A 72089-nucleotide genomic window follows, 5' to 3' on the forward strand; every position below is an offset into this window, starting at 1 on the left:
ATGTTTAAGTAATAGATCAGAAGGTGAGGGGTGATTCGATGCTCCCCTCTCGCCCCGATGCGCGTTTCGCCCTTAGCTCCTTCCTTAAAGCAGGTGTGGACTGGTACGGCTAGTATACAGGTAGATACTGGCAGGTGCAGGCTAGTATGGCTGGTATATAAATAGGCACTGTCAGGTGCAGGCAGGTACAGCTGGTATACAGATAGGCACTGGCATATGCAGGCTAGTATGGCTGGTATATGGATGAGCACTGACAGGTGCAGGCTGGTACAGCTGGTATACAGATAGGCACTGGCATATGCAGGCTAGTATGGCTGGTATATGGATGAGCACTGGCAGGTGCAGGCTGGTACAGCTGGTATACAGATAGGTACCGGCAGGTGAAGGCTAGTATGGCTGGTAGACAAATAAGCACTGGCAGGTGCAGGCTGGTATGGAAGGAAAGCAGATAAGCACTGGCAAATACAGGCTAGTACACAGATATGGAATGACTGCTATACAAATCAGCACTGACTGGTCCAGCTGGTATGCAGATAGGCACTGGCGGGTGCGGCCTAGTATACAGATCGGCACTGGCAAGTGCAGGCTGGTACGGGTGGTATACAGATACGCACTGGCTGGTATACAGACATGCACTGGCAGGCATGGGCTGGTATGGCTGGTATACAGATAGGCAAAGCAGATGCGGGCCGGTATTACTGGTATATACAGTAGATAGGCAATGGCAGGTGCAGGCTGGTATGGCTGGTTTACAGATAAGCACTGGCAGGTGTGGGCTGGTATATAGATAGGCACTAGCAGGTGCGGGTTGGTCCGACTGATATACAGATAGGCACTGACAGGTGCAGGCTGGTGCAGCTGGTATAGGCACTGGCAGGTGCAGGCTGGTAAGGCTGGTATACAGATAAACACTGGCAGATGCAGGCTGGTACACAGATAGGCACTGGCAGGTGCAGGTTGGTATATAGATAAGCACTGGCAGATGCAGGCTGCTACACAGATAGGCACTGGCAGATGCAGGCTGGTACGACTGGTATACAGATAGGCACTGGCAGGTGCAGGCTCGTACGGCTGGTGTACAAATAAGCACTGGCAGGTACGGGCTGGTACAGCTGGTATACAGATATGCACTGGCAGGTGAAGACTGGTATACAAATAAGCACTGGCAGGTGATACGGCTGGTATTCAGATAGGCACTGGCAGGTGCAGGCTGGTATGGCTAGTATACAGATAAACACTGGCAGGTGTGGGCTGGTGCAGCTGGAATTCAGATAGGCACTGACAGGTGCAGGCAGGTACGGCTGGAATACAGATTTGCACTGGTAGGTGCAGGCTGGTATACAAAAGCACTGGCAGGTGCAGGCTGGTATACAGATAATCACTGGCAGGTGTGTGCTGGTCCAGTTGGTATAATCACATGCACTGGTAGGAGCAGGCTGGTTCGGCTGGTGTACAGATAGGCACTGGCAGGTGCAGGCTGATTTGGCTGGTATACAGATAGGCACTGGCAAGTGGAACCTTGTTCTGCTGGAATACAGATAAGCACTGGCAGGTGTGGGCGGGTACGGCTGAAGTACAGGTAGACAAGGCAAGTACAGCTTTGGGACGGCACATGTTGCCCCTTCAAGGAGGGAGTGTAACGGGGTCTACCAAGCTGGGGTACCTCTTTCAGTACCACCCCGTGTTTCAGGAGGTCCACTGTGATTTGGCTGGAGTCTGAATGAAGGACGCTGGCTGGAAGTCCTTGGTTACCTTGGAGCATATAAAATATCACTGCTTCTCCACGTATTTCCAGTCTGACAACACTTTATTCACAGGACACAGAATCAATCACACAGATACAGAGGGCAGGCCAGACATACATTACAATAGCCGCAGGGGGCTGGAGCCTGCCGATATTTACTATGAGAATTACAAAGATGGGGAGAGGACAGAAGGGGGATATCTTGTCCTCTCTGCCCAGGGGCGCAGCCTGTGGGCTGATGCATCTCACATGGAACCTATTATACATGCATATAACTGCACAACATATTCTGAGTACTGAGTGGTTCCGTAACACGTAACAGGGAGCATGCGTGAGCTCGTGCCCTAAACACAGTGCTCAGGTATCTGTGTGTCATGTGCAGACCCCGGGCACCACTGGAGAGGAGGAGAAGGAAGTGCGGGACAGGGGCCGTGGCTGTGAGTGAGCCAGCGTCCCTGCCGGGAAAAGGAGAGAGGCAAGCAGGGATGCCAGCTCTGCAGTATGTCACTCAATTCCTGAGGCCAATCAGCGTAGACTTAACTCTCCCCGCCTTCGGATTTGCCACATACATCTGGAGGATGTAACTTCCATAGAAACAGTACTGTACATTCAAGAAAAATATTGCCATATATCCATGTATGTCAGAAAGTTTTCATTACCTATTTACCCATTGTGCTACATAGTTGCATTAAGAATTCACACTTTCTTACAACTCCCCAACTTGCAGCCAGACAACCCTCATTAAATTCTCAACTCTGGCTACTATATACAACCTTAAAGTAAGACACTGGCACCTTATACCATGACATGTAATGCTTCCCTATCTTAAAGGCAACTCTAATATACACAACTATGCAATGCTTCTTTAAGAAAATTGTGACTTGGTAGCAGAAAAAAATGTATGCTTCGTAGGGCACATTTTCCCAGGATCATATCTAAAGAGCTTTGACTTGTAAAAAGTTCTCAATGACTATTTGTGGAAAAAAGTTATGGGACCTTTTCTTGAAAAACTTGATGAGAAAATATCTTAGGTATAAGTATTTGATAGACACAACTGACAGACCCCCTTGACTGTGGTGCCTGCCATTTTATTAGGAAAAACACTGCTTCTTCATATCAAAAAGTATGGAATCTGTGACATAAGCTCCTATTGGAAAACGGAGAACAAGGATGAAATCTCATTGCCACACAATAAGAAAAAAAAGACTAGATCTACCTGTGGCAAAACATTTTTGTCTCCCAGATCACAGCTCCATTTACGTGAAATTACTTGTAATAAAGGGTAATTTCAAATCTCAGAGAGACAGAAGAGTCTGGGAGTAAAAGCTGATGATGACCTTGGACACTCTCACTGCATGGAATGAATATGTGTCACATAGTAACATAGTAACATAGTTAGTAAGGCCGAAAAAAGACATTTGTCCATCTAGTTCAGCCTATATTCCATCATAATAAATACCCAGATCTACGTCCTTCTACAGAACCTAATAATTGTATGATACAATATTGTTCTGCTTCAGGAAGACATCCAGGCCTCTCTTGAACCCCTCGACTGAGTTCGCCATCACCACCTCCTCAGGCAAGCAATTCCAGATTCTCACTGCCCTAACAGTAAAGAATCCTCTTCTATGTTGGTGGAAAAACCTTCTCTCCTCCAGACGCAAAGAATGCCCCCTTGTGCCCGTCACCTTCCTTGGTATAAACAGATCCTCAGCGAGATATTTGTATTGTCCCCTTATATACTTATACATGGTTATTAGATCGCCCCTCAGTCGTCTTTTTTCTAGACTAAATAATCCTAATTTCGCTAATCTATCTGGGTATTGTAGTTCTCCCATCCCCTTTATTAATTTTGTTGCCCTCCTTTGTACTCTCTCTAGTTCCATTATATCCTTCCTGAGCACCGGTGCCCAAAACTGGACACAGTACTCCATGTGCGGTCTAACTAGGGATTTGTACAGAGGCAGTATAATGCTCTCATCATGTGTATCCAGACCTCTTTTAATGCACCCCATGATCCTGTTTGCCTTGGCAGCTGCTGCCTGGCACTGGCTGCTCCAGGTAAGTTTATCATTAACTAGGATCCCCAAGTCCTTCTCCCTGTCAGATTTACCCAGTGGTTTCCCGTTCAGTGTGTAATGGTGATATTGATTCCCTCTTCCCATGTGTATAACCTTACATTTATCATTGTTAAACCTCATCTGCCACCTTTCAGCCCAAGTTTCCAACTTATCCAGATCCATCTGTAGCAGAATACTATCTTCTCTTGTATTAACTGCTTTACATAGTTTTGTATCATCTGCAAATATCGATATTTTACTGTGTAAACCTTCTACCAGATCATTAATGAATATGTTGAAGAGAACAGGTCCCAATACTGACCCCTGCGGTACCCCACTGGTCACAGCGACCCAGTTAGAGACTATACCATTTACAACCACCCTCTGCTTTCTATCACTAAGCCAGTTACTAACCCATTTACACACATTTTCCCCCAGACCAAGCATTCTCATTTTGTGTACCAACCTCTTGTGCGGCACGGTATCAAACGCTTTGGAAAAATCGAGATATACCACGTCCAATGACTCACCGTGGTCCAGCCTATAGCTTACCTCTTCATAAAAACTGATTAGATTGGTTTGACAGGAGCGATTTCTCATAAACCCATGCTGATATTGAGTTAAACAGTTATTCTCATTGAGATAATCCAGAATAACATCCCTCAGAAACCCTTCAAATATTTTAACCAACAATAGAGGTTAGACTTACTGGCCTATAATTTCCAGGTTCACTTTTAGAGCCCTTTTTGAATATTGGCACCACATTTGCTATGCGCCAGTCCTGCGGAACAGACCCTGTCGCTATAGAGTCACTAAAAATAAGAAATAATGGTTTATCTATTACATTACTTAGTTCTCTTAGTACTCGTGGGTGTATGCCATCCGGACCCGGAGATTTATCTATTTTAATCTTATTTAGCCGGTTTCGCACCTCTTCTTGGGTTAGATTGGTGACCCTTAATATAGGGTTTTCATTGTTTCTTGGGATTTCACCTAGCATTTCATTTTCCACCGTGAATACCGTGGATTCATGTCCTTCTACATCAATTAAGGAATTTGCTCCTCAGACCTTGTGGGGGCATCACAACACAGAACCAGACCCCAATCAGAGGACAATAAAACATTCACACTCCTTATCTATGAACTGTTCCAATATTTATGGACACCACTGTTTATCCCCCTCTCCCATAATGTTAGCTCTGCTTCTCCTCGCTTGTCTTATCCATTGCATTATCTTTTTGCCGTGTTGTGTATAAATATGTGTTTCTTCAGAATTTGTATTAGTCTATGCCTGATGCAGAGTCCTAACATAGTACCAAGATATATATCTTTCCTGTATTGGAGTCTCCAACGCACACGTGAAAGGAGCCCAAGTGACCTCAAATACTAATAACACACAAGAGCGACTTCCAGACACCTGATGGACTGCAAGAGCACTTTCCTTTCTCTTGGTTCACTATACCAATGTATGTTACTGATTGCAGGAGCGATAGCGTATGGTGTAGTAAGTGGTGCAAATATCTGAGATGTTTGTCGCACTAGTGAAGATTTGCAGTGAATTTACCATCTGTCTACTCTTTGTTGTGCTTTATGAGTTGAATTGAATGCGGGAAGTTTTAAGCTGAATGGGATAATATCCTGAAAATCCCTTCTTAAGTATTCAGATCTTCTTTGTCAGCAAGATTTAAAACTGTCAGTGACACATCCAGCAGATAATGCTTTGCTATTGTTCTGTACAATGACCAAGGGATCTGCTTTCATACAACTCATATACTCTGTAACAGAAAGGCAACCAACGCTTCTGTCCCTGCTGCATTCATGACAAACCTTTTCCTACAAGGGACCTATGCCTCCAGACAAGAAATGCTTCACTATAGGCAAAGGACAAGGGCTCCACCATTGCCATTCTTCAGAGATGGATCTGGAAAGCCTCGTGCAGATGAGGACAGATTTCGATTTAGTAGTGAATCCTCTAATTATCAACTGAATTCTGAGAACAATTATGTTTACTATATTGAAGATGAAGAAGATGATTTAGAGGAGCTAAAATGGGCAGAAAAAGAAGAGAAACGATTGGATGGATGGAGAAAGCAATTTATTTCAACAAATGACCCTGGATGCTTTGAAGATGAAGACACCCACCTATTTTCACCCTCTTTTTTCAGAAAGCCTCGAAATAATTTGCTGCACATCAATGTTGGGGGTACAAGTTATTATATATCATACATAGTAGCTGCTAGTTATCCTAAAACTCGCATAGGTCGTTTGGCTACATATACTGACCAACAGCGCAAACTAGACCTGTGTGATGATTACAATCCTATTGAAGATGTCTATTTCTTTGATCGTGATCCAGCTGTATTCCATCACATCTATAATTTCTATCGTACTGGAGTGTTATGGGTAAGGAATGAGTTGTGTCCCCGCAGCTTCCTGGAAGAAATTAATTATTGGGGTGTAAGAGTAAAGAACACCCCCCGTTGCTGTCGCATATCTTTTGAAGAAAGGCAAGATGAGCTGAATGAACAGCTAAAGGTCCAAAGAGAGCTCAGAGCTGAAATGGAAACAGAGGAGAATGAAGAGCTTTTTAGAGACATGCTTTATGGTCCTTTGAGACGCCATATTTGGAATTTGATGGAGAAGCCATTCTCTTCAGTCACCGCCAAGGCCATGGCAGTGGCATCCAGCTTTTTTGTTCTTATTTCTGTTGTTGCAATGACACTTAATACAGTTGAAGATATGCAATACCCGAATCCTATTGGGATTGCAAATGGTAGACCTTACTTGGAGCATGTGGAAACCTTGTGCATAGCATTCTTTACATTGGAGTATGTGCTTCGTATTACCTCAACACCGGATATACAGCGCTTTGTGCGCAGTGTTCTTAATGCCGTAGACCTGATAGCAATACTGCCATTGTACTTGCAATTACTCCTCGAGATGTTTTCAGATGAGGACCAAAATGGGAAAAAATCCAGTCATGAACATGAGATAGAGGCTGTAGGACGAGTTGGAAAAGTTGGACAAGTCCTTAGAATCATGAGGCTGATGCGCATATTCCGCATCCTAAAGTTGGCACGTCATTCAACAGGGCTCAGAGCTTTTGGGTTTACGCTTCGTCAATGCTACCAACAAGTGGGATGTCTACTGCTTTTTATTGCCATGGGGATTTTCTCATTTTCTGCCATGGTTTATACTGTTGAACATGATGTCTCTGGAACTAACTTCACCAGTATTCCTCATGCCTGGTGGTGGGCAGCAGTAAGTCTTGTACTTCTTGTTATATGTTAGTTTTTAAAGATTACATTTTTTTACAATGATTCAAACAAGTTTAAAATTTATTTTACGTTTTTAAAAAATGCTTTTATAGAATAACACATTGTTCTCTTTTAACTATCACACTTTTTCTAGAAATTGATTCTCAATGTGGGTGGTCAGCAGAGGCGTAGCTAGGGTTTTGGTTCAGGGGGGGGCGAAACTTCTGAGTGGGCCCCTATCCAGGTAACCTTGATTACAGCTGGGTGACACACCCTAATAGTGGAGGAGAACCTCAGCAGATGACCGCACTGCTACTGAAGATAATCTCTATATAAAGACCAACATGGATATTACCCCCATATGGTCAGTGGTAGATACCAGCCCTACAGAACATATAAGTGATTATAGCACAGTTACAGATAATGACTTACCGCTGACGTCCTTTCTGATGGAATCGTTCATTTTTCCCATCTTTTCCATCTGGCTCAGACCGACATGACAACTTCTTCCACCGAGGACTCGGCTGCAGAGAATACACCAAAGACACATTTCACTTCTCATATTCCAGCCATCACCATCTATTCCCAACCTGCACAAACTCCTCATCCTGCTGATACCCCAATACTTATATGCTGCTGCTGTATGTGTCCCTATTACTGCACCTGCTGTGTGGTTCTCTGTGCCCTCTAAATTCTAAACCACCTGTCTATAATTTAGTAATGCCGGGCGTAAGTGCCATAGAAAACACTGCCCATATTTTGCCCCCTAGAAAGTATTGTCCTGTATGCCCCTTTGATAGTCACAGTAACCTGAGTTCCCCTGTAACAATAATAATGTCACGAATCTCCCCCTTGTACAGCTCCCCTATACACAGTATGATGCTCTCATATACACAGTATAATGCCCCCTCACTGTACCACCCACACAGTAAACTTAGTAGCCTCCAAACTGTTTGATGGCTCCAACACTGTATGATGGCCCCTAAACTGTAATCCCCACACTGTAATCCCCACACCTCCATATAGTATAATGTTCCAGATAGTCCTCAATATAGCACAAGGCAGCACCCCATAGGCAGACCCTGTAGTATAAGACAGTACCCCATAGGCAGACCCTGTATAAAACAGCACCCCTATAGGCAGACCCTGTAGTATAAGGCAGCACCCCTATAGGCAGACCCTGTAGTATAAAGCAGCACCCCATAGGCAGACCCTGTAGTATAAGGCAGCACCCCATAGGCAGACCCTGTAGTGTAAGACAGTACTCCCATTGGCAGACCTTGTAGTATAAGGCAGCCCCCATAAAATAACACAATAAATAAATACTCACCTTTCTTCCTCCTTGTTCCAGCGGTGTTCCGAGCTCCTGCTCCCGCTCATCTCCTGATAGCGGGCACCAGGCAGTGACGGGCACCAGGCAGTGACGTCATCACGTCCGCTGTCAGTGTCGGCGATGCCAGACGCTGACACAGGAATGATTGGAGAAGGAGCGTAATGCTCCTTCTCTCATTAATGCAGTGAGCTGTATTGGCTAGATGCCGATACAGCTTACCTTGCAATGACAGGTGGGGGACCCATTGCTGGCATCGGGCCCCCCGCCTGCTCAGGGGCCCCATAGCAGCAGAGCAGGGGGATTCATTCTCCCTGCTCTGCCGTAGAATGTAACTGTATCGGCGCGCTGTGAGCACCGATGCAGTTACAGTAGGGTAGCTCCGGGTGGGCCTCCTCAGAGCGCAGGGCCCTGGGCCATCGCCCCCTCTGCGTCTCATGGTAGCTACGCATCTGGTGATCAGTAATGACAACTACTGCTGTGTATTAAATACCGTAATTAATTCTCCATTAACATTTGGTTTCATTAATCCATTTTACCTACTAGTTAAATTATTTGAACACTTTCTGCAATTATAATAAAATCTGTATTGTGAAATCTGGTGACACATTCTCTTTATGATTGATGGCTGTAGTATATGTGAGGCATCCATGCGCCATTGCTATATGGCTGGGGTCATACCAGTATATATATATATATTTATTTATAAAGGTCCTATTCTAAAGGTACCTTCACACATAACGATATCGTTAACGATATCGTTGCAACGTCACGCTTTTTTTGTGACGTAGCAACGATCTCGCTAACGATCTCCTTATGTGTGACAGCGACCAACGATCAGGCCTCTGCTGGGAGATCGTTGGTCGTGGGGAATGATCAGGACCTTTTTTTGGTCGCTGATCACCCGCTGTCATCGCTGGATCGGACGTGTGTGACGCCGATCCAGCGATGTGTTCACTTGTAACCAGGGTAAACATCGGGTTACTAAGTGCAGGGCCGCGCTTAGTAACCCGATATTTACCCTGGTTACCATTGTAAAAGTTAAAAAAAAAAACACTACATACTTACATTCCGATGTCTGTCACGTCCCCCGCCGTCAGCTTCCCTGCACTGACTGTCAGCGCCGCCGGCCATAAAGCAGAGCACAGCGGTGACGTCACCGCTGTGCTCTGCTTTACGGCCGGTGCTTACACAGTGCAGGGAAGCTGACGCCGGGGGACGTGACAGACATCGGAATGTAAGTATGTAGTGTTTTTTTTTTTACAATGGTAACCAGGGTAAATATCGGGTTACTAAGCGCGGCCCTGCACTTAGTAACCCGATGTTTACCCTGGTTACCCGGGGACTTCGGCATCGTTGAAGACAGTTTCAACGATGCCAAAGTCTTTCCCCTGATCGTTGGTCGCTGGAGAGAGCTGTCTGTGTGACAGCTCCCCAGCGACCACACAACGACTTACCAACGATCACGGCCAGGTCGTATCGCTGGTCATGATCGTTGGTAAGTCGTTTAGTGTAACGGTACCTTTAGCCAGAAAAGTGTGATGACTTTTCCCTTACTTGTCATCCGTATGCATCCATTTTTTTTTTACTCCGCAGCGATGAATCTTTTAGAGGAACATTTAGAATTTCCGTCCTACAGAACCATAATGTATCCTTAAAAATCGGATGTCATACTGATGGTCCCTATGGCATCCCATTTTTGTCCCGCACTGAACCAATTTCTGACTCGAATTGCAGCATGCTCCAAATTTTCCTCCTGCCGAATACAGCTGAGAAAAAAGTGCAGAACTGCACAGCCTCATTGAGTGCAATCCATTTTGTGTCCTATTTCACTTGCCAAATTTATGTCCAATTTATTTTTAAGAGAGCAGTATTTAAAAGGCATTTTACATGGCAGGCATTAGTCTGGAGCCTCCGTGTCTGCCATGGTATTATTCTTATAAAGTCAAGTAGCTTTTTAATTCACTGCAATACTACAGTATAGGTGATCAAGAGATTACTAGTTCAATTTGCTTAATCAGAGACAACTTAAGAAATAATATAAAAGTTTAATTCACCGCCCCCTTTTTCCACAAATGTAAATAGCAAAATGTAAGAAGTAAAAAAAAATAACTTAGTTGATATCGATACTTTCCTAATTGTATTAAAATCTAAAAATATTTATCCTATGTGACATGTGTCCCCAAACTGTAGCTTGGGAGCCACATATGGCTTGCAGGACCATGATGTGTGGCTCATGATCTGTCTGCCACCTTGGCATATTAGCACCAGGTCTAGAAACCACTTATAATGAGCAGGTCTCCAGATTTGGAGTTTTTTTAGAACCTCACACAATAGCAGATTTAGATGTGTGTATACTGGCCTGCAGGGTTTAGAGATAAATTAAGTATAAAGCTGGACATAGAGTGATACTACTAGTCAGACAAAGGACATGAAGACAAATGCGATAGCGTCAGGGCCGGACTGAGACTAAAATTCAGCCCTGGCATTTGAAGTCACAGAGGCCCACTTGTCACAAGGTGACTGTATAATATCTTTGTACACTTGTAGGTTACAAGAAGTGAGGGGAGTGTAAGGGTACCGTCACACAGTGAAATTTTGATCGCTACGACGGCACGATTCGTGACGTTCGAGCGATATATCTGTGACGCTCGAGCGATATCGCAATGTCTGACACGCTCCTGCGATCAGGGACCCTGCTGAGAATCGTACGTCGTAGCAGATCGTTTGAAACTTTCTTTCGTCGTCTAGTGTCCCGCTGTGGCGGCATGATTGCATGGTGTAACATATATCGTATACGATGTGCGCATAGTAACCAACGGCTTCTACATCGCACATACGTCATGAAATTATCGCTCCAGCGTCGTAGATTGCAAAGTGTGACAGCAGTCTACGACGCTGGAGCGATATTGTTACGACGCTGGAGCGTCACGGATCGTACCGTCGTAGCGATGAAAATTGCACTGTGTGACGGTACCCTTACACGACTATATAACATATAATTACAGCTGTATCCAGCATTACAGCTCAGCCCCCATAGAATGTAATGCAGCCAGTCTCCATAGAATGTAATGCAGCACAGCCCCATAGAATGTAATGCAGCACAGCCCCCATAGAATGTAATGCAGCACAGCCCCATAGAATGTAATGTAGCCAGTCCCCATAGAATGTAATGCAGCCAGCCCCCATAGAATGTAATGCAGCCAGCCCCATAGAATGTAATGCAGCCAGCCCCATAGAATGTAATGTAGCCAGTCCCCATAGAATTTAATGCAGCCAGTCCCCATAGAATGTAATGCAGCCAGCCCCCATAGAATGTAATGCAGCCAGTCCCCATAGAATGTAATGTAGCCAGTCCCCATAGAATGTAATGCAGCCAGCCCCCATAGAATGTAATGCAGCACAGTCCCCATAGAATGTAATGCAGCACAGCCCCATAGAATGTAATGCAGCCCAGCCCCATAGAATGTAATGCAGCCAGTCCCCATAGAATGTAATGTAGCCAGTCCCCATAGAATGTAATGCAGCCCAGCCCCATAGAATGTAATGCAGCCAGTCCCCATAGAATGTAATGCAGCCAGTCCCCATAGAATGTAATGAAGCACAGCCCCATAGAATGTAATGCAACCCAGTCCCATAGAATATAATGCAGCCAGCCCCCATAGAATGTAATGCAGCACAGGCCCCATAGAATGTAATGCAGCACAGCCCCCATAGAATGTAATGCAGCACAGCCCCGTAGAATGTAATGTAGCCAGTCCCCATAGAATGTAATGCAGCCAGCCCCCATAGAATGTAATGCAGCCAACCCTATAGAATGTAATGCAGCCAGCCCCCATAGAATGTAATGCAGCACAGCCCCATAGAATGTAATGTAGCCAGTCCCCATACAATGTAATGCAGCCAGTCCCCATAGAATATAATGCAGCACAGCCACCATACAATATAATGCAGCGCTGCCCAGCCCCATAGAATGTAATGCAGCAATGCCATGTAATAATAATTTTAAAAAAAACACTGACTCTACTCACCTTTCCTCTTGCCCCGCGCTGCTCCTGGTTCCGGTCTCAGCAGCTGCAGTCTGCCCGCCCAGTCACACAGCAGGTGCGCGATGATATGACGTCATCGCGCACCCACAGTGTAAGCGGCAGACAGAGCGGGGAATGATGGGAGAGGGAGCGACAGCAGACGCTCTCTCCCCATCATTGCATTCAACTGTACCGGCGTCTATGACGCCGGTATAGTTGAATGCGGGGCCGGGAGTGTGCCGACAGCGGGGGGAGTGTGCCAACAGCGGCACACTCGAGCGGCCCACTACTGCCATCGGCCCTTCTGGCATTTGCCAGAACTGCCCGATGGCCAGTCTGGCCCTGGATAGCGTGGTGGGAGTGCTTGATATGAGAATACTGAATCGGGGCAAGATGGGAACCCCCTGGCATAAGTGCAGCGCCCCAGAGTCCTGTTTCATTGCAGTAATGTTGTTCTTCCACCAGGGGGAGTGATGTTACATCTGAAGGCAATGAAGGAGATCTGCTGTCCAGGTATCACAGCCACACACACACTTCACACGCCAGTCCACCAGTGGGAGCTAAGGGTTCTATCTATTAGGCCACTCCTCACATAGGGTAAAACTGGAGGGTTGGTTAGGAAGTTAGTGAGAGTCAGAGGGAGAGTCAGAGGAGGAGGGGAGAGGAGAGTTCCTGGCTGGGGACCGACGAGGAAAGGTCTCCCGGTCGAGCTGGCTGGGGTGATCCCTGGTCAGATCCAGACTGAAGTCTGAGGAAGAGAGAAAGAAGGACACGGAGCTGCGCCTGCAACCCATGCGGCAGCATCCTAAGAAAGGACACGAAAGGAATTGTGCTGTAGTGAGTGAGAAAAGAAGTCATAGCAAAAGGAGAGGAACATCAGTGGGAGACCAGTTAGAAGCAGGCTGCCTCCATCTGAAGCGCAGATCCGATGGCCAGAATACCGAGGGAGTAAAGAGCTCTATGCCATTACTTCAGAGACTGGCAGGGCAGTTGATTCCAAGTTGGCTGTCCGACCTTTATACCTAAGAATACACAGTGGCAACTTGTGGGGGTCGGGGCATCTCTAGGGTCCCTATAAACAAGCCTCAGGCCATCAGTCATACGGGTTTTGTCCTATCCGTACCATCTGGGGGACAGAGAGGAGAAACAACAGTGAGGACCTTATGGTAGCTTATGCAAGCAGGGACCTACTACGTTACTGGGCGCAAGGGGAAGGCTATTTAATTCCTCCTGGACAAGGGGACTCTGGATTTGCCTTCAGACAGGCCGGACTCTGCGTACCCTGTGGTCTCCACTCTGGACTGTGGATGCTGAACCTTCAGTAAAAGGTAAAGAGACTGCAACCTTGTGTCCTCATTATTCACTGCGCCTTGCACCATCCACCACCTACACTCTGGGAAGCCCTGGGGACATACTTCACCTGTGGGAAGGTATACCAACTAGCTGCCATAACATCAACCCAGGGGACCCCTAAGCAGCGTCGGTCACCCTGACCGAATACCACAGGTGGCGTCACAAACATTATCCCTTTAAAGACCTTTCCCCAATGTACAACGGACGTTCCCCTAGGGCCACGGACCGGGTCAGCCACCGTGACATCCCCACTGAGTACTGAGAACCGAAGGACCCGGCTCCGAGTACCCCACAGCCCTTGGGGGCAATCCATAAGTATGCTACCTCAGTTTGCTTTGTGTGAGAAAGCTTTGGCTGTCTTTAAATCTGTAATGGGGCTTTGGGTGTCGCTACATTGAGGGGAGCAGGAGCAGGATGTCACTACTTGAGGTTGGGGGGATTTGGCTCACAATCCTCTTTCAGAGCTGAATGTGACTGTCTGGGTAAGAAAGGTTGGGGATCACGGCTCTACAATGAACACACCAACAAGAAAAAAAAAGTATTGTTTTTTTGGTCCTACTAAAAATGCATTAAAAGTGATCAAAATGTCATATGTTCCCCGACATGGTATCAGTAAAAACTTCAGCTCAGAGGACTAAAAAATTAATCTTATACACAGCTACATTGTTGGGGAAAAAAAGTTGCAGATCTCAGAAATGGTGGCACAAACCAAATTTTTGGACCATTAAAATCTAAAAGAAACCTATATAAACTGTGTATCGCTGTGACCGCACTGACCCGAAGATTCATGTGACCAAGTAATTTTTACCACCCAGTGAACACCGTAAAAACAAAACCCAAAAAGCAATGGAGGGATTACTTGTAATTTTTCTTCATATTTTCCATATGCTATATGATAAAAATTACACATAGTGCCACAAAAAGCCCTCATTCAGAAAAAAACATCACTTATTGGAATGCTTGCTGCAGTTTTTATGAACTAGATTACTAAAAGTGCAAAAATATGTGCAGACAAAATTTAGATTAAAGAGACCCTACGCACCCTGACAAAGCCTTGGGTGAAACGTGCGTTGTGGCTGGTGGACCAGAGCACCTGCACCTTACCCCCTTCTTTACTGACACATCATCTTTATGTGATGCTTCTCTTACTAAGAGTTAGGTCGGGATCACACATGCGAGAAACACGTCCGTGTCGCGCATGTGTAATCCAAGCTCTGGCGCCGGCACTCCAGAGCGCAGCGTGCGGCCGCATAGGAACACATGGAGTGCCGGTGCCAGAGCTTGGATTTCACATGCGAGACACGGACGTGTTTCTCGCATGTGTGACTCCGGCCTTAGTCTCAGCATTATGCTAGGATGACAGGGTATTTTTTGTAGTGTCTCTTTAGTCTAAATTTTGTCTGCATATATTTTTGCACTATGCTTTTAGTAATCTGTATATGATATATAGGGTATATATGCTCTGGTACCACACCATAGGAGTATTGTTTTTTTGTATTATTCTTAGTTTTTGATATGTATAACTATTTTAACTGTTATTAATAAAATATAAATTTTTGAGACCCCAGTAGCACTCTTTTTATTTTAAGTCGGTTCCTTATATTTCTTCACAGAATGTGTCTCCCTAAATGTTTTCCTATGCTTAGCTCGGTCTTTTGCTGGTATTTATTATTAGTTTTTATAAAATCACTGTTATAGCTGCTTCAGAGCTACCAGTTTTCTGAATGCTGAGCTGTATAACCTTGTCCTCACCACAACTGTATGTGTACTCTGTGCATAGACAGAAAGCTGCCATTCTTTGGTGTAGGCAGGGTTATACAGAGCTTGTGAATATGGAGGATTATATGGCAGCAGGTTCAATAGTCCTGGCATCCCAGGAAGTGACACCGGAATGAATATTGATAGAAAAGGGTATGTGATGCTATACAATTATTATATGGAAGATTCTCTTCATCAAGCAGCATATTACACCTTAAAGGGGTTACTTTAACTTCTAAATCAGGAATTCAGGATGAAGCTGTTCCCCAGCCTCCCAGCTTCCTGCCTGCCAGGGGCAATGTGTTCCTGAATGATTTATAGGTTTAACCAGAGGGATGGTAGTGCTGCTGGCCCAACCTGTGCGCTGTCCGATACTGCAAGCAGAGCCAGCTTGGCCTCTGTAACATCCTAAGAGTGCAGGGCCACTGACGTTGGAGTGATCCAATCATCTAGTCAGCTTCAGATCAACACTCACAAGCGCTATAACTAAGAGCTTGTGAGTGCTGGGCTCCTTGCCTAGGAGGTCAGTCACAGCTGATAGACTGTATGGATGGATGATAACCTAGGCAACAAGCTTTAAACAGGTAGAGACTGGTCAATCCAGGGCAGCAGGAGGGGAGAAGCCGCCGGGGAACCATCTATCCTGCGCGGCTCTGTCACTGGTGGCTTTCAAAGTATGCTTTTCTCTGAAACGCCAATGCGTTTCAGAGTCCAACTCACAAGGCTGGGTTCATACATAATGGCAGGTCCACTTTAAATGCTCTTTGTTTTTGTTGTATTATACTTTGTACTACTCTATTGAACCCCTTAGTGACAGAGCCAATTTGGTACTTAATGTCAAAGCCAATTTTTACAATTCTGACCACTGTCATTTTATGAGGTTATAACTCTGGAACGCTTCAAATATCCCACAAGTTCTGAGACTATTTTTTTGTGACACATTGTACTAAATGTTCATGGTAAAATTTCTTCGATATTACTTGTGTTTCTTTATGAAAAAAATGGAAATTTAGCAAAAATGTATAACATTTTGCAATTTTCACACTTTTATTTTTTGTACCCTCAAATCAGAGAGTGGTGTCACACAAAAAAAACTTAATAAATAACATTTTCCACACGTCTACTTTAAATCAGCACAATTTTGGAAACATAATTTTTTTTGTTAGGGAGTTCTAAGGGTTAAAATTTGACCAGCGATTTCTCATTTGTCCAACAAAATTTACAAAACCATTTTTTGTAGAGACCACCTCACATTGGAAGTGAGTTTGGGAGGTAAATATGAGAGAAAATACCCAAAAGTGACACCATTCTAAAAACTGCACCCCTCAAGGTGCGCAAAACCACATTCAAGAAGTTTATTAACCCTTCAGGTTCACGAGAGCTAAAGCAATGTGGAAGGAAAAATTAACATTTTACTTTTTTCACAAAAAAATTTCTTTGGAACCAATTCTTTCAATCACATCAGAGGACAGAGAATTTAAATGGGAAATAGGACTTTTTTTTTTTTGCAGTGGCCGTTATACTGTTAATAACGATGATCGTAACACTGGGGTCGGTAAAAACTGACCCGAATCTGGTTCTCTGGGGTCTCAGCTACCCCCGGTAGCCGAGACCGTGGAGAAATTCTGACTCTGGGGTTGCGCTATACACTTATTTCTTAGCGCCATTAAAAAGCGGCGCTGAGGCATAAGTACCCTTAACTGCAGCTATTAAAAGGCGTATCAGCGATCGTTAACCCCTTTCTGCCATTAGACGTACTATTGCGTCCATGTGGGGTGGGCTTTACTTCCCAAGGACGCAATAGTACGTCATATGCGATCGACAGCGCTCACGGGGGGAGCGCCGCCGATCGCGGCCGGGTGTCAGCTGTTTATCGCAGCTGACATCCGGCACTATGTGCCAGGAGCGGTCACGGACCGCCCCCGGCACATTAACCCCCGGCACACCGCGATCAAAGATGATCGCGATGTGCCGGCGGTACAGGGAAGCACCGCGCAGGGAGGGGGCTCCCTGCGGGCTTCCCTGAGCCCCCCGCAGCAACGCGATGTGATCGCGTTGCTGCGAGGGTCTCACCTCCCTCCCTGCTCCCTCCAGGCCCGGATCCAAGATGGCCGCGGATCCGGGTCCTGCAGGGAGGGAGGTGGCTTCACAGAGCCTGCTCAGAGCAGGCACTGTGAAGCCTGCAGCGCTGCAAGTCAGATCAGTGATCTGACAGAGTGCTGTGCAAACTGTCAGATCACTGATCTGTGATGTCCCCCCTGGGACAAAGTAAAAAAGTAAAAAAAAAAAATTTCAAATGTGTAAAAAAAAATTAAAAAAAATATTCCAAAATAATGAAAAAAAAAAAATATTATTCCCATAAATACATTTCTTTATCTAAATAAAAAAACAAAACAATAAAAGTACACATATTTAGTATCGCCGCGTCCGTAACGGCCCGACCTATAAAACTGGCCCACTAGTTAATCCCTTCAGTAAACACCGTAAGAAAAAAAAAAAAAAAACGAGGCAAAAAACAACGCTTTATTATCATACCGCCGAACAAAAAGTGGAATAACACGCGATCAAAAAGACAGATATAACTAACCATGGTACCGCTGAAAACGACATCTTGTCCCGCAAAAAACGAGCCGCCATACAGCACCATCATTAAAAAAATAAAAAAGTTATAGTCCTGAGAATAAAGCGATGCAAAAATAATTATTTTTTCTATAAAATAGTTTTTATCGTATAAAAGCGCCAAAACATAAAAAAATGATATAAATGAGGTGTCGCTGTAATTATACTGACCCGAAGAATAAAACTGCTTCATCAATTTTACCAAACGCAGAACGGTATAAACGCCTCCCCCAAAAGAAATTCATGAATAGCTGGTTTTTGGTCATTCTGCCTCACAAAAATCGGAATAAAAAGCGATCAAAAAATGTCACGTGCCCGAAAATGTTACCAATAAAAACATCAACTCGTCCCGCAAAAAACAAGACCTCACATGACTCTGTGGACCAAAATATAGAAAAATTATAGCTCTCAAAATATGGTAACGCAAAAAATATTTTTTGCAATAAAAAGCGTCTTTCAGTGTGTGACGGCTGCCAATCATAAAAATCCGCTAAAAAACCCGCTATAAAAGTAAATCAAACCCCCCTTAATCACCCCCTTAGTTAGGGAAAAATAAAAAAAATGTATTTATTTCCATTTTCCCATTAGGGCTAGGGTTAGAGTTAGGGCTAGGGTTAGGGCTAGGGTTAGGGCTAGGGTTAGGGTTAGGGTTAGGGCTAGGGTTAGGGCTAGGGTTAGGGCTAGGGTTAGGGTTAGGGTTAGGGCTAGGGTTAGGGTTAGGGTTAGGGCTAGGGTTAGGGCTAGGGCTAGGGCTAGGGTTAGGGCTAGGGTTAGGGCTAGGGTTAGGGCTAGGGTTAGGATTAGGGTTAGGGCTAGGGTTAGGGCTAGGGCTACAGTTTGGGTTGGGGCTAAAGTTACAGTTAGGGTTTAGATTACATTTACGGTTGGGAATAGGGTTGGGATTAGGGTTAGGGGTGTGTCAGGGTTGGAGGTGTGGTTAGGGTTACTGTTGGGATTAGGGTTAGGGATGTGTTTGGATTAGGGTTTCAGTTATAATTGGGGGGTTTCCACTGTTTAGGCACATCAGGGGCTCTCCAAACGCGACATGGCGTCCGATCTCAATTCCAGCCAATTCTGCGTTGAAAAAGTAAAACAGTGCTTCTTCCCTTCCGAGCTCTCCCGTGTGCCCAAACAGGGGTTTACCCCAACATATGGGGTATCAGCGTACTCAGGACAAATAGGACAACAACTTTTGGGGTCCAATTTCTCCTGCTACCCTTGGGAAAATACAAAACTCGGGGCTAAAACATATTTTTTGTGGGAAAAAAAAAGATTTTTTATTTTCACGGCTCTGCGTTATAAACTGTAGTGAAACACTTGGGGGTTCAAAGTTCTCACAACACATCTAGATTAGTTCCCTGGGGGGTCTAGTTTCCAATATGGGGTCACTTGTGGGGGGTTTCTACTGTTTAGGTACATTAGGGGTTCTGCAAACGCAATGTGACGTCTGCAGACCATTCCATCTAAGTCTGCATTCCAAATGGCGCTCCTTCCCTTCCGAGCTCTGCCATGCGCTCAAACGGTGGTTTCCCCCAACATACGGGGTATCAGCGTACTCAGGACAAATTGGACAACAAGTTTTGGGGTCGAATTTCTCCTCTTACCCTCGGGAAAATACAAAACTGGGGGCTAAAAAATAATTTTGGGGGGAAAGATTTTTTTTTTTAATTTTCACGGCTCTGCGTTACAAACTGTAGTGAAACACTTGGGGGTTCAAAGCTATCACAACACATCTAGATGAGTTCCTTAGGGGGTCTAGTTTCCAAAATGGTGTCACTTGTGGGAGGTTTCTACTGTTTAGGTACATTAGGGGCTCTGCAAATGCAATGTGACACCTGCAGACCATTCCATCTAAGTCCTCATTCCAAATGGAGCTCCTTCCCTTCCGAGCCCTCCCATGCGCCCAAACAGTGGTTGCCCCCCACATATGGGGTATCAGCGCACTCAGGACAAATTGGACAACAAATTGTGGGGTCGAATTTCTCCTGTTACCCTCGGGAAAATACAAAACTGGGGCTAAAAAATAATTTTTGTGGGAAAAAATTTTTGTTTTATTTTTACGGCTCTCCATTATAAACTTCTGTGAAGCCCTTGGTGGGTCAAAGCGCTCAGCACACATCTAGATAAGTTCCTAAGGGGGTCTACTTTCCAAAATGGTGTCACTTGTGGGGGGTTTCTACTGTTTAGGTACATTAGGGGCTCTGCAAACGCAATGTGACACCTGCAGACCGTTCCATCTAAGTCTGCATTCAAATGGCACTCCTTCCCTTCTGAGCCCTCCCATGTGCCCAAACAGTGGTTCCCCCCACATATGGTGTATCATCGCACTCAGGACAAATTGGGCAACAAATTTTGGGGTCCAATTTCTCCTGTTACCCTCAGGAAAATACAAAACTGGGGGCTAAAAAAATAATTTTTGTGGGAAAAAAATTTTGTTTTATTTTTACGGCTCTGCATTATAAACTTCTGTGAAGCACTTGGTGGGTCAAAGTGCTCACCACACCTCTAGATAAGTTCCTTAGGGGGTCTACTTTCCAAAATGGTGTCATTTGTGGGGGGTTTCAATGTTTAGGCACATCAGTGGCTCTTCAAACGCAACATGGCGTCCCATCTCAATTCCTGTCAATTTTGCTTTGAAAAGTCAAACGGCGCTCCTTCCCTTCCGAGCTCTCCCATCCACCCAAACAGTGGTTTACCCCCACATATGGGGTATCAGCGTACTCAGGACAAATTGTACAACAAATTTTGGGGTCCAATTTCTTCTCTTACCCTTGGGAAAATAAAAAATTGGGGGCAAAAAGATAATTTTTGTGAAAAAATATGATTTTTTATTTTTACGGTTCTACATTATAAACTTCTGTGAAGCACTTGGTGGGTCAAAGTGCTCACCACACCTCTAGATAAGTTCCTTAGGGGGTCTACTTTCCAAAATGGTGTCACTTGTGGGGGGTTTCAATGTTTAGGCACATCAGTGGCTCTTCAAACGCAACATGACGTCCCATCTCAATTCCTGTCAATTTTGCATTGAAAAGTCAAACGGCGCTCCTTCCCTTCCGAGCTCTCCCATCCGCCCAAACAGTGGTTTACCCCCACATATGGGCTATCAGCGTACTCAGGACAAATTGTACAACAACTTTTGGGGTCCAATTTCTTCTCTTACCCTTGGGAAAATAAAAAATTGGGGGCGAAAAGATAATTTTTGTGAAAAAATATGATTTTTTATTTTTACGGTTCTACATTATAAACTTCTGTGAAGCACTTGTTGGGTCAAAGTGCTCACCACACCTCTAGATAAGTTCCTTAGGGGGTCTACTTTCCAAAATGGTGTCACTTGTGGGGGATTTCAATGTTTAGCCACATCAGGGGCTCTCCAAACGAAACATGGCGTCCCATCTCAATTCCAGTCAATTTTGCATTGAAAAGTCAAATGGCACTCCTTCGCTTCCGAGCTCTGCCATGCGCCCAAACAGTGGTTTACCCCCACATGTGGGGTATTGGCATACTCAGGACAAATTGTACAACAATGTTTGGGGTCCATTTTCTCCTGTTACCCTTGGTAAAATAAAACAAATTGGAGCTGAATTAAATTTTTTGTGAAAAAAAGTTAAATGTTCATTTTTATTTAAACATTCAAAAAATTCCTGTGAAGCACCAGAAGGGTTAATAAACTTCTTGAATATGGTTTTGAGCACCTTGAGGGGTGTAGTTTTTAGAATGGTGTCACACTTGGGTATTTTCTATCATATAGACCCCTCAAAATGACTTCAAATGAGATGTGGTCCCTAAAATAAAATGGTGTTGTAGAAATGAGAAATTGCTGGTCAACTTTTAACCCTTATAACTCCCTAACAAAAAAAAATTTTGGTTCCAAAATTGTGCTGATGTAAAGTAGACATGTGGGAAATGTTGCTTATTAAGTATTTTGTGTGACATATCTCTGTGATTTAATTGCATAAAAAGTCAAAGTTGGAAAATTGCGAAATTTTCTTAATTTTCGCCAAATTTCCGTTTTTTTCACAAATAAACGCAAGTACTATCAAATAATTTTTACCATTGTCATGAAGTACAATATGTCACGAGAAAACAACATCAGAATCACCAGGATCCATTGAAGCGTTCCAGAGTTATAACCTCATAAAGGGACAGTGGTCAGAATTGTAAAAATTGGCCCGGTCATTAACGTGCAAACCACCCTTGGGGGTAAAGGGGTTAAGGGGTTAAAGTGTAACCGTCATTTTTATTTTTATTTAAAAAATCAATAGCACACATGAAAATAAGCAACTTTGTAATATTTGTTATAAGGGAAATTTTTTTCATTCTCGGCCAATATTATTCAGTCATTATCAAAATTCTCAATTTTGAAGTAAAATCCATATTCAGTGAAGATAGACATTCCAATTACTGAGCTAGGAGATTCTACATTTGTCAACGAGTTACTCATGACTAGTGTTGAGCGATACCGTCCGATACTTGAAAGTATCGGTATCGGATAGTATCGGCCGATACCCGAAAAATATCGGATATCGCCGATACCGATATCCGATACCAATACAAGTCAATGGGACATCAAGTATCGGAAGGTATTCTCATGGTTCCCAGGGTCTGAAGGAGAGGAAACTCTCCTTCAGGCGCTGGGATCCATAGGGATGTGTAAAATAAAGAATTAAAATAAAAAATATTGATATATTTACCTCTCCGGCGGCCCCTGAACTCAGCGCGGGTAACCGGCAGGCTTCTTTGTTCAAAATCAGCGCTTTTAGGACCTGAGAATCACGTCCCGGCTTCTGATTGGTCGCGGGCCGCCCATGTGACCGCCACGCGACCAATCACAAGCCGCGACGTCACCGCAAGCTATTAACGCGCTCATTTTTAAAAATGAGCGCGTTAATGACTTTCAAAGACGTAGCGGCTTGTGATTGGTCACGGCCACGCGACCAATCACAAGCCGCGACGTCACCGCAAGCTATTAACGCGCTCATTTTTAAAAATGAGCGCGTTAATGGCTTTCAAAGACGTAGCGGCTTGTGATTGGTCGCGTGGCCGCGACCAATCACAAGCCGCGACGTCACCGCAAGCTATTAACGCGCTCATTTTTGAAAAATGAGCGCGTTAATGACTTTCAAAGACGTAGGCGTGGCCGCGACCAATCACAAATGAGCGCGTTAATAGCTTGCGGTGACGTCGCGGCTTGTGATTGGTCGCGTGGCCGCGACCAATCACAAGCCGTTACGTCTTTGAAAGTCATTAACGCGCTCATTTTTCAAAAATGAGCGCGCTAATAGCTTGCGGTGACGTCGCGGCTTGTGATTGGTCGCGTGGCGGTCACATGGGCGGCCCGCGACCAATCAGAAGCCGGGACGTGATTCTCTGGTCCTAAAAGCGCTGATTTTGAACAACGAAGCCTGCCGGTTACCCGCGCTGAGTCCAGGGGCCGCCGGAGAGGTAAATATATCAATATTTTTTATTTTAATTCTTTATTTTACACATCTCTATGTATCCGATACCGATACCCGATACCACAAAAGTATCGGATCTCGGTATCGGAATTCCGATACCGCAAGTATCGGCCGGTACCCGATACTTGCGGTATCGGAATGCTCAACACTACTCATGACTCCAAACTAGCCCTGTCTCAATAATGCCCATCACATCATAATCTGTGGCTGACATAAGAGCCTCTAATTCATTCATTTGCCTGCAGACATTTAATACTATTAGCACATCTATTACTCCTAATCTCCAGCCTACTTTCCTTGCTAATCCCAACCCCATAAAAATCTTCATTTCCCCTTACTATGATCCACTTTCTGTCTGCTCCATCTCCCCAGATTCTAGTTGGAAAGCTCCTGGATCCATCTGACCATTTTTGCCCCAGCACAGCTGCTCCCCCCCTGTTGAGGTGCAGCCTGTCCCTACTGTGGAACCTGTAACCAACAGAGAAGTCAGCCCAGTACTCCATTAACCCAAACCCTGCTTTCTTGTACCAATTTCTAAGCCACTTATTTAACTCCCTTAACTCCTGATGTCTTTCTAGAGATGATTGTTGCACTGGAAGTATTTCTGGTAATCCCACCTTGGAGGTCCTGGACTTCAGCTCCTCTCCTATTTCCATAAAATACCGTAGTTTTCAAGGACCTTACCTCACCTTCTGTCTTTTGCCATTTACATGTGAGGAAAAAGAGGTTGATTAAATCTTCTATACTATACATACATATGTCTTCTTGCACTTTTTTTTGTCTAACTAGGGTATTTATCCCCTTAATCACATTGGACGTACTATCCCATCGAGGTGACCTGGGAATTAATTCCCAGTGATGGGATAGTACGTCCAACGCGATCAGCCGCGCTCACGGGGGGAGCGCGGCCGATCTTTGGCTGGGTGTCATCTGACTATCGCAGCTGACATCCGGCACTATGTGCCAGGAGCGGTCACGGACCACTCCTAGCACATTAACCCCCGGAACACTGCGATCAAAGATGATCGCAGCCTACCGGCGGCATAGGGGAGCATCGCGCAGGGAGGGGGCTCCCTGCGTGCTTCCCTAAGACCCTCGGAGCAATGATGTGATGTGATCGCATTGCTCTGAGGGTCCCTACCTCCTCCTACCTGCAGGCCCGGATCCAAAATGGCCGCAGGGGGCCTTCCAGGTCCTGCAGGCGCCGGGAAGCCTCCCTGCAGTGCCTGTGTGATCATAATATGATGTCCCCCCCTGGGGCAATGTGAAAAAATTAATATTTACATGTGTAAAAAAGAATAAAATCCTAAATAAAGAAAAAAAAAAAAAAAAAAATATATATATATATATATATATATATATATATATTGTTCCAATAAATACATTTCTTTATCTAAATAATAAAAAAATAAAAGTACACATATTTAGTATCACTGCGTCCGTAACGACCCGACCTATAAAACTGTCCCACTAGTTAACCCCTTCAGTGAACACCGTAAAAAAGAGGCAAAAAATGACGTTTTATTATACCGCCAGTCAAAAAGTGGAATAACACGCGATCAAAAAGACGGATATAAATAACCATGGTACTGCTGAAAACGTCATCTTGTCCCGCAAAAAACGAGCCGCCATACAGCAGCATCAGCGAAAAAATTTAAAAGTTATAGTCCTCAGAATAAGGCGATGCAAAAATTATTATTTTTTATATAAAATAGTTTTTATCGTATAAAAGCGCCAAAACATAAAAAAATGATATAAATGAGGTATCGCTGTAATCGTTTTGACCCGAAGAATAAAACTGCTTTATCAATTTTACCAAACGCGGAACGGTTTAAACGCCTCCCCCAAAAGAAATTCATGAATAGCTGGTTTTTGTTCATTCTACCTCACAAAAATCGGTATAAAAAGTGATCAAAAAATGTCACGTGCCCGAAAATGTCACCATTAAAAACTAATCCCGCAAAAAAACAAGACCTCACATGACTCTGTGGGCCAAAATATGGAAAAATTATAGCTCTCAAAATGTGGAGATGCAAAAACAATTTTTTGCAATAAAAAGTGTCTTTTTTGTGTGACGGCTGCCAATCATAAAAATCTGCTAAAAAACCCGCTATACAAGTAAATCAAACCCCCCTTCATCACCCCCTTAGTTAGGGAAAAATAATAAAATTAAAAAAAAATTATTTATTTCCATTTTCCCATTAGGGTTGGGTTGGGGCTAAAGTTAGGGTTAGGGTTTGGATTACATTTACGGTTGGGAATAGGGTTGGGATTAGGGTTAGGGGTGTGTCAGGGTTAGGGTTGTGGTTAGGGTTATGGTTGGGATTAGGGTTAGAGGTGTGTTTGGATTAGGGTTTCAGTTAGAATTGGGGGGTTTCCACTGTTTAGGCACATCAGGGGCTCTCCAAATGCGACATGGCGTCCGATCTCAATTCCAGCCAATTCTGCGTTGAAAAAGTAAAACAGTGCTCCTTCCCTTCCGAGCTCTCCCGTGCGCCCAAACAGGGGTTTACCCCAATATATGTGGTATCAGCGTACTCAGGACAAATTGGACAACAACTATTGGGGTCCAATTTCTCCTGTTCCCCTTGGGAAAATACAAAACCTGGGGCTAAAAAATAATTTTTGTGGAAAAAAAAAGATTTTTTATTTTCATGGCTCTGTGTTATAAACTGTAGTGAAACACTTGGGGGTTCAAAATTCTCACAACACATCTAGATAAGTTCCTTGGGGGGTCTAGTTTAGAATATGTGGTCACTTGTGGGGGTTTCTACTGTTTAGGTACATTAGGGGCTCTGCAAACGCAATGTGATGCCTGCAGACCATTCCATCTAAGTCTGCATTCCAAATGGCCCTCCTTCCCTTCCGAGCCCTCCCATGCGCCCAAATGGTGGTTCCCCCCCACATATGGGGTATCAGCGTACTCAGGACAAATTGAACAACAACTTTTGGGGTCGAATTTCTCCTCTTACCCTCGGGAAAATACAAAACTGGGGGCTAAAAAATAATTTTGGGGGGAAAGTTTTTTTTTTTATTTTCACGGCTCTGCGTTGCAAACTGTAGTGAAACACTTGGGGGTTCAAAGCTCTCACAAAATATCTAGATGAGTTCCTTAGGTGGTCCACTTTCCAAAATGGTGTCACTTGTGAGGGGTTTCTACTGTTTAGGTACATTAGGGGCTCTGCAAACGCAATGTGACGCCTGCAGACCATTCCATCTAAGTCTGCATTCCAAATGGCCCTCCTTCCCTTCCGAGCCCTCCCATGCGTCCAAACTGTGGTTCTCCCCCACATATGGGGTTTCAGCGCACTCAGGACAAATTGGACAACAACTTTTGGGGTCCAATTTTTCCTGTTACCCTCGGAAAAATACAAAACTGGGGGCAAAAAAATAATTTTTGTGGGAAAAAATTTTTGTTTTATTTTTACGGCTCTGCATTATAAACTTCTGTGAAGCCCTTGGTGGGTCAAAGCGCTCACCACACATCTACATAAGTTCCTTAGGGGGTCTAGTTTCCAAAATGGTGTCACTTGTGGGGGGCTTCTACTGTTTAGGTACATTAGGGGCTCTGCAAACGCAATGTGACACCTGCAGACCATTCCATCTAAGTCTGCATTCCAAATGGCGCTCCTTCCCTTCCGAGCTCTCCCATGCGCCCAAACAGTGGTTCCCCCCACATATGGTGTATCATCGCACTCAGGACAAATTGGACAACAAATTTTGGGGTCCAATTTCTCCTGCTACCCTCGGGAAAATACAAAACTGGGGGCTAAAAAATAATTTTTGTGGGAAAAAATTTTTGTTTTATTTTTACGGCTCTGCATTATAAACTTCTGTGAAGCCCTTGGTGGGTCAAAGCGCTCAAAACACATCTAGATAAGTTCCTTAGGGGGTCTACTTTCCAAAATGGTGTCACTTGTGGGGGGTTTCAATGTTTAGGCACATCAGTGGCTCTCCAAACGCAACATGGCGTCCCATCTCAATTCCTGTCAATTTTGCATTGAAAAGTCAAACGGCGCTCCTTCCCTTCCGAGCTCTCCCATGCGCCCAAACAGTGGTTTACCCCCACATATAGGGTATCAGCGTACTCAGCACAAATTGTACAACAACTTTTGGGGTCCAATGTCTTCTCTTACCCTTGGGTAAATAAAAAATTGGGGGCGAAAATACAATTTTAGTGAAAAAGTATGATTTTTTATTTTTACAGTTCTGCATTATAAACTTCTGTGAAGCACTTGGTGGGTCAAAGTGCTCACCACACCTCTAGATAAGTTCCTTAGGGGGTCTACTTTCCAAAATGGTGTCACTTGTGGGGGGTTTCAATGTTTAGGCACATCAGTGGCTCTTCAAACGCAACATGGCGTCTCATCTCAATTCCTGTCAATTTTGCATTGAAAAGTCAAATGGCGCTCCTTCCCTTTCGAGCTCTCCCATGCGCCCAAACAGTGGTTTACCCCCACATATGGGGTATCAGCGTACTCAGGACAAATTGTACAACAACTTTTGGGGTCCAATGTCTTCTCTTACCCTTGGGTAAATAAAAAATTGGGGGCGAAAAGGTAATTTCTGTGAAAAAATATGATTTTTTATTTTTACGGTTCTGCATTATAAACTTCTGTGAAGCACTTGGTGGGTCAAAGTGCTCACCACACCTCTAGATAAGTTCCTTAGGGGGTCTACTTTCCAAAATGGTGTCACTTGTGGGGGGTTTCAATGTTTAGGCACATCAGGGGCTCTCCAAACGCAACATGGTGTCCCATCTCAATTCCAGTCAATTTTGCATTGAAAAGTCAAATGGCGCTCCTTCGCTTCCGAGCTCTGTCATGCGCCCAAACAGAGGTTTACCCCCACATATGGGGTATCGGTGTACTCAGGACAAATTGTAAAACAACTTTTGGGGTCCATTTTCTCCTGTTACCCTTGGTAAAATAAAACAAATTGGAGCTGAAGTACATTTTTTGTGAAAAAAAAGTTAAATATTCATTTTTATTTAAACATTCCAAAAATTCCTGTGAAGCACCAGAAGGGTTAATAAACTTCTTGAATATGGTTTTGAGCACCTTGAGGGGTGCTTTTTTTATAATGGTGTCACACTTGGGTATTTTCTATCATATAGACCCCTCAAAATGACTTCAAATGAGATTCAAAATGAGATGGTCCCTAAAAAAAAATGGTGTTGTAAAAATGAGAAATTGCTGGTCAACTTTTAACCCTTATAACTTCCTAACAAAAAAAAACTTTGGTTCCAAAATTGTGCTGATGTAAAGTTGACATGTGGGAAATGTTACTTATTATTTATTAAGTATTTTGTGTGACATATCTCTGTGATTTAATTGCATAAAAATTCAAAGTTGGAAAATTGCGAAATTTTCAAAAAATTTTGCCAAATTTCTGTTTTTTTCACAAAAAAACACAGGTACTATCAAAGAAGTTTTACCACTATCATGAAGTACAATATGTCACGAGAAAACAATGTCAGAATCACTGGGATCTGTTGAAGCGTTCCAGAGTTATAACCTCATAAAGGGACAGTGGTCACAACTGTAAAAATTGGCCCGGTCATTAACATGCAAACCACCCTTGCGGGTAAAGGGGTTAAAGGGGTTGTCCAACATTGTAGTACATTTTAATTAAGAGATCTTAGATCTCAGTCCCTCAATTGCATATGTTTAAAAAAATGTTCCTGTGCTGAGATAATCTTATAAATGTGCCCAAGTGAAATCACGGTTAAGGATGAGTGTTGACCTGAAACGCACTGATGCAAGCGTTATATTAAAGCAAATTCACTTGTCTTCATGACTTTTCATGTCCTGTGTATGGATTTCATTTAAATGAATAAGAATCTACTCGTGAAGCAGGACTATTTCTCCACTTATCACCCATGTGTAATGGCTGTGTCTGACCGTGCAGGAACATGGTCTGATCATACCACATCTCCTGGGCAGGGGAGGAAGAAAAAGAGGATATAGACATTACAGCATGGAATCACAGCTGATTCTTTTTGTGAGGTAAAACATGTTTGTAAACAGGCAGGGAAATGTTATATTTCAAAGAAACCAGCAGCTGTGTTTTCATGTATCTGTATATTCTCTTGTGTCCTCCCCTGCCCAGGAGCTGTGGTATGATCAGACCATGTCCCTGCACGGTCAGACACAGCCATTACACAGTACACAGCAGGGACACATTTTTAAGATTATCTCAGCACAGGAACATTTTTTAACACATTCAACTATGGAACTTATTGTTGTCCAAGATTATTGATTAAAATTAACTTTGCTCGAGAGATAATCCCTTTAAATGGGGCTAATCTAAAATATTACAATTTTCACTGATTGTCAAAAAAGAATTCAATTTTAATAATAGATCAAATTATATATTGCCTTTAATAAATTCAAATATTACAAAGAACAGTTATTAACCATTTGTTTCTGTTTGCAGGTTAGATGAAAGCTATGACTGGGCAGTTAACTTACAGGGTTACAGTCTGTTTAGAAAGGATCGTAAAAATCGGAGAGGAGGAGGGGTTTGTCTCTATGTAAAGTCTTGTCTAAAGTCCACTTTAAGGGAGGATATTAGCGAAGGAAATGAGGATGTCGAGTCCATATGGGTCGAAATTCATGGAGGGAAAAATGGTAACAAAATTCTCATTGGGGTCTGTTACAAACCCCCAAATATAACAGAAACCATGGAAAGTCTACTTCTAAAGCAGATAGATGAAGCTGCAACCCATAATGAGGTCCTGGTTATGGGGGACTTTAACTACCCGGATATTAACTGGGAAACAGAAACCTGTGAAACCCATAAAGGCAACAGGTTTCTGCTAATAACCAAGAAAAATTATCTTTCACAATTGGTGCAGAATCCAACCAGAGGAGCAGCACTTTTAGACCTAATACTATCTAATAGACCTGACAGAATAACAAATCTGCAGGTGGTCGGGCATCTAGGAAATAGCGACCACAATATTGTACAGTTTCACCTGTCTTTCACTAGGGGGACTTGTCAGGGAGTCACAAAAACACTGAACTTTAGGAAGGCAAAGTTTGACCAGCTTAGAGATGCCCTTAATCTGGTAGACTGGGACAATATCCTCAGAAATAAGAATACAGATAATAAATGGAAAATGTTTAAGAACATCCTAAATAGGCACTGTAAGCGGTTTATACCTTGTGGGAATAAAAGGACTAGAAATAGGAAAAACCCAATGTGGCTAAACAAAGAAGTAAGACAGGCAATTAACAGTAAAAAGAAAGCATTTGCACTACTAAAGCAGGATGGCACCATTGAAGCTCTAAAAAACTATAGGGAGAAAAATACTTTATCTAAAAAACTAATTAAAGCTGCCAAAAAGGAAACAGAGAAGCACATTGCTAAGGAGAGTAAAACTAATCCCAAACTGTTCTTCAACTATATCAATAGTAAAAGAATAAAAGCTGAAAATGTAGGCCCCTTAAAAAATAGTGAGGAAAGAATGGTTGTAGATGACGAGGAAAAAGCTAACATATTAAACACCTTCTTCTCCACGGTATTCACGGTGGAAAATGAAATGCTAGGTGAAATCCCAAGAAACAATGAAAACCCTATATTAAGGGTCACCAATCTAACCCAAGAAGAGGTGCGAAACCGGCTAAATAAGATTAAAATAGATAAATCTCCGGGTCCGGATGGCATACACCCACGAGTACTAAGAGAACTAAGTAATGTAATAGATAAACCATTATTTCTTATTTTTAGTGACTCTATAGCGACAGGGTCTGTTCCGCAGGATTGGTGCATAGCAAATGTGGTGCCAATATTCAAAAAGGGCTCTAAAAGTGAACCTGGAAATTATAGGCCAGTAAGTCTAACCTCTATTGTTAGTAAAATATTTGAAGGGTTTCTGAGGGATGTTATTCTGGATTATCTCAATGAGAATAACTGTTTAACTCCATATCAGCATGGGTTTATGAGAAATCGCTCCTGTCAAACCAATCTAATCAGTTTTTATGAAGAGGTAAGCTATAGGCTGGACCACGGTGAGTCATTGGACGTGGTATATCTCGATTTTTCCAAAGCGTTTGATACCGTGCCGCACAAGAGGTTGGTACACAAAATGAGAATGCTTGGTCTGGGGGAAAATGTGTGTAAATGGGTTAGTAACTGGCTTAGTGATAGAAAGCAGAGGGTGGTTATAAATGGTATAGTCTCTAACTGGGTCGCTGTGACCAGTGGGGTACCGCAGGGGTCGGTATTGGGACCTGTTCTCTTCAACATATTCATTAATGATCTGGTAGAAGGTTTACACAGTAAAATATCGATATTTGCAGATGATACAAAACTATGTAAAGCAGTTAATACAAGAGAAGATAGTATTCTGCTACAGATGGATCTGGATAAGTTGGAAACTTGGGCTGAAAGGTGGCAGATGAGGTTTAACAATGATAAATGTAAGGTTATACACATGGGAAGAAGGAATCAATGTCACCATTACACACTGAATGGGAAACCACTGGGTAAATCTGACAGGGAGAAGGACTTGGGGATCCTAGTTAATGATAAACTTACCTGGAGCAGCCAGTGCCAGGCAGCAGCTGCCAAGGCAAACAGGATCATGGGGTGCATTAAAAGAGGTCTGGATACACATGATGAGAGCATTATACTGCCTCTGTACAAATCCCTAGTTAGACCGCACATGGAGTACTGTGTCCAGTTTTGGGCACCGGTGCTCAGGAAGGATATAATGGAACTAGAGAGAGTACAAAGGAGGGCAACAAAATTAATAAAGGGGACGGGAGAACTACAATACCCAGATAGATTAGCGAAATTAGGATTATTTAGTCTAGAAAAAAGACGACTGAGGGGCGATCTAATAACCATGTATAAGTATATAAGGGGACAATACAAATATCTCGCTGAGGATCTGTTTATACCAAGGAAGGTGACGGGCACAAGGGGGCATTCTTTGCGTCTGGAGGAGAGAAGGTTTTTCCACCAACATAGAAGAGGATTCTTTACTGTTAGGGCAGTGAGAATCTGGAATTGCTTGCCTGAGGAGGTGGTGATGGCGAACTCAGTCGGGGGGTTCAAGAGAGGCCTGGATGTCTTCCTGGAGCAGAACAATATTGTATCATACAATTAGGTTCTGTAGAAGGACGTAGATCTGGGGATTTATTATGATGGAATATAGGCTGAACTGGATGGACAAATGTCTTTTTTCGGCCTTACTAACTATGTTACTATGTTACTATGTTACAGGTCAGCATCTCTACAGTGGGATACGGAGACACCTATCCAGAAACTCACCTTGGCCGACTATTTGCATTCTTATGTATTGCTTTTGGGATTATATTAAATGGAATGCCCATTTCTATTCTGTATAATAAATTTTCCGATTATTACAGCAAACTAAAATCATATGAGTATACCACCATTGGGAAGAAAAGAGGAAAAGTTCATTTTACTGGTCGAGCCATGAAGAAGATGTCAGAATGTTGTTCCGGAGAACCAACACAATATATCCCAGGACACCACTAAAAGTCCTGTTCTGTAAAATAATATCAATGCATATTATAAATTATAAGCAGAAACAATTGTACTCACCTGGAGGAGAGATGAAACTAACTCAAGTTAATAAAAAGTCCAGATATTGGTAATAGCTTTGCAGAACCTTCTTATACTTGATATTCTTATTTTTTGAGTAAATTTCAAAGTACCGTAAATAGTATAACCATTAAGTATTTACTACATAGAAAGAAAAATAAATGAAAAAGACATAAAGAATATTTACTGTACCTGCCAAAAAGACGTTTTTATAGGGGTCCATGGATCGATTCAATATATTCAATTAGGTTCATGTGCATACAGATGAATGAATACATTTCAGGGCCCTGGTCTGGAGGTCACGACAGTATTCCACGTCATTGGACAACGAATGTCGCCATTTTCCTTTTTGTAAGTTTTAAAATGTAAAAAATGACAATATATACATCTACAGCAGAGAAATCGGATTCTATCAAAACAGCACCAAGCAGTCCAGTAAGTGACACATCCCTGCAGTCAGACGTTCTTGCTCTATATTACGCTGCTCTCAGATTAATTAGCAAAACCCTGCTGACAGATTCCCTTATTAGAAAAACTGTCTGCTTTCTGCTTTTCAGAAAGTGCACCAGCTGCAATGTCAAGCACATGGACATAGCTGGTGCATATAATGCATCGATAACTGAACAGATTGCAGCTATGTAATTATTATCTCTGAACTCCTTTTCACTTTTCTGCGGTGAGGCCAGAGAAGTCCATGCACTGCATTATTATAAAGTATCACCCGACTCCCTAGCACAGGAATACAGTATAGCCGACTCCTAGATGCTTTATTAAAGTTTTATCTGGGACTTTTTTCCAATGTGCCTGAGCATTAAAAGGCAGATTGTTGCTAACTACCTGCCTGTTGTGCCCGACACCGATGTCTGCCGGCACAGAGTAGTCACAGACCGCTCCTGCCGGAAATTCAGCAGCTTCTGCTGATGTGATGTTGACAGAGCAGTGGCTTATTTTCCACTCTGCTCTGTTGACAGGGTGGGAATGCGGGAAGCTGGCTGTCAATCAGCATGATGTCAGCAGTCACGAACCATCGACAGAGCATCCGGAAGAAGAAGAACTGTTTATTGATGTGGGCAGCTGAAGCACAGGCAGGAGTGGTCTGTGACTGCTCTGAGACAGCTCCAGGTACGACATACAGGTAGGTGCCTCTGTTGTCTACTACCTGACTGTTAGTTTTTAGGTACATAGTAAAACAAAATTCCTGGATAACCTCTGTAACACAAAGAGCACTGTGCTTACTGCAGGGAAGGATTATATCCTTGAAATCTGTCCTTGTCTGGTCTAAATTGATAAGTCTGCAGTCACTCTGTGTGGCTCCAGACTTTTCAATTCCCGCAGGATACGCACTGTGCACTGCAAGGATTTTCCGGTTTCTGAGCATACTCCTGGGCAGTACCCGTCTAGTGAGTGTGGTTTCGCTCCATACACTTGTATGGAGCAAGGCAGCGCCCTGACTAGTTACGTGGTTGTCCAGTGGGAGCGGTCATCTAGACATGAGTTCTGCCCAGGAGTATGCATATTGCATACATCACCACTAGTTCCGTCTCAGAAAGCGGAAAATCCTCTCAGCACACAGTGTGATCACTGGGGGAATTCACACAGAGTGACTGCAGACTTTTTATGTTAGACCAGACAACCCCTTTAAGGAAAAGCTACTCTGAAATCAACCTCATTTTTTTTCTTGACAAGTGATATATGACGAAAGTTCACAATCTGTATATTTGCAAACAGATGGAAACCCTGCCTGGGGATCTTTGTGATCTTGCATGCTCTTGAGAGTCTTCATTTACAGGCAATGAACCTAACAGTGGAAGCAAGGTCACTTTTTTTTTTTACTTTTTCAGTTCAATAACTCTTTCTGGATACTTGCCTTATGAAGGTATCACATGAATTTGTCATGAAGATCAAAAGCTAATGTAGCTTCCTTTGTGGCACATCACTATCCTACTATATAATTGTCTAAGGGTCACTTCCGTCTGTCTTTCTGTCACGGATATTCATTGGTTGCGGCCTCTGTCTGTCATGGAATCCAAGTCGCTGATTGGTCATGGCAAAACGCCCACGACCATTGCCACGACCAATCAGTGACGGCCGCTCTTATGGCCACTCAATATGGCCGCTCTTTCCTAACCGCAGTCAGTGCCCGCTCCATACTCCCCTCCTGTCATCCAGTCAGCCCTCACACAGGGTTAATGCCAGCGTTACCAGAGCATGGTGTAACGCAATCCGGTTACACAGCTATTAACCCTGTGTGACCAAGTTTTTACTGCATATGCAGCATCAATAGTAAAACGATCTAATGTTACAAATAATAATAATTTAAAAAAAATTGTTATTCTCACCCTCCGACGTCGTGTCCTGCCCGCCGGCAGGTTCCGGTGCTAAGGATGCTAGGGAAGAAGGACCTGCCATGACATCACGGTCATGTGACCGTGACGTCATCACAGGTCCTGCGCGCCTGCGCAAGAAGGACCTGCCATGATGTCTCGGTCATGTGACCGCGACTTAATCACAGTCCTGCGCGCCTGCGCGAGAAGGACCTGCCATGACGTCACGGTCATGTGACCGCGACGTCATCACAGGTCCTGCGCTCATAGTCATACCAACCCTGGCACCGGAAGCTGCCGTGTGCACCGTACACAGGAGCCAGGACTAAGGTGAGTATATTTTTATTTTATGTCACTGGCCAATATACTACGTACCTTACTGGGCAATATACTATGTGGCTGACCAATATACTACATACTACGTGGCTGTGCAATATACTAAGTGACTGGGCAATATACTACGTGACTGGGCAATATACTACGTGGCTGGGCAATATACTATGTGGCTGGGCAATATACTATGTGGCTGGGCAATATACTACGTGACTGGGCAATATACTACGTGGTTGGGCAATATACTACATGGCTGGGCAATATACTACGTGGCTGGGCAATATACTACGTGACTGGGCAATATACTACATGGCTGGGCAATATACTACGTGGCTGGGCAATATACTATGTGGCTGAGCAATATGCTACGTGGCTGGGCAATATGCTACGTGACTGGGCAATATACTACGTGGCTGGGCAATATACTACGTGGCTGGGCAATATACTACGTGACTGGGCAATATACTACATGGCTGGGCAATATACTACGTGACTGGGCAATATACTACGTGGCTGGGCAATATACTAGGTGACTGGGCAATATACTACGTGGCTGGACAATATACTACGTGGCTGGACAATATACTACGTGGCTGGACAATATACTACGTGGCTGGGCAATATACTACGTGACTGGGCAATATACTACGTGGCTGGGCAATATACTACGTGGGCTGTGCAATATACTACGTGGACATGCATATTCTAGAATACCCGATGCGTTAGAATCGGGCCACCCTCTAGTTACTAATACACCTCTGCCAGCCTAGGAGCCATAGGTGTCACGGCAAGGGACTATTATACTTTACTTTTCATGGTTTTACATGTAAATAAAGAAAACTTTATTTTTAAACTTTATTATTTTCACCAAAAGTCCGTACACCATCTTTCCGTACCAGCAACGACTCTCTGAAATGTTCAAAAGCTCTTCAATTACAACAACAAAAAAGTGTCACCTCAGCAGAAAACAAGAAGGAGGGAGAGAATAAGGCCGGCGTCACACTGGCGACTTAAACGGATGAGTGCAATGTGATAAAAAAATCGCATTGCACTCGGACCAATGTTAAGTTATGGGGCAGCTCCCAGCAGCCGATTTTTTGTCGACCGTTTTCTTTGATCCAGGACAATCGCAGCATGCTGCGGACACTCGGCCGACTGTCGGCTCACTCGCACCCATATAAGCCTATTTAAGAGGCTCGTAGCACAGACGCATGACACTCGGCTCCCCCTCGCAGCAGAGCAGGGCCAGAGGGTCATTAGCATATCGCATCGGATGCAATACGCTAGTATGACCCCGGCCTAATAAGAGAACTAGGAGCAACGGTGACATTTCATGGATACTCAAGTTTGTTTGTATTACGTTTGATAAATATTGTAATTTTTTGATAATTTTTGTATCAATAAGAACACATTAAACATTTTCCAACATAATTTTACTGTTGAAGGCCTCAGTCAGTAGATAATAACACAGACCCTTGTTTATTTGTGTTTTGGGTTCCAGATTCGCCAATGCTTGGTGTCAGTTTTCTCCATCAATGACTTTCATTTAAGAAAAAAAAAAATAGAAATCTTCTGCTATTCATTGAAAAGTTAACCATAGGCAACACACGGACTGCACACTGATGTCATTTGTGTCCTGTCTGTGATTTTCACAAACCCATAGGTTTGCGTTTGTAATTTTAATCCGAGATTCTGGTAAGAAAAAGACATGTCTCCATTATTTTTTTATGGTCAAATGTTTGCAAAAAAAAAAGAATATGTGAATGTGTGAACAGCACCAGAGACGTCTCAATGTGGTCTAAATGGTATACGAGACATGTTGGGTATTTGAATGTTTCCGTTTTTGCGTTTCTGTTTTTTGCTTCTCTTCTTCTCAGAGCCATAACTTTTATATTTTTCTGTCAATATGGCCATGTGAGAGCTTGCTTTTTGCGGGGCGAGTTGTACTTTTGAAAGCCACCATTGGTTTTACCATATGATGTCCTGGAAAACAGGAAAAAAAAATCCAAGTGCGGTAAAATTGCAAAAAAGGAGCAATTCCACAATTGTTATTTTTTTTGTACCATGTTCACCAAATGTTAAAACTGGCCTGCCATTATGATTCTCTCCAGGGCATTATGAATTTGTAGACACCAAACATGTATAGGTTGTTTTTTATTTCAGTGGTGAAAAAAAATCCTAAATTTGTTTAAAAACAAATTGCATCATTTTCCCGAGACCCATAGTGTCTCCATTTTTTGTGATCTGTTGCTGAGTGAGGGCTTATTTTTTATGTGATGTTTTTATTAATACCATTTTGGTGTAGATACGATCTTTTGATCTACAGTTATTGCATTTTAATGCAAGGTTGCGGCGACCAAAAAAACGTAATTCTGGCGTTTTTTTGTTACACCATTTATCGATCCGATTCATTCTGTTTTTATATTGATAGATCGGGCGATTTTGAAAGCGGCAATACCAAATATGTGTATTTTAATTTTTTCTATTGCTTAATTTTTTTATGGGGAAAATACGAGGTGATTTAAACTTTTATTTTAGATTTAGTTTTTTTTAATATTTTTAAAAATATTTTACACTGGGAGACTAGAAGTTACCCTGCTCTGTGTATCAGAAATGCTGAGAAATGCTCACTTGCTATGAGCGCCAACCGCTGGGTGGCACTCATAGCTAACCGGCAATGACAACCATATGTACATGTACGCCGCATGTTGTGAAGGAGTTAAATGTCTGTTTTTGATATATTGATATATGCATGTATCATCTGGGATTTTTTTAACCATGTCTAAAGAAATTATAAAAGGCCAATTCAGTTTTCTACATAATTCTTGCCAAAGCTTTATTAAAAACAGATGCCATAAGGATGATGACAGTACGTAATCCTTTTTTTTTTGCATCCATTAAGTTCTATGATCAAGTCTCATCCAAAACATATAAGACACTAGTGCATGCTACCTATTTCCACACAGACATTTAGAAAAATGGTACTTGTGCTATTTGTTTTGCACATTGACATCACATGGACGAACAAAGACATCTAAACTAGACTTTATTTTGTAGACCGATGCTTAGCAGACTTCTTCTATGGCCAGCGTCACACACACGTATAAAAAAATCAGTCCGTTTTATAAAGATGAGAATCGCAGAAATGTTCCCTGAACAGTGATCCGTATGTCATCTGTATGCAGTGCGAGGATGCGATTTTCTCGTATCTAAGCACCCGTGTGTCATCCGTATGGCGAGATTTTCTCGCCGGCTTGCAAAATGGACATATAATGGATTCATGGGCTCAAATATTCGTGAAAACATATATATAGTCTATATACAGTACAGACCAAAAGTTTGGACACACCTTCTCATTTAAAGATTTTTCTGCATTTTCATGACTATGAAAATTGTACATTCACACTGAAGGCATCAAAACTATGAATTAACACATGTGGAATTATATACTTAACAAAAAAGTGTGAAACAACTGAAAATATGTCTTATATTCTAGGTTCTTCAAAGTAGCCACCTTTTGCTTTGATGACTGCTTTGCACACTCTTGGCATTCTTTTGATGAGCTTCAAGAGGTAGTCACCGGAAATGGTCTTCCAACAATCTTGAAGGAGTTCCCAGAGATGCTTAGCACTTGTTGGCCCTTTTGCCTTCACTCTGCGGTCCAGCTCACCCCAAACCATCTCGATTGGGTTCAGGTCTGGTGACTGTGGAGGCCAGGTCATCTGGCATAGCATCCCATCACTCTCCTTCTTGGTCAAATAGCCCTTACGCAGCCTGGAGGTGTGTTTGGGGTTATTGTCCTGTTGAAAAACAAATGATGGTCCAACTAAACGCAAACCGGATGGAATAGCATGCCGCTGCAAGATGCTGTGGTAGCCATGCTGGTTCATTATGCCTTCAATTTTTAATAAATCCCCATCAGTGTCACCAGCAAAGCACCCCCACACCATCACACTTCCTCCTCCATGCTTCACGGTGGGAACCAAGCATATAGATTCCATCCGTTCACCTTTTCTGCATCGCACAAAGACACGGTGGTTGGAACCAAACATCTCAAATTTGGACTCATCAGACCAAAGCACAGATTTTCACTGGTCTAATGTCCATTCCTTGTGTTCTTAGCCCAAACAAGTCTCTTCTGCTTGTTGCCTGTCCTTAGCAGTGGTTTCCTAGCAGCTATTTTACCATGAAGGCCTGCTGCACATAGTCTCCTCTTAACAGTTGTTGTAGAGATGTGTCTGCTGCTAGAACTCTGTGCGGCATTGACCTGGTCTCTAATCTGAGCTGCTGTTAACCTGCGATTTCTGAGGTTGATAACTCGGATAAACTTATCCTCAGAAGCAGAGGTGACTCTTGGTCTTCCTTTCCTGGAGCGGTCCTCGTGTGAGCCACTTTCTTTGTAGCGCTTGATTGAGTTGAGTTTTTGCAACTGCATTTAGGGACACTTTCAAAGTTTTCCCAATTTTTCGTACGGACTGACCTTCATTTCTTAAAGTAATGATGGCCACTCGTTTGTCTATACTTAGCTGCTTTTTTCTTGCCATAATACAAATTCTAACAGTCTATTCAGTAGGACTAATTGCTGTGTATCCACTAGTCTTCTGCACAACACAACTGATGGTCCCAACCCCACTTATAAGGCAAGAAATCCCACTTATTAAACCTGACAGGGCAAATGAGAAGGTGTGTCCAAACTTTTGGTCTGTACTATATATATATATATATATATATATATATATATATACCTATACTATGTGTAGACATTTATTTTATCTATTCTACTCTAACCTGCCAGTGTGATTTTATATTACACTGCACTGAATTGCCAGCTTTTATAAAGGACACCAGTGCATTTTTCTCGAAAGTCACACAGATGGTCCATGTGGTGTGCGAGTTTTTCTTGCACCCTTAGACTTTGATTGGTGATTCTCGGCCGATATATGGTGCAAATCACAGCATGCTGCGATTTCTCTCACACATATAATACGGCCGAGAAAACAACGGATAGGAGCTGCCCCATAGATTAACATTGGTCTGAGTGCTGCTATGCGATTATTTATTGCATAGCACTCATTCATATTACGGTCTAGTGTGACTCCGGCCTATAGCTGCATATACCACATTCCAAATGATTTTGAAAATTGGATTTAAGTGTCATAAAGATATCATTTTTTGTTTTCTAAATAAACTATTGGCTGGTATTGTGTGATAATTAGTTTGCCAGGTTAGTCCAATTAAAGGAAAACTACTTAAGGACGTTCCACATTATTATTCAGCCACAGGTTTCAAACAATATGGGAAAGAACTAGGCTCTCTCTGTTGCCAAAAAGCATCAAATAGTGCAATGCCGTGAACAAGGTATGAAAACATTAAATATTTCACAAAAACTTAATCATGATCACTGTACTGTGAAGAAATTCATGGCTGATACAGAGCACAGATGGGATCATGCAGATAAAGGCATAATGAGGAAGGTTTCTGCCATACAAATTAATCAGATTAAGACAGCAGCTTTTAAAATACAATTGCGAAGCAGTAAACAGGTATTTGAAGCTGCTGGTGCCTCTGGAGTACCAAGAACTTTAAGATGTAAGATCCTCCAGAGTCTTGCAGTTGTGCATAAACCTACTAGTGTTCAGAAGCAGAAACAGTTGCAGTGCACCCAGACACTGAGTACCGTGCAACCCTGGACAATCCAGATGGATGGTGGATCGTTGATGGATGGTCACTATGTCACAACAAGGCTGCGACATCAGTAAGGAGGTGGTGGAGTCATGTTTGGGCCGGAATCATGCAGAGAGAGCTGGTAGGCCCCATCAGGGTCTCTGAAGGTGTGAAAATGACCTTGGCAAAGTATATAGATTTTCTGACTGACCACTTTATTCCATAGTACAAAAAGAAGAAAATGAAAGTTCTCACACAGCGGTGGTCCCGTAAGTGAGATCACCGGAGCTCATCACCTGATGAACTCGTGTGAGTTTGAGATCTCCTTAGTCTTCATGGCGTTGTTTGGTTAGTGGTGCCTCTTGCTTAAAGAAGTTGTCCACTACTTGGATAACTCCTTGTCATACCCAACGCTTGGCCGCTATCAGCTGCAGTCTTGAGTTCCTCTTCATTTTAAATTCGACAGAAAGCAGGGACAGTGACGCCAGCACTGATTGGGCATCGGGCTTACATGTCATAACAACAGTATGAGAGTCCAGGGAACTCCGCTGGAACAGGAGATGAGTATAAGCTTTTTTATTTAATAAGAGCCAAACATTTTGATTAAGAAGGGGCTGTGCTAGAAGTGGACAACCCCTTTAATAGTGTTGCAGCCTGTGTGGCATTCCAGAAAAGGTGTGCATATAGATGTAGATACATGTGGCCAATCCTGAAGAAGTAATCTGTACTTTGAAACGCGTCGAATAAACTACTACCTTTCAACTCATATACTAGAATATACGTCTCCGTTCATTCAGTAGCGTGGAAACCATCCACAAAAATCCCTCCTTTTGATGTATATACTCAAAGACCATGTGACACAAATTTTATACAGGTGGACTCTGCTCTCAACAGGGCAGACAAAGTACGCCTGTGCAGGAGCCACGGCAAGAAGACAAGAAGAGGACGTGATCGTATGAAGATGGGAGGCACCAAACCCGGAACGCGATGCCCATCGGACCGGACCACAGCGGGACCACCCCTGGGTAAGTATAATATAACCTGTTTTTCTTATCTTTCAGGATACATCGGGGGCTTATCTACAGCATTACAGAATGCTGTAGATAAGCCCCTGATGCCGGTGGCCGCAGTTTATAGGCCATTTTGGGGTGACAGATTCCCTTTAAAACACATTTTTGCCTATGTTTCTCACTTCACTACACCAACTGCTCGTGTGTCAATAGAGTATCTTCGGCGTGCTTGAATATTATGTTCAAGTCGCCATGTTTGTCAGGCAATCCCTGCATGTGTTGTGGCTGCCAAACAGATGCGTGACATGCAGCCATGGCGACTCGCACATAGTATTTGAACTCACCAAAGATACTCTATTAACACACAAGCTTGCTCATGCATCACACAGAAATCAGAATAAAAAAATATTTAAACACAGGTTGTAATGTAGAAAATAGGTACAAATCCAAGGGGTTGAATACTTTTCCAAGCCACTGAACCACTTGGTGTGCGTATGTATGTATGTATATACATGTACGGTATATATATTTACATATGTATATCATTATGTATATATTTTTATATATATATATAGATATATATATATATATATCTATATACGGTATATACACACACACATAATAAAGAAATTCATTTTATTCTTAGTGGATTATGCTAGAAGTTTACTTCTCTTCAGTTTCTCTCGGATAAGTGTTCATTTAGACACACACAGAGATTTATAGTACATCAACTGGTTTTCATGAAAGCCACAACATAATACTGGACAGACAAAGGACAATGGGACCCAATTTGTAATAACTGTGACATCTTTACATAAAAACATGATTATTTTTGGAACATAATCTATACCTACGTAAGTGGTCTATTCTTTTAAAGACTTTCAACATCCTTGCACAGCAAGTAGTGTTAAAAACTATTTTTTATCCTAGTGGGATGACAAGACATTGCTTTTGTGAAAACAGAATTCTCCTTGGATATAGCTCGGGGTGTTGTAATATAAGTTACAATCACAGGAAATATGTTACTATGTATGGAATATAATGGAAATGGGGGTCTAAACATCCAGGCATCAATATTTATCAGACCACTTTTAGATACAAGGTTGTTTCACAAGAACTTTTCAGAGCAAATACAGTGGGGAAAATAAGTATTTTATACACTGCCGATTTTGCAGGTTTTCCCACCTACAAAGAATGGAGAAGTCTGTAATTTGTATCGTAGATACACTTCAACTGTGAGAGAAACAATGTAAAAATAATAACTAGAAAATTACATAGTATGATTTTTACATAACTAATTTGCATTTTATTGCATGAAATAAGTAATTGATAAAATAGAAAAATAGGACTTAATATTTGGAACATAAATCTTTGTTTGCAAATGCAGAGGTCAGACATTTCCTGTAGTTCTTGACCAAGTTTGCACACACTGCAGCAGGGATTTTGGCCCACTCCTCCATATAGATCTTCTCCAGGTTTCAGGGCTGTCGCTGGGCAACATTGAGTTTCTGCTCCTAGCAAAGATTTTCTATTGGGTTCAGGTCTGGAGACTGGCTAGGCCACTCTAGGAACTTGAAATGCTTTTTATGGAGCCACTCCTTGCTGCGTATTTTGGGTCATTGTCATGCTGGAAGAATGGCCAGGATTCATCTTCAATGCTCTTACTGAGGGAAGGATGTTGTTGACCAAAATCTCACAATATATGACCCATCCATTCTCACTTCAATACAGTTCAATAATAGAACAACACAGCACTCGTAGTAGTGTATAGAGTAGGTGCTCAAGTAGGGTATCCAGCCCAACAAATCCAAATCCGAAAAAAACTTGGCACTCTAGATGAATAATTATCATATGCCAAAGGTTTATTGATGTGCATCCATAAAGGCAAGTCGAACGTGTTCGGTCCACATCCGGACCTTCATCAGAATAAATATAAGAGATCTGGTGCAGGGAGAAACGTTAATCCTGTCTCTATAATTTCCAATATTGGTAGGGTAGCCTGGATGCAGCAAGAAGTCCTGTCCACGTAGGCGCACGTGTAATGCGACCAGAGTCGCTGGGTAATGGCGCCACGAAGCAAGATCTTGCATGGAGCCCCAGACCAAGGAAGATTGACAGTCATCTTATGTTTCTTCCATTTTCTAATAATTGTGCCAACAGTTGTTGCCTTCTCACCAAGCTGCTTGCCTACTGTCCTGTAGCCCATTCCAGCCTTGTGCAGGTCTACAATTTTGTCCCTGGTGTCCTTAGACTGCTCTTTGTTCTTGGCCATAGTGGAGAAGTTGGAATGTGAATGATTGAGTGCATGGACAGGTGTCTTTTATACAGGTAATGGGTGCAGAGTAGGAGGGCTTCTTAAAGGAAAACAAGGGTACACTGTGAAAGGCTGTGGGCCAATTTCATGACACCAGCCCAGCTCTTGATGATCGGGTATTTTTGACAAGGAGGGAAAAGATTGTAAAGATGGTCAAGAAATACATGGCTGACCAAACCAGCATACTCCCTAATTCCTCTGCGACTTTCAACTATTGGGTCTCAAAGCTGGACACCTGGCATGAGCTGTCCCTCTTTGCCTTGGAGGTGTTGTGCTGCCCTGCCGCTAGAGTTTTGTCTGAGTGGGTTTGTACAGTTGCCAGGAAGGGGGGGGGGGGGGTCATAAAAGAAAGGCTCTTTTGTCAGTCAACAGAGAATTCAGACACATTCAGTCATAAAAATGAACGCTGGGATTAGCCTACACTTTTTCACACCACCAGATGACGGCAGCACATAAAGTGTTTGTAATATTAAATATTTTAATGAGGCTCACTCGTTATCTTTCAGGGATGTGTGGATGACCCTGCTCATAATTTCTGTCAGTGTTTTGGACTCAGTCATTCTGCCCACTGAGTCGCGTGCTTAGATGACATGTGCCTGATCATGCTGATGGTGGATAGGTTCTTAGTGGTCATGCCCCTGCTGATCTTGGCAAGGTACAGGTTGCAAATGGCCACTTTGTTTGTCTCAGAACTCTTTTTAAAATTGTTCCAAACTGGGGAACACATAACTCTTTGACGGAGAAACGCACAAGTGTCGGTGAGCTGCAAAACAGTTTCCCGCCTTGTCCCTCTGGTTACCCTACTGCCTCTTCCTGTTTCAATGATGTTGATCTCTCCACCTCAGTGCTGCTGGCATTGCTCTTCATGCCAGCTTCCCAGCTTGGGTCGGAGACTTATTCATCTACCATATTCTTGTGGCCGTGGCTGCTTTAATTTTGTGCATCACTAAACAGCATGTCCTCCTGCCCCTCTTGGAGCATGCAGGGTGAGAGGCCACAATCAAGAAATGTTGTGGCAAAGATCTCCTCGGAGTGTCCTAGTGTGGGATCACTCGTCTCCTTGGATTCAACATGGTGGCAGGAAGGAGGATCAGGGTAAAGATTAAGTGACCCAGATGTTATTCTGGTGAGACAGGAAAGTGTGGAAGACTTGGTGGTGCTGCCAAGTCTGCTGGAAGCATTATCTGCTATCCAACTGACCATCTGGTCGCACAGCTCTGGATTCAGAAGTGGTGTATTATGCCTCCCTGCAAAGTGGGCCAGAAACCTGTGTGACATCTATGGGCGTGTTTCTTGTGCTCCAGCGTGCATCATCATCAGCACTTTCACTTCTCTGTCCCTCAACACCCACCTTACGTATTTTGTAATTGCTCGGTCTCTTGAAACCAAGTTTATTTTTAATAAAAGCAAAAAAATTGGTCACCAGCAGCAATCATAGTGGTTTTTGGGAGTTCACTCCACCGTAATGTAACAGAAAGAAGGCAAAAGTGTACTGATAATAAAATTAAATCCAGAAAAATGTTTCAATGCTTTTTTTAAGTTTTATAGATCACAGAAATGTTCACAGATCACGCCACAATATGACTAAGAAATGGAAGCCTTCAACATTATTAAAAACTTTTTTTCAGATTTAGAGATCACAGAAATGTTCACAGACCATGTAATACCGTATTACTGAGAAATGTAGCTCAGGAAAAAGTTTCAATGATTTTTGGGCGTGTTATAGAACACAAAAACAAAAATAGGAATCATGGGGTGCATTAAAAGAAGTCTGGATACACATGATGAGAGCATTATACTGCCTCTGTACAAATCCCTGGTTAGACCGCACATGGAGTACTGTGTCCAGTTTTGGGCACCGGTGCTCAGGAAGGATATAATGCAAGTACAAAGAAGGGCAACAAAATTAATAAAGGGGATGGGGGAACTACAATACCAAGAGAGATTAGCAAAAATTAGGATTAGTCTACAAAAAAGATGACTGAGGGGCGATCTAATAACCATGTATAAGTATATAAGGGGACAATACAAATATCTCTCCCAGGATCTGTTTATACTAAGAAAGGTGACAGTCACAAGGGGGCATTCTCTGCGTCTGGAGAAGAGGTTTTTCCACCCACATAGAAGAGGATTCTTTACTGTTAGGGCAGTGAGAAACTGGAATTCCTTGCCCGAGGAGGTGGTGATGGCGAACTCAGTCGAGGGGTTCAAGATAGGCCTAGATGTCTTCCTGAAGCATAATAATATTGTATCTTACAGTGATTAGGATCTTTAGAAGGACGTAGATTTGGGGATTTATTCTGACAGAATATAGGCTGAACTGGATGGACAAATGTCTTTTTTCGGCCTTGCTAACTATGCTATTTAAAAAAAAGACTTCAAAGCACGCAGTACTTGGTGGCTCAAAATATATAAATATATTCAATTTTTTCAGCCCTCACAAAAAAAAAGCTGCAGCTATATATTTGACAACGGACTGGACAGGCCTAGACCCGGTCTACAGACTGAATTTTGTTACTCTTCCTGCTCCTGCGACTCTCTCCCCTCCCTCCCTAGGCGAAATGCAGATTGTATGTGATACAAACGGTTAGCCCTTAGATGGGCTGTTAGTATGATGGCTCAGCTTATGCACCAGTATCAACACTGCAGGCCTCGGAGTTGTTATACTGTGCACATATGCCTAAACAAGCACTCTCGCACTCCAATACGAAGTGTCACAAAGCTGTGCAATGGCGTCTGTGTGCCAAGCCAGGGGGAATCGATCCTTTTATAACCTCTGATGATGATTCATGGCCAGCCAATCATAGTAATGCCACAATCAAGATGGCTACAGCAATACAGGGACTCTCAGGCAATCCCCGCATGCCTATTGGCTGCGTAACAGGCACCAAAGATGCAGGGCGGGCATTTAAATTTCACATTGAGCACCGCCCATTGCTCGCTGAGTAATACTGCTGCATGATACTCTAATCATTAAAGTATCACAGAGGATGTTCGCTCATCCCTATCAATGATAACTTTCCATTGGTGTTATTAGCCAGTAATGTGGTCAAATACAATTTCTAGATTCTAATAATGTTATAATATACCTAGTGTCAGTAGTGACCATTAGAACTACATCTAGGAATTCACAAATGGGCAGATAGAAAGCAACAAAACCACCACTTCCAGCGGAAGCAGGTGTGAAACGTGCGTCAGAGTGTAGGTGGTGGCAATATACGTCACCATGAATTTAGGTCAGTATCTTGTCATGCTTATACCTGATCTTGTTTATTAATTTTCTACCTTGGATGAGTATTATATTAGTTGGCACTCGTTAACATGGGTATATTTGATATTTTTTACCTCATGATATCTATAAGCTCACCTGTTTTATACTTACCTTCATTACTTGATGGTTAGTGATACAATCCTATTTAGCTAAGGTAGTAATTTCACACATCCTATATTTAATTTTACTTGTCACTTAATATTTAATTACTTTTTGTGTATATTGTGTGCCCAGACCCTTCATTTGTTTTACAACCTCTTTTGTTATTCATTTTATTTCTCCTGTACTCTCTTACATGATTTTTAAGTTGTCATCATTTCTCAATTGATGTTTTTCTAATAAAGTATATTGTTTTACATTTGTTGCTGTTACATTTTCATTCAATGCAGACATTCAGGTTTTACTGGATAAAAAGCAACAACTCCAAAAGCCATTGGTTGTGAAACACTGATCTAGAATATCATTACACTTCTCTATTTCTTTTCCACTGCTTGCAAGGCAGGCAAAACAAAACCCTAGAACCAACTGTTGAGAATTGACGTTCATACAAATTTTCATCAGCTAAATCACTGTCATTTGTAAAAGGGCCTTAGGCCAGGTTCACATTGCGTTAACAGCAGCCCGTTCAACACATGCGTTAACAGCAGCCCATTAACGCAAGTGCCGATGTGTCATCACGCTAGCACAGATAGAGCTAGCAGATGCTCTATCTGCACTAGCAGTGACGGACCCGGAAACGCTGCAGCTCGCATCCCAGGGTCCGTCACTCAATGACGGCACATCGCTAGCGCACGCCCATTGTGGGCATGTGCTAGCGATGCGTCCAACATTGGACACAATGGCAGCATTAACGGACTGCGTTACACCGCGTTATGCCGCAGTGTAACGTAGTCCGTCTAACGGACGCCAGCAACGCAATGTGAACCCAGCCTTAGGCTATGTGCATGTTTATCTTTCAGGCATATTCAGTCTGAAGGGGCGCCATTTTTAATGAACATAAAGCTCAACAATGTCTAGAGTTGAGCGAATTTGATAGGGTCAGGGCTTATTTGGCAAGCTATAGCACTAGCTGAAAAAGCTGCAGAGGGAACCTGGATACATGGAGCGCAACGGCTGATCAGCTGTCCGACGCCGCAGCTGCAGGAAGCTGGATTCCCTCTGCAGCTTATTCTGTAAGCGCTATAGCTTGCCGAATAAGCAGGAAGGACCCCATCAAATTCGCTCAACTCTAGTCAATGATGTGCCGATGTTCAGTCTAATTCACTTCTTTTAACTGCTTCAAGGTTCGGAAACCCTAAAGTGGTTAAAAGAAGTGACATGCACATTATAGCTGTGGCCATATAGCAGTCTCGTGACATAATGACACGTGAGCCGGGATACCTGATGCAGATATCACTGGCAATGTGCTGGTGAAGGAGAGCATAAGCTTTTCTTTTTTTACTGTGTATTTGAGACTTTCTCTTAGACCACTTGAGACTGGCCTTACTGTGAAAAGTCCATGTGAAAATAGCCGAATAAACCTTTTTGAACATTTTAAGTGATTATGTCAGCAGGATTTCCTCTACCAAACTATTTACAGTGGGGAAAATAAGTAATTGATGCACTGCCGATATTCCAAGTTCTCCCACCTACAAAGAATCAAGAGGTCTGTAATTTTTATCGTAGGTACACGTCATCTGTGAGACAGGCTCTAAAAAAAAAAATCCAGAAAATCACATTGTATGATTTTTAAATAAATTGCATTTTATTGCATGAAATTTGCTTGAAGTCACACATCATAGGTCTTCTGTGAAACAGGAGATGGTGGCGCTAGGCGGGGAATAGAACTGGAAACACAGAGGTTTCAGATCTACAAATAGATCTTCAGCCTCATTAGTATATCAATTCAAATGCTGATTTTGCACTAATGGAAAAACAGATTGGCCATGTAAAGATATAGCTGGACTTGGACTACATACGCATATAAATACCCAGTGGGGGAGGGGTGAAATCATGCTGACAGATTCACTTTAAAGGTAATATCAGCCAATATTGCCTGATGTACAGATCACCATTGTGCCTCCTCCTGGCTTCTGTTGCCAGTCAGATTGGATGAGCAGAGTCTGGATACACTTGGACTCCTGAAGGGTCTCTTCTTTTTTTTTTTTTAATGAACTCATAAAATGCTCATTTCAATATCAAGATTATGTAGCCATTCTGACACTGATTTTCACAGTGAAAGCACCAGTCTCGAAGTCTGAGATTTAGGAAATAAAGTATATAGTTTGTATTGTGAGACAGAAGCATCATTGTAATTCTTGTTTACAAAAAATTGCCGTTTTTTAGTTCTTGTAAAGAACCTAAAATAAAAAGTACTAAGCAGAAACGATGTGTAATATATTTAATCGACCATATCTGGTAAGAATCCATATAATCCACTAATCACGTCTCTTGCTCACTCCTTTAACGAATCTCTGGCACTGAGCTACATCTGGAAATTAAAATGATTGATGAGAAGGTCTGGTTCTAATTAATCTTTTGCCATACATAGCAGATTAAAAATATGAACTTTGGTTTCTATAGCAGTGTGATTGCTCGGCTGCAGGCAAGGATTTCTCATTCAACCATTATACTCTCAGTGTATGGCTTTTACTTGCTCTTGGTACTCCTCTCATAAATGCATATTGCTATGCCAATGACATAGGGCCACAGCTTCCTACTCCCATGCAGATTAAGTGGTCGAGAATACTTAATATTGAGTGGAAAATGCTATGGGACAAAATCATAATCAATCCGAAGAGCCATAACTTGAGACTATTAGGCCGGCTTCACACTTGCGAGTTTTACGGACGTAAGAGCGCAGAAACTACGTCCGTAAAACTCGCAAAAAATACGGCACAATTATTCTCTATGCCCCTGCTCCTATCTGCCGTATTTTACTGATCAGTATTAGGCCGGCGTCACACACAGCGTAAAACAATACGGTCCGTATATTACGGCCGTAATACGCTGAAAAGTCCCGAAAATAGTGGTCCGTAGCTCCTCCGTAGGCAGGGTGTGTCAGCGTTTTTTGCACATGGCATCCTCCGTATGTCATCCGTATGGCATCCGTACTGCGTGGTTTTCTCGCAGGCTTGCCAAACCAACATACCGCTATAGAAGTGATCCATGTGTCCCAAAAAGAAAAGAAAATATATATATATATACTGTCTATATATATATATGTCAGTAGACACATATATGTATATATATTAATATTTATTCCAGCGCTATACAGCTTGAAAGCCGGTAATTCAATTACCGGCTTTTTCTTTCTCCTTCCTAAAACCCGACATGATTTGAGACATGGTTTACATACAGTAAACCATGTCTTCTCTCCATTTTTTTTGCAGATTCCACACTACTAATGTCAGTAGTGTGTATCTGCAAAATTTGGCCGTTCTAGCTCTTAAAATAAAGGGTTAAATGGCGGAAAAAATTGGCGTGGGCTCCCGCGCAATTTTCTCCGCCAGAGTAGTAAAGCCAGTGACTGAGGGCAGATATTAATAGCCTGGAGAGGGTCCATGGTTATTGGCCCCCCCCTGGCTAAAAACATCTGCCCCCAGCCACCCCAGAAAAGGCACATCTGGAAGATGCGCCTATTCTGGCACTTGGCCACTCTCTTCCCATTCCCGTGTAGCAGTGGGATATGGGGTAATGAAGGGTTAATGCCACCTTGCTATTGTAAGGTGACATTAAGCCTAATTAATAATGGAGAGGTGTCAATTATGACACCTATCCATTATTAATCCAATTGTAGTAAAGGGTTAAATAAAACACAAACACATTATTTAAAATTATTTTAATGAAATAAAAACAATGGTTGTTGGAGTATTTTATTCTACGCCCAATCCAGTCACTGAAGACCCTCGTTCTGTGAAAGAAAAAACATAATAAACCAACAATATACTTACCCTCCGCAGATCTGTAACGTCCAACGATGTAAATCCTTCTGAAGGGGTTAAAACATTTTGCAGCAAGGAGCTTTGCTAATGCAGGCTGCTCCTTGCTGCAAAACCCCGGGGAATGAGTCTAAATATAGATCAATGAGCTATATTTAGCTTCATTTGCGGTGAGGCGCCCTCTGGTGGCTGTTCATAGATCGTGGGAACTTACCTAGAAAGTTCCCAGGCTTTCTAGGAAAGTTCCCACGATCTATGAACATCCAGCAGAGGGCGCCTCACCGCAAATGAAGCTAAATATAGCTCATTGATCTATATTTAGACTCATTCCCCGGGGTTTTGCAGCTAGGAGTAGCATTGCATTAGCAAAGCTCCTTGCTGCAAAATGTTTTAACCCCTTCAGAAGGATTTACATCGTTGGACGTTACAGATCTGCGGAGGGTAAGTATATTGTTGGTTTATTATGTTTTTTCTTTCACAGAACGAGGGTCTTCAGTGACTGGATTGGGCGTAGAATAAAATACTCCAACAACCATTGTTTTTATTTCATTAAAATAATTTTATATAATGTGTTTGTGTTTTATTTAACCCTTTACTACAATTGGATTAATAATGGATAGGTGTCATAATTGACGCCTCTCCATTATTAATTAGGCTTAATGTCACCTTACAATAGCAAGGTGGCATTAACCCTTCATTACCCCATATCCCACCGCTACACGGGAATGGGAAGAGAGTGGCCAAGTGCCAGAATAGGCGCATCTTCCAGATGTGCCTTTTCTGGGGTGGCTGGGGGCAGATGTTTTTAGCCAGGGGGGGGCCAATAACCATGGACCCTCTCCAGGCTATTAATATCTGCCCTCAGTCACTGGCTTTACTACTCTGGCGGAGAAAATTGCGCGGGAGCCCACGCCAATTTTTTCCGCCATTTAACCCTTTATTTTAAGAGCTAGAACGGCCAAATTTTGCAGATACACTCTACTGACATTAGTAGTGTGGAATATGCAAAAAAAAATGGAGAGAAGACATGGTTTACTGTATGTAAACCATGTCTCAAATCATGTCGGGTTTTAGGAAGGAGAAAGAAAAAGCCGGTAATTGAATTACCGGCTTTCAAGCTGTATAGCGCTGGAAAAAATATTAATATATATACATATATGTGTCTAATGACATATATATATATATATATAGACAGTATATATATATATTTTTTTCTTTTTGGGACACATGGATCATTTCTATAGCGGTATGTTGGTTTTGCAAGCCTGCGAGAAAACCACGCAGTACGGATGCCATACGGATTACATACGGAGGATGCCATGCGCAAAAAACGCTGACACACCCTGCCTACGGAGGAGCTACGGACCACTATTTTCGGGACATTTCAGCGTATTACGGCCGTAATATACGGACCGTATTTTCATACGCTGAGTGTGAAGCCGGCCTTAGTCTTCTCAGACAGGCAGTATGGTCAAAAGGAACCAGTGAGGGGAGCCACTGAAATTAAGCCCCACTTCCTTTGGAGGTCTGCCTTTTGTAAAAGTCTGGAGTAACAGGCGTGATAGGATAAATTTTTTTTATAAAGGAGTACATATTAGTGAGGTTTTTTAACCCCTTTTACCCCCAAGGGTGGTTTGCATGTTAATGACCGGGCCAATTTTTACAATTCTGACCACTGTCCTTTTATGAGGTTATAACTCTGGAACGCTTCAACAGATCCCAGTGATTCTGACAGTTTTCTCATGACATATTGTACTTCATGATAGTGGTAAAATTTCTTTGATATTACCTGCGTTTATTTGTGAAAAAAATGGAAAATTTTGAAAATTTTGCAATTTTCCAACTTTGAATTTTTATGCAATTAAATCACAGAGATATGTCACACAAAATACTTAATAAGTCACATTTCCCACATGTCTACTTTACATCAGCACAATTTTGGAACCAAAAGTTTTTTTTGTTAGGGAGTTATAAGGGTTAAAATTTGACCAGCAAAACCACACTCAAGAAGTTTATTAACCCTTCAGGTGTTTCACAGGAATTTTTGGAATGGTTAAATAAAAATTAACATTTAAACTTTTTTTCACAAAAAATTTACTTCAGCTCAAATTTGTTTTATTTTACCAAGGGTAACAGGAGAAAATGGACCCCAAAAGTTGTTGTACAATTTGTCCTGAGTACGCCGATACCCCATATGTGGGGGTAAACCACTGTTTGGGCGCATGGCAGAGCTCAGAAGCGAAGGAGCGTCATTTGACTTTTCAATGCAAAATTTACTGGAATCGAGATGGGACGCCATGTTGCATTTGGAGAGCCCCTGATATACCTAAACATTGAAAACTCCCCACAAGTGAAACCATTTTAGAAAGTAGACCCCCTAAGGAACTTATCTAGATGTGTGGTGAGCACTTTGACCCATTAAGTAATTCACAGAAGTTTATAATGCAGAGCTGTAAAAATAAAAAATCATATTTTTTCACAAAAATCATTTTTTCGCCCCCAATTTTTTATTTTCCCAAGGGTAAGAGAAGAAATTGGACCCCAAAAGTTGTTGTACAATTTGTCCTGAGTATGCTGATACCCCATATGTGGGGGTAAACCACTGTTTGGGCGCATGGGAGAGCTCAGAAGGGAATGAGCGCCGTCTGACTTTTCAATGCAAATTTGACAGGAATTGAGATGGGACGCCATGTTGCGTTTGGAGAGCCACTGATGTGCCTAAACATTGAAACCCTCCACAAGTGACACAATTTTGGAAAGTAAACCCCCTAAGGAACTCATCTAGATGTGTTGTGAGAGCTTTGAACCCCCAAGTGTTTCACTACAGTTTATAACGCAGAGCCGTTAAAATTAAAAATCTTTTTTTTTTCCACAAAAATTATTTTTAGCCCCTAGTTTTGTATTTTTACAAGGGTATCAGTTGAAATTGGACCCCATAAGTTGTTGTCCAATTTGTCCTGAGTACGCTGATACCCCATATGTCGGGGGGAACCACCGTTTGAGGGCATGGCAGAGCTCGGAAGGGAAGGAGTGCCATTTGGAATGCAGAATTAGATGGATTGGTCTGCAGGCGTCACATTGCGTTTGTAGAGCCCCTAATGTACCTAAACAGTAGAAACCCCCCACAAGTGACCCAATATTGGAAACTAGACCCCCAAGGAACTTATATAGATGTGTTGTGAGAATTTTGAACCCCCAAGTGTTTCACTACAGTTTATAACGCAGAGCTGTGAAAATAAAAAATATTTTTTTTCCACACAAATTATTTTTTAGCCCCCAGTTTTGTATTTTCCCAAGGGTAACAGGAGAAATTGGACCCCAAAAGTTGTTGTCCAATGTGTCCTGAGTACGCTGATACCCCATATGTTGGGGTAAACCCCTGCTTAGGCGCACGGGAGAGCTCGGAAGGGAAGGAGCACTGTTTTACTTTTTCAACACAGAATTGGCTGGAATTGAGATTTGACACGCCACGTTTGGAGAGCCCCTGATGTGCATAAATAGTGGAAACCCCCAATTATAACTGAAACCCTAATCCAAACACACCCCTAACCACACCCCTAACCCTGACACACCCCTAAAGCTAAGCCCAACTGTAAATGTAGTCCAAACCCTAATTTTAACCCCAACCCTAACTTTAGCCCCAACCCTAACTGTAGCCTTAACCCTAGCCCCAACCCTAACCCTAATGGGAAAATGGAAATAAATAAAATTTATAAATTTTATTTATAAATTAGGGGGTGATGAAGGGGAGTTTGATTTACTTTTTTAGTGGTTTTTTTTAGCGGATTTTTATGATTGGCAGCCGTCACACACTGAAAGACGCTTTTAATTGCAAAAAATATTTTTTGCGTTACCACATTTTGAGAGCTATAATTTTTCCATATTTGGGTCCACAGAGTCATGTGAGGTCTTGTTTTTTGTGGGAAGAGTTGATGTTTTTATTGGTAACATTTTTGGGCGTGTGACATTTTTTGATCGCTTTTTATTTCGATTTTTGTGAGGCAGAATGACCAAAAACCAGCTATTCATGAATTTCTTTTGGGGGAGGCATTTATACCGTTCTGCATTTGGTAAAATGGATAAAGCAGTTTTATTCTTCAGGTTAGTACGATTACAATGATACCTCATTTATATCATTTTTATATGTTTTGGCGCTTTTATACAATAAAAACTATTTTATAGAAAAAATTATTTTTGCATCGCTTTATTCTGAGGACTATAACTTTTTTATTTTTTCTTTGATGACGCTGCATGGTGGCTCATTTTTTGTGGGACAAGATGACGTTTTCAGTGGTACCATGGTTATTTATATCCATCTTTTTGATCACGTGTTATTCCACTTTTTGTTTGGCGGTATGATAATAACGTGTTGTTTTTTGACCTCTTCTATTTACGGTGTTCACTGAAGGGGTTAACTAGTGGGACAGTTTTATAGGTTGGGTCGTTATGGACGTGGCGATACTAAATATGTGTACTTTTATTGTTTTGTTTTTATTTAGATAAAGAAATGTATTTATAGGAACAATATATATATATATTTTTAGGAATTTTTTAAGGAATTTTTTTTTTTACACTATAACATTGCCCCAGGGGGGGCATCATGTTATAGTGTAAGATCGCTGATCTGACACTTTGCTGTGCACTGTGTCAGATCAGTGATTTGACATGCACAGCAGTGAGGCTTCCCAGCGCCTTCTCTGATGCTGCGGCCATTTTGGATCCGGGCCTGCTGCAGGGAGGAGGTAAAAGACCCTAGCAGCAACGCGATCACATCGCGTTGCTCTGGGGGTCTCAGGGAAGCACGCAGGGAGCCCCCTCCCTGTGCGATGCTTTCCTATACTGCCGGAACACTGCGATCATGTTTGATCGCAGTGTGCTGGGGGTTAATGTGCAGGGGGCGGTCCGTGACCACTGCTGGCACATAGTGCCGGATGTCAGTTGCGATAGTCAGCTGACACCCAGCCGCGCTCCCCCCGTGAGGAGTGGACGTACTAGTCCGTCCTTGGGAATTAGGGCCCACCCCCACATGGACGGAATAGTACGTCCAATGGCAGAAAGGGGTTAATAAGTTGTGTTCCACTAATCTATAGTATCCTTAAATAAAAAAGGCTATATTGCCCAAATTCTTATAGAGGTTCAGAACATTTTAACTTCTTACCAGAGGAGGTTTCTAAAACTGCCCATACAGCTCAGATAGCGGTCAGCCGACAACAACTAACTTCAAAAGCCCCCAAATATGTTGTCTCAAGAGTGATAAGGTGAAATGGTCAGCAGCTTGGGACCTCTGGTTATGGTTTATCTCCCTGGAGAACAAAGGATCTGGTTAAATATGTTATGGAAATTTGGTTTGGATAAATCTATCCCTGTGTGTGCTGCGGCCATTCCCAATAAGACTGAGTATTTTGAGCGCTCATCAAGAATGGACTGTACACCAGGGGTGTCAAACTGCATTCCTCAAGGGCTGCAAACAGGTCATGTTTTCAGGATTTCCTTGTATTGCACAGGTGATAATTTAATCACGTACACACATAATGATTACAGCACCTTGTTCAATGCTAAGGAAATCCTGAAAACATGACCTGTTTGCAGCCCTTGAGGAATGCAGTTTGACACCCCTGCTGTACACCATTGCGACAGAAAAACATTCCATCAATACTGATGATTTATTGTACATACATAGATTTATAATTGCATATAGAAAGAAGGTGGTTAGGGGTGGTTAGTTAATTACCATATTGTCTAGCTACTCTGTTATTGGTTATCTAAATATATATGGAATATTGTGATTAATGCACATATGAATGCTGATTAAGCAACTAAAATGTAGCTCTCTGCATCTAGGACAAAGTTGAGACATCTGATCATCACTTAATACATCTGGTGTTGTTCTGCTTTCTGCTGGAAATCCCCGAACAGTCTGTCTGGCTTATATCTGTTTATGTCAGCCATTTTAAGCAATTGATTATAGTGTATATATGATTATAAAGGAGTATACATGCGAGATCTACATGATATCTATATTTCCATCACAATCCCCCCTTAGATATCACTTGCCCTAATCCTAGCCTCCTGTCCCAAAGCGCTGCAACTCTTTCGTGCTGCCGGTGAACTGACGCATGCCTAGCGCATACGCCCCACTCCGTACAGACTTTTCGCAAATGGACACTCAGGAGATCTGTCCCTAATGGGGGTTCGTTGCAATCAGTCTCTTAGTCAACAGCATGTGTAGTGAGTGGTGGGTATTCTTTATCAGGTAGGTCATCTATTCGGTCAGGCAGGGCATCCACAACATCATTCTGGCTTGGGTGTCATCCTCTGGTAGGGGAGCTTTCTTGCAATGCGATGAGTGGATCCAAGTGGGTCTTCCCACCAGCTTCACAGAGGTTGGTGTCATCAGCGGCACTTGGAAAGGACCATCAAATCTGGGATCGAGTGGTGTTCGCCTTACAAACTTTTTTCACCAACACCCAGTCTCCTGGCTTCAAGTAGTGCGTGCCGGACAATGAATCTGGATCTGGCAATGAAGAATAAACTCGAGAATGGATATTAGAAAGTTTCTTGGTGAGTTCAATTACATAAGCAGACAAAGTATCATATTGCATAGTCAGCTGCAGAGTGAAAGAATACCCCTAACTTGGGACTAAACCCTAACAAAATTTCATATGGTGACAGCTTTTCTGCGCCTCTGGGAGTGTGTCTAACACTAAATAGTGTGATTGGGAGTGTCTCCTGCCATGGTTTGTTTGTCTCTTGGGCAACTTTCAACATCCTGTTCTTAAAGGGACACTGTCACCTGAATTTGGAGGGAACAATCTTCAGCCATGGAGGCGGGGTTTTTGGGTGTTTGATTCACCCTTTCCTTACCCGCTGGCTGCATGCTGGCTGCAATATTGAATTGAAGTTCATTCTCTGTCCTCCATAGTACACGCCTGCGTCTTTCCACTTTCTCGCTACTCTGGGGACTGTAGGGAGTGCATAGGCCTAAATCTGACCCTACTGCTGACCAGATCTCCAGTATGAGATTTGCTGTGAATGCGGGTCCCTGGTCACTCTCTATCACTACTGGGACCCCATATCTGCATATCTCATCTCTGAGAGTAGCTTCTTTGCAGTAGTCTTTGCTGACTGGTTCCTCACTGGGAAAGCTTCTGGCCATCATGAGAACACGTCCACGACCACAAGGGCATATTCGAATCCTCCACTTGGCGGCATCTGGATGTGGTCTATCTGGATCCTCTGGAAGCGGTACAATGGTCAAGCAAGATGATGTGTGGGAACTTTCTCCATTCTTCCAGGGTTGCATTTGCCGCAGGTCAGACAGCTGCTAGTGAATTTGGCTGTTAGGGTGGAGATCCCTGGAGCAAACCAGTAAGCACCAATCAGATCATTCATCTGTGTCTTTGATATGTGTGTGGGCCCATGTGCCCACTGGACCACCATAGGTTACATGCTTCAGGGTAAACAGGGTTTGTAGTCTATTGCGTATACCCTTCCCTCTTCATGTGTTGCTCCCTTCCAAATCAAGCATTCCTTCTTGTCCTTTTGGGGCTTGCTCTTGCAGCTTCTTTTGGGGCTTGCTCTTGCAGCTTTTTGAGCAGATCCCAGGACGTCATCTGGTCAGGTTTCTTGTCTTCAGTCGTCATGTAGTAGCCGTCCAGCTCTACGACCTCTCCAACTTCTCCATATTGTCTTCCTTTGGCTGCCATATCCACCATGTTATTACCCCGTGCCTCTACTGTGTTCAATTTTCCATGTGCTTTGACTTTTAGTACTGCCACCATTTTTGGAAGTTGGAGTGCGTCCAGCAGGTCCGTGATGGCTCCATGATGCTTCACGGTTGTTCCGCTTGCTGTGATGAAGTCCCTTTCAGCCCAGATGGGTCCAAAGTTGTGTGCTATGCCATGCGAGTGCCTTGAATCGGTATACATGTTCGCAGTCTTGTCTTCTGCCGTCTGGCAGGCATTCGTCAGCGCTATCAGTTCTGCTTCCTGGGCTGACAGACTAGGCGGCAGACTTCTGGACCACAGGATCTCCTGACTGCTGGTCACTGCACATCCCGTGTGGAATCTTCCTTCATCATCTGCAAATCTGGAGCCATCCACATAGAGGATCAACTCTGTGTTGGTCAGTGGCTCTTCTGCCACCTTGGGTAGTTTTGCTGTTTCCTGTTGCATGATGCTGAAGCAATCATGGTCATCCGTCTGGAGCAAATCCAGATCCTTGTGGAAGGTATCAGGCAGATTTTGATCAGAATTTTGATCTGAGGGTCCATAGCTGTATCCCCCCTTGGGAGTGGGAGTAGAGTGGACGGGTTGAAGATTGTGCATCTGGAGATGGTGACATTTTTGGGCAGGAGCAGAGAGCACTGGAGGCAAAGATGCCTGGCGGTGGAGAGATGTTTTGGCTGGGGTCAGTTGAGGATTGCCGAGATGTCATGCGGAGCCAGGATTTCCAATGGATATCCAAGAATGATGCTGCTCTCATGCATGAGAGGGCTCCCCTTGCAACTGGATCCAGGTGAGCTGAAAAGTAGCCTAAAGGTCTCTGCTTTCCCCCCTGAAGCTGCGTCAGGACTCCAGTAGCAAGGCCTTCTTTTTCCATCAGGTTGATATGGAATGGCTTCTCGTAGTCAGGTAGGCATAGTGCTGGTGCTGAGACTACAGAGTCTTTTAACTTCTTGAACGAGCTGAAGGCTGCATCTGTCAGGAGGAACGGGGTTACATTGACGCAATCATACAGAGGCTGCATTAGGACTGAGGCATCAGGGATCCAGGCTCTGCAATACGAAACTAGACCAAGGAAGGCCTGTAGTGCCTTTGGAGTTGTTGGAGGAACCATTTTCTCCACTGTGGTTTTCCGGTCATCTGTCAGGTGTTTTGCCTGGTAAGCAATACAGTGTCCCTGGAACGTAACTCGCTTCAGACACCACTGGACTTTGTTCTTTGAGACCTTGCATTGCTGCTCCGCCAGGTAGAGTAGGAGATACAAGGAATGGGCTTTACAGGTGTCAAAGTCAACTGCACAAAGGAGTAGATCGTCCACGTATTGTAGCAGGTTTACTTCTGCATGTTCTGTGACCCAGTTGGTGAGGACTGTGGACATTGCTTTGGTGAACTGTGAAGGGCTGTTCTGGGCCCGCTGTGGCATCACTGTCCATGTGTGCTGTGCCCCCTGGTGCGTTAAGGCAAACAGGTACTAGTCATCCAAGTGAAGGGGAACACTGAAGAAAGCATTAGCCAGGTCGATCACTGTGAACACTTTTGCTGTGGCAGGCACATTTGAGAGCAGAGTGTGCAGATTCGGCACAATTGGAGTTTCATACACCGTGGCGTCATTCACAGCTCTTAGGTCATGTACCATTCTGAACTTGGCTGGCTCTCCTTTTACAGTCTTTTTCTTGACATGGAAAAGTGGGGTATTGCAAGGAGACGTGCAGGGGATAACGACCCCTATTTCTAGGAACACCTTCAATTGGTCTGAGACGGCTTGACTCTGGGAGATGGACAATGGATACTGGGCCTTACGAGGATATGGAGTGCCTGGCTTGAGTGATACCCGTACTGGGGCAACTTGAAGTTTTCCCACGTCTTGGGGTCCATTAGACCATAGACTTTCTGGTACTACGTCCAGTATCTCCTTGGGTAGGCCTCCATCGGTTGTTTGAGGTTCCTGTAGGGCCGCCAGCATGGCTCTTCTTGGGTCAGGGATGAAGAAAGTGTCACGGTCCCATCTTCCTGGAACACTGTGGTTGCCTTCAGCTTCTGCAGTAGGTCCGCTCCCAGCAGGTTGAGTGGCAGGTCCCTGACACCACAAACTGGGACATGATGGAGTGTCCTGGCCTAGTGCACACGCTCAGAGGCTTTGTAGGCTGCGAATGTCTGACTTGACCATCAATGCCCATGCGAGACACAGAGGATTCTGATAGGCAGGTGGGATTGGGGAGTTCCACAGGTCTCATTACACTTCTGGCTGCACCGGTGTGCAAAAGAAAAGATCTGACAACGCCATCCACTTTCAGGGTAATTTGAGGTATTGGTACTGCAGATGGGGTTTTACATGTCAGGAGTGTAGTGTCTTGCGGACCTGGCTTGCTTACCCCTGTCTCATGGACGGGGTACTTCACTGCTTTCTTGGCCTGTTTCTCTGGACAAACTCTTGGGCTGCATGGGTGCTTTGCACTGGTTCCAGAACTGGCCAAACTTGCCACAGTTGTAACATTTGACACTTCTTCTTTGTAGGGTGTTTGCGCTTCCAGGTCATTGGTCACCATGAGAGGGGCCATCTTCTGCACTCCTGGTTGGGACTCAATCCCTTTGGCTACTGTGGACAATGGCATGATGGGCACTGTAGCGGCAGCAGGGTCCAGCTTGCTGGTTGAAGCTGCAGGCCCTGCGGGGCCTGGTGGTAAGATGGGGCCAGCAGGTGTGTCTGTGGCGAGGCCCGCGGGTGCCATGAGAACGGCGGCTGCATCCAACCCGAGGTCTTGGGGCATTACAGGGGCTGCGGCTGCATCTGCCATCACTTCTTCCCCCTGGTTTGACACAGCTTCTCCCCTTTGCTAACCTTATTGAGGTTGGTGTCTCCTCTCCGGAGTCTGCAGCTGTTCTTCCGCTGTGTCGCTCGGCACTTTGCAGCGTCTTCACTTCTGGATCCCCTTCCGGCGTTCTCAGTAGCGCGGCTCTTTCCAGCTGGCTCTGCCCACGAAGGTACGCCTCTTCTTCCCTCGCGCTCTTCGTGGCACTATAATGGCGGCAGTTTTGGCGACAATTGGCAATAAACAGTCTCTTAGGCGCACATGACCCATTTTGCTGGGTCAGTCCACTGCTATTGACCTGTTTCCAGGCCTAGCCACTATCAGTAGTTACCTGATTGGCTGTCTCAATCCATGCACAAAGGCCTGTGCCAACATTTGCCTGTGTATCTGGTCTTGAATGGTGAAGCCCAAGTCTTGGAATACTTGCATTACTCTGCCATGAAACTTCTTTACAGACTGTCTTATCTTGGCTCATGTCATGTAAGCTGAGGGCTTGTCCTGCCAATCTGCCTTTGGCCCACTCTCTGAGTTGTTCAATTAGCTGTGGCCCTGACTCCCAAGTGTGTACATCTATTTCTGCTGGAAGTTTGAATTGTTCCTTCATGATTGGCCAGAGTGCATCACCTGCTTTTATTTCCATTTATGGCTCAGAGATCATTCCAGGTGACTATACAGGTCCTTCTCAAAAAATTAGCATATAGTGTTAAATTTCATTATTTACCATAATGTAATGATTACAATTAAACTTTCATATATTATAGATTCATTATCCACCAACTGAAATTTGTCAGGTCTTTTATTGTTTTAATACTGATGATTTTGGCATACAACTCCTGATAACCCAAAAAACCTGTCTCAATAAATTAGCATATTTCACCCATCCAATCAAATGAAAGTGTTTTTTAATAACAAACAAAAAAACCATCAAATAATAATGTTCAGTTATACACTCAATACTTGGTCGGGAATCCTTTGGCAGAAATGACTGCTTCAATGCGGCGTGGCATGGAGGCAATCAGCCTGTGACACTGCTGAGATGTTATGGAGGCCCAGGATGCTTCAATAGCGGCCTTAAGCTCATCCAGAGTGTTGGGTCTTGCGTCTCTCAACTTTCTCTTCACAATATCCCACAGATTCTCTATGGGGTTCAGGTCAGGAGAGTTGGCAGGCCAATTGAGCACAGTAATACCATGGTCAGTAAACCATTTACCAGTGGTTTTGGCACTGTGAGCAGGTGCCAGGTCGTGCTGAAAAATGAAATCTTCATCTCCATAAAGCATTTCAGCCGATGGAAGCATGAAGTGCTCCAAAATCTCCTGATAGCTAGCTGCATTGACCCTGCCCTTGATGAAACACAGTGGACCAACACCAGCAGCTGACATGGCACCCCACACCATCACTGACTGTGGGTACTTGACACTGGACTTCAGGCATTTTGGCATTTCCTTCTCCCCAGTCTTCCTCCAGACTCTGGCACCTTGATTTCCGAATGACATGCAAAATTTGCTTTCATCAGAAAAAAGTACTTGGGACCACTTAGCAACAGTCCAGTGCTGCTTCTCTGTAGCCAAGGTCAGGCGCCTCTGCCGCTGTTTATGGTTCAAAAGTGGCTTTACCTGGGGAATGCGGCACCTGTAGCCCATTTCCTGCACACGCCTGTGCACGGTGGCTCTGGATGTTTCCACTTCTCCACAATCTTCCTCAGGGTCCGGTCTCCTCTTCTCGTTGTACAGCGTTTTCTGCCACATTGTTTCCTTCCAACAGACTTACCATTGAGGTGCCTTGATACAGCACTCTGGGAACAGCCTATTTGTTGAGAAATTTCTTTCTGGGTCTTACCCTCTTCCTTGAGGGTGTCAATGATGGCCTTCTTGACATCTGTCAGGTCGCTAGTCTTACCCATGATGGGGGTTTTGAGTAATGAACCAGGCAGGGAGTTTATAAAAGCCTCAGGTATCTTTTGCATGTGTTTAGAGTTAATTCGTTGATTCAGAAGATTAGGGTAATAGGTCGTTTAGAGAACCTTTTCTTGATATGCTAATTTATTGAGACAGGTTTTTTGGGTTATCAGGAGTTGTATGCCAAAATCATCAGTATTAAAACAATAAAAGACCTGACAAATTTCAGTTGGTGGATAATGAATCTATAATATATGAAAGTTTAATTGTAATCATTACATTATGGTAAATAATGAAATTTAACACTATATGCTAATTTTTTGAGAAGGACCTGTATATGTTCGCTGGTTCTGCTACATTCTTCGGTAAAATGGCATGGGATGCATCCCTGGGTCTGGAAGATTGTTGACAATGCTGGTCACCTGACTTGGGGTGAAGTGCACATAGTGTAATAGTGGTGCCTCTATCTGCCCCTGCATTCTTGGTGCCTATGGGTTTCTTTTCCTAGTACTGGGCAGCATGTATGATGTTCCCTCCTCATCTTCATCAGAGGAATAGTTGGGATAGCGTGTGCTGGGGTCGTACACTGGCTGGTTTTTGGACTTAGAAGTTGCCATTTTGTGTGAGGATGTCTCCCCCTTGCTGAAGCATAGGCTTATAGTTCTATGTTGGTGTGAATGTAGGCAGCTCTGACCGGTCTGAAGTTGTACATTATCAGCAGTTGGTCAGTCCTCCCCTCTCTGCACCCAAAGCTGAGCTGTCTGCTGCCTGATGTGTCTGGGGGTTGCCTACTGCATTGTGTGTAGGGGGATTTTCACCTTCTTCCCCCGATATCATAACTGGCAATGGCTGGACTGTGCCAGGGACATAGAAGGGGTGCCTTGTGCTGTAAGCACTGGATACAGAGACACCACATTGTTTGAATTGGGAGTTGGCCCAGCCCGCAATAAAGAAGAAGATTATGAAACAGGAGGAGATATATGGGGCAGAGGAGGAAGGTGCGCAGTAGGCAGGAGGAGATGAAGGAGGGGTTGATGAAAGGTGTATAGGAGGTGAGGCGTGAGAAAATGGAACAGGAGAAGATGGGAGGTGTGGAGGAGAGAGAAGAGGAGGAGAAGAGAGGTGTGGAGATGGATGTGGAGAAGGAAGAGCAGGAGGAGATAGGTGTGGTGGGAGAGTGAAGGAGGAGAGGAGGGGAGAAAAAGGGTGAGTGAAGAAGGAAAGAGGTGTGGAGGAGGAAAGCGGTGTAGAGAAGGAGAGTAAAGGAGAGAGAGTGAAGGAGGAGAGAGGTGTGGAGAAGGAGGAGTAGAGAGGTGTGGAGGAGAGGAAAGGAGAGCGAGAGAGAAGAAAAAAGTGTGGAGAAAGAGGAGAGGAAAGGAGAGTGACATAGAAAGAGGATAGAGAAGAGAATTCCTCCCCCCCTATGTGCAGTCTGAGAGGGCATGGTTGGAACAATGATGCCCTCTCCCTGTAGGGAGGGATGGGGCGCACCACATACTGTGCAAAAACTCCCCATACCATGGATTCTGTTGAGAGCAGACTGCACATGTCTAATATCTCCCGTCTTATACACATAAAAATCACTTCCTGGTTTACTCACATCTTTCTGTACCACTTAAACGATGTAAGCTCTGCTGCTACTGTATACCATGTATTAGTATTTAGCAATTTAACATCAGCTAACTTCCCTTATTTTCCTTTCTACGTCATGCCACTCCGCAGCTTGAATTCTGCCATTCTCATGAATCCCACATACTTTATACCTTCTAAAATTCTTCACATACTGAACACCTTTGTGTTCTGCCACTATTTGAGGAGCCGTTTTCTCTTCAGGAAGTAAAAGACCCTCCTGTTGCTTGGCCACATTATTCCCCATGGCTAAAAGAAAAACAAACAAAAAAAAACTTCAAAAAGATTGGTATATACTGTAAAAAACACACAAAAAAACTAAAAGTAAAGAAAACATTCAAAAAGTTGGTACAAGAAGTTGATATAAAAAAGGAAAAGAAAACCGTCAAAAACTTGGTACAAAACCAACAAAATACTTAAAATTTTGATACAGAAGGAAAATCTTTATGGGTATGTGTCCACGTTCAGGATTGCATCAGGATTTTGTCAGGATTTTACGCAGGTAAATTCTGCACCTGAGGTCACTGGCAGGTCACCTGCGTTGTTCTTGCGTTGTTTCAGCATTGTAAGGACATGCTGCGTTCTGAAAAGACGCATGTCCATTTCCGCGGGTCTGCCGCATGCGTCTTTTAATGCATAGTGGAGACGGGATCTCATGAAATCCCCTCCACTATGCTGTAACATCTGGACGCTGCGGCTATACGCAGCGTCAAACACGCAGCGTTTCCTGAACGTGGAAACATACCCTAAAAGTAAAGAGATAGAAGGAAAAACTTCAAAGAATAAAAAAAGTTAAAACGGGTTTCCTTATACTTTGTCTGTGCTCAAACGCAGTCAGACACACACACTTCCCCTTTCTTATGCTGCTGTATCAAAGTCACTAAAATCACGTATCTGAACACAAGTAGCTCACAGCAAAAATAATGGATACCACTTATTTTCACTTCTTCAAAAATTGCTACACTGTAGTTAGCACTACCCAGAATGCAGAAACAGGAAACTTTGCAAAAACAGACATTGTAGATTGCGAGCCCTCGTGGGCAGGGTCCTCTTTCCTCCTGTACCTCTTTCCTCCTGTACCTGTGACTTGTATTGTTCATGATTATTGTACCTGATTTTATTATGTATACCCCTCCTCACATGTAAAGCGCCATGGAATAAATGGCGCTATAATAATAATGTGACAATGTGATTTACAATGGATATATCTTTGCTAGCAGCGTGGAGAAGGAAAAAAAACCTTCTCTATACAATTGTATGCACTTAAAGCAACAGTACATGACATGGACATAAACAGATACAGACGTCTGGAGAACCGATGCCCTCTATTATTCTGTGACACGTGCAGGTTGCTCTGGGAACAGACTACTGCCAATCGCACTGGGCACACCTGTGCCCGGGCCGCCTGAGTGAGAAACACAACAAGCGGGAATTCTACCACCCCAGTCTGGTCGTCCTAACTGGCTCGCTGGTGCTACGGGAATATGCGGTAGCCCTCTAAGTTATCACTACCCGAGCTTGGGACCACCTGTCCCTCCTATGCACGGGAATCCTGCAATAACTGATCGAGCGATTTGACCTCCTGCCGTCTGTTACCCAGCAACTACAAACAAGTCACTGTTCCAACTTTCTCCAGGATCTTACACAAACATGGAACACATACACGGCATACAGCAGATACCTTGACTTAAATCCCAGGGTTTGGATATGGGTTTAGACTTTTTACACTACCTGGGAATGCGGTGGTGACCACACCTGACCGGCAAGAGGTATAGACCCGACTGGGCACAGGGGACTTTCAGGTAAGATGATAACATTTTCTTGTCTTACTTAGGGAGCTGCGCAGTCTCTGTCCCATGAGCCAAGGCTGTGGCCAACACCTCCGTCTCTCCGGTCAGCAGGGCCCTTGTGTGTTTCGTCCATTGCCCCGCGAGCAGGCGCCAGATGTTATGGAAATTAGGTTTAGATAAATCTATCCCTGTGTGTGCTGCGGCCGTTTCCCAATAAGACTGAGTATTTTGAGCGCTCATCAAGAATGGACTGTACACCATTGTGACAGAAAAACATTCCATCAATACTGACGATTTATTGTACATACATGGATTTATAATTGCATATAGAAAGGAGGTGGTTAGGGGTGGTTAGTTAATTACCATATTGTTTAGCTACTCTGTTATTGGTTATCTAAATATATATGGAATATTGTACTTAATGCATATATGAATGCTGATTAAGCAACTAAAATGTAGCTCTCTGCATCTTTCTGCATCTAGGACAAAGTTGAGACATCTGATCATCACTTAATACATCTGGTGCTGTTCCGCTTTCTGCTGGAAATCCTCAAACAGTCTGTGGCTTATATCAGTTTATGTCAGCCATTTTAAGAAATTGATTATAGTGTATATATGATTATAAATGAGTATACATGCAAGTGAGATCTACATATCTATATTTCCATCACAAATTAAACATACTCAACCCTGTTCCCCATTTCAGCCACAAAATCGTCACTAGAGAGAGGACGCACCCATATGATGATCAACAGCCATGGCCTCATCTTGTAAGGGTGCTGTCACATTGTGCTTATCTTTACATTAGTGGGGCCCATTGGGGCTTCATTGTGAACCCATTTCCCCCGCAAAGCGGGATTCGGATGTATGCACACATGGGCCATAGACTATAATGGAACACTATCATGCATCATTTTTGGGCGTATATGCCTAATGGACACTAAGACATAGTAGACAGTCTGGGTGTCAGCCTTCAGTAGGCCTATACGCCTGAAAATGTTGTACGGCAGAGTGCACATTCGAGAGCCCCGACAGGACCCACGAATGTGAAGATAAGCGCAATGTGAAAGCACCCTCATGTGCATTTCCATTTTATAAAGGACTAACCAAATAGGAAAATTTACATTCGGTTTCTATTTAACCCTCCGTCACATACAACTGATCTGACAGGCGCTTCTCTTTTACTTTCATTTCTCCTTCCTCACCAGATTGTGAGGAAACCCCCTCCCTCCAGGTAGTCTCCTGTCTCTTGAAGGTCTGTGAAACCTGATATCACAGTTGGATTTCAGAGCTTCAGGGGAGAGGATATAGCTGCACAGATCTCTCAGGCTCATTGTATGTGAATACATCACATTCAGTAAGGTTGGTATTTTATGTTTTTATTCATCACAATAGTTTATTTAGCTTGTTTTATGAATGTATAGCACAAAATGTGAGGATATTTCATAGAAATAAGGGAGATTTTTATAAAAGAAAGTGTGCTGCTCAGGCATATACAGTAGTTCCCTAACATATTCCTTCTCTTGCTTCAGATTATCTGCTGAAATGGAGAGGAAAATGTACAATTTATCCAAACAACTTGATGTTGAGGAAGTAACAAACATGCTGTTAGATGATAGAGACCTCACACTGAATGAGGATTTAGGAGAGGAAAGTGAGATTGATTCTCATGATGAGGTGGAAGAATGTGTCCTGAATTCTGAAACAGAGCAAGATGGTGACAGTGGTGAGGATGAAGAAGTTGGATCATATTATATTGGAAAAGATAAAAATACTAAATGGAACAAGAAGCCATTCCAGAAAAAACGTAGGGAACCTTTAAACATTATTACTCACCTTCCTGCAGTAATAGGAACTGCACGTAATGCAAAAACTGCAGTTGAATGCTGGAACAGTATATTTACAGATGACATTCTGGACTCTATTGTCACATATACCAACCAATATATAGACATTATAAAGGACAAGTACATCTGCAACGGAACCATCAAGCCAACAGATGAAATAGAACTGCGTGCTTTTTTTGGATTACTGTACCTTGCAGGAGCTTATAGGGCAAATAGACAAAGTTTGGAGGAACTTTGGGGTAAAGATGGGGATGGAGTTGAAAAATTTAGCCTTGTTATGTCCATAAACAGATTCAAGATTCTAATTCGTTGCCTTCGGTTTGACGACAGAACTACCCGAACCGAACGCAAAACACATGACCGACTTGCTCCAATTCGTGATATATTTCAAAGATTTGTTGTAAACTGTAAACAAAGTTATTACCCTGGAGAGAATCTCACTATTGACGAAATGCTCCCTGGTTTTCGTGGTAGATGTGCCTTTCGTCAATATATTCCATCAAAGCCAAACAAATATGGAATAAAAATGTATGCCCTTGTTGATGCCAGTAAGACCTACACTTACAACCTGGAAGTTTATGCAGGAAAACAACCAGAAGGTCCTTACTGTGTGAGCAACAAACCCATTGATGTTGTAAAAAAGACTGGCTGAACCCTTATTTGGATCGTGTCGCAATATTACAGCTGACAATTGGTTTACAAGTTGTGATCTGATTGATTATCTGAAAATTCAGAAGCTGTCATATGTGGGAACTGTAAGAAAAAACAAAAGGGAATTGCCGCCACAGTTTGTAAGTGTGAAAGAGAGACAACAGTACAGCAGTATGTTTGCATTCCATAATGGAAAGGCTTTAGTTTCCTATGTACCACATGCCAAAAAAAATCGTACTTCTTCTATCAACACTTCATGATGATGCTGCCATCGATCCTGGGACTGGGGCAGAAAAAACCCCGGAGATAATTACATTTTACAATGCCACCAAAGGGGGTGTGGATACAGCAGATCAGATGTGCTCCACTTTCAACGTCAGCAGAAACATCAAACGCTGGCCAATGGTCATATTTTTTGCTATGTTGAATTTGGGTGGTATAAATTCACAAGTAATTTATCTTGAAAACAAGCTTGAACCACTCCGTAGACGATTGTATCTGAAAAAATTGGCCCATGAACTAGTACTTGGAGAGCTACGCAGGAGAAGCGTGAAAACAATCGGTATCCCCTCTCGCCTTCAAGTTCAGCTCAAAAGGTTCCGCCCAGAAGATGATGGTGAAAAGTCACCATCTGCACCACCTCACAAAAGAAGGAGATGCACCACCTGCCAAACGGAAAGCGGAACCAGAAGGCTTTCAAATTATGAATGTCTCAAATGTCATAAAGCAATTTGCCTGACACATGCAAAAATGGTGTGTAATTCTTGCTATTTGCTCTGCAAGTGTGACTTTTCTGGGGAAACCTCAGCATCTACTTCTGATTGAATATGTTTTTAATAGTACTTAAGGTACCTTAAAATTAAAAAAGAAAGTAAAAAGCACTGGCGCTCCTGATAGTCCCTAGTGGGGAAACAAAATTGCTGAATGTAGCGTGCTGCTGGTGATTGTGACAGGTTCTGTGTAGACCTGTAAAATATATAAAATGAAAAAGAGTGGTATTCACCTGCGCTGTCTACAAAAACGAACAATAAAATGAAAAATAGATGAATAAATGAATAAGAGAGCACTTACTTAATGAGTAATCATTGGTTATGCAGTGGATGTTGCAATGGGTCCTTAAAGTACTACCAGAATCTTAGGGTAATGAGGAGAGAAAAAAAAAGGGGGTAAATGATTGTATTGGTGAATATAGTGAGACTAAATAGATTTATAATATATACTCACTCAGATATTAAATGGAAATGTGCAATGAAGAGACGTGATCCCTGTGTATCTGCAATTGATGCGGGTATTGTGATGACCACGGTTGCTTAATCTTCAGAGGTTTATAGTAGATGCCCCGGCTTAGATAAATGTACAACCTTTATAGGTAATGGTGGTTTTAAATAAATGTGGTCTAGTTTTCCCAGTACATAATAAACTTACTGCTGGTGGGAGTAGCGCAGGATTCCATTAGGTTAAGGTAGTAAGATGACCATCAGATGCTGGCTGACAAGGATTACTGTGATTAGAATTGATTGCCCATATGTTGAGATGAAGAGAAATGCTCCCCTAGTATGTTGGAGCACTAATATGCCACAATTGCTATGTGCACATAAAATATGCTATACTCACTGTGGTGCTGAGTGCGGAGGGAAGCGGTTCCGGAAAGTCTGAGCCACCACTAGGTGTACCACTATGACAGAGCGGTGGGTTAAGGAGAGAGTGGCGGCAGAAGCCG

General features: G+C 43.1%; 1 protein-coding gene across 1 annotated transcript; it reads left to right on the forward strand.

The window, feature by feature from the left end:
- The first annotated feature begins 5521 nt into the window (after window positions 1-5521).
- KCNV2 (potassium voltage-gated channel modifier subfamily V member 2) lies at window positions 5522-33235 on the forward strand. Its single transcript, XM_069764088.1, has 2 exons — window positions 5522-7065; window positions 32840-33235. Exons 1-2 carry the CDS (start codon window positions 5623-5625, stop codon window positions 33116-33118), a joined length of 1722 nt encoding a protein of 573 aa, XP_069620189.1. The 5' UTR covers window positions 5522-5622; the 3' UTR covers window positions 33119-33235.
- Window positions 33236-72089: the final 38854 nt, after the last annotated feature.

This window comes from Ranitomeya imitator, chromosome 1 (assembly GCF_032444005.1).
Source record: "Ranitomeya imitator isolate aRanImi1 chromosome 1, aRanImi1.pri, whole genome shotgun sequence".
Lineage (NCBI taxonomy): Eukaryota > Metazoa > Chordata > Amphibia > Anura > Dendrobatidae > Ranitomeya > Ranitomeya imitator.

Excerpts from the sequence above, each read along its gene's own strand:
- KCNV2 (XM_069764088.1), top strand. The coding sequence starts at position 5,623 with ATGACAAACCTTTTCCTACAAGGGACCTATGCCTCCAGACAAGAAATG. Across the intron at positions 7,066-32,839 it reads ATGCCTGGTGGTGGGCAGCA|GTCAGCATCTCTACAGTGGG; the intron begins GTAAGTCTTGTA and ends ACTATGTTACAG.